At 40.4% G+C, this 60,948-nt stretch overlaps 2 protein-coding genes across 2 annotated transcripts; one reads left to right on the top strand and one right to left on the bottom strand.

The window, feature by feature from the left end:
• Positions 1-12,989: 12,989 nt before the first annotated feature.
• Positions 12,990-40,045, top strand: rimbp2 (RIMS binding protein 2). Its single transcript, XM_034541881.1, has 21 exons — positions 12,990-13,075; positions 15,145-15,249; positions 17,365-17,415; positions 20,459-20,663; positions 21,517-21,665; positions 22,235-22,314; positions 23,038-23,147; positions 23,227-23,362; positions 23,411-24,099; positions 27,180-27,331; positions 27,822-27,987; positions 28,186-28,487; positions 28,704-28,853; positions 29,344-29,505; positions 32,729-32,837; positions 34,798-34,973; positions 35,157-35,325; positions 35,854-35,957; positions 38,472-38,543; positions 39,016-39,150; positions 40,019-40,045. The coding sequence occupies exons 2-21, from the start codon at positions 15,148-15,150 to the stop codon at positions 40,043-40,045; spliced, it is 3,246 nt and encodes a 1,081-aa protein (XP_034397772.1). The 5' UTR covers positions 12,990-13,075; positions 15,145-15,147.
• Positions 40,046-44,315: 4,270 nt separating this feature from the next.
• Positions 44,316-54,374, bottom strand: piwil1 (piwi-like RNA-mediated gene silencing 1). Its single transcript, XM_034541535.1, has 21 exons — positions 54,343-54,374; positions 53,623-53,724; positions 52,196-52,295; positions 51,598-51,726; positions 51,281-51,495; positions 50,519-50,640; positions 50,195-50,275; positions 49,640-49,837; positions 49,431-49,539; positions 49,111-49,237; positions 48,722-48,839; positions 48,387-48,501; positions 48,095-48,282; positions 47,609-47,681; positions 47,281-47,481; positions 45,628-45,731; positions 45,395-45,465; positions 45,154-45,307; positions 44,882-45,007; positions 44,662-44,809; positions 44,316-44,432 (listed from the first exon to the last, which is right to left on the bottom strand). The coding sequence occupies exons 2-21, from the start codon at positions 53,698-53,700 to the stop codon at positions 44,316-44,318; spliced, it is 2,574 nt and encodes an 857-aa protein (XP_034397426.1). The 5' UTR covers positions 53,701-53,724; positions 54,343-54,374.
• Between the last annotated feature and the right edge of the window lie 6,574 nt (positions 54,375-60,948).

Consider the following 60,948-nt stretch of genomic DNA (forward strand, 5'->3'; position numbering starts at 1 on the left):
TTAAAACTCATTCTGGAGCAAGTCTTACTCCTGTGCATGTCTGTCTATATTTGATATCTCCGTCAGATATCTTCTGTTCCCTGGTAGAAAACGTTATCAGTTTTTGTTTTGCTCAGCCATAGGCAGGATTAATACCCATCATTACGCATCATACATATTCAACACAACAAGGGATGAAAGAGCGAGAGTAATGAGGTTACCCCTGCTCGCCAGAGATTATACACAGAGCTTTCCCAACTACAAAAGATCAGAAGACCGAACGCTGAGAATAGGATGGGGAAAGCCTTCTGTGTTAATTAGTCATTGCAGAAATGTTACTGTAGCATGTGCACCTCATTTCATCAAGATGTGGTGGTGCATTAAACTCACAGTGGAGAGTCAGCAGCAACAAACATACTTTAAGTAAAACGTGCATTCGCCACATGCTACTGTTTTTGTCCCAGGGGAACTCTCCATGGTGCTGAACATCAATATGGCTGTGTTCAAGGCTCACAGCAGAGGCTCGCCTTTTTTTCAGTTGCTTTGTTTAAAAAAAACATTTACTAACTTCTATAGCTTGATTTAGTGCAAGTAAAGTACATGATGATTAATAGTCAAGCCAGGTTTAGTGTTTTGTGAGCTTATTTGTAAAAGGAAAAACAAAAAGTGTGGGAAAGTAAGTTGAAGCAAATAGTTGTCCAGGTAGTGACTTTGTGCACAAGGGTCCTGTCAAACATACCATCATCTTGTTTTGACAGGAAGAAAAATACAAACTAGGAATCTACAGCCATGCTTGTGTCTTGGTGAGACTGCACAGAAAGGTGGTGTTTTGAGATAAATGCTGACCTGATGATAGCACTACATGGGAAAAATCAGAGGACCATCAAATGTATTATAACACATTGTCAATAGTTGTTGAGAAATTTCACAGGTTCAGTGGAAAGTCTGACCTGCTGGTAGTTTTAGACAGAAATTCTGAAGACCCTCTCAAGTAGTATAAGACATGAATACAATAAGTAAATGGCTGGGCAAAATGTCCACTGCTTTTTAGATATTTCAGTCTGGGCCAAAGTGGTGAACCAACCGACCAGCCGACCGACAGACCTGCATTGCAATAGAGCCATGAAGCTAGCACAGCAAAAAAACACGACAGTTATTAAACTTATCGATTGGAAAAGTAATCTGATAAAAGGTATTGAACAATATTTCAATAATTTATTTTCAAAAGTTCAAAGTTCCCAGAGTCCAAGGTCACGCCTAAATGTGTGCCCCAAAATATGAACTTTGTAATGATATAAATCAGAGAAAAGTAGCAAATCCTCTTATTTTAAAAGCTTGAAACTAAATATATAATTATTGTGTTTCATTCATGTTTTGTTGATTGGCTTTCAAATTGGTAAAAAATAAATAGATTAATTTTACATTATCCTACAATACTTTTGTATTTGACCTAAAACTAAAATATAAGCTTTATGGAGGCCTTGTACCACACACTAGAGTTTTCAAGATATTGATTTTCAAAGATGTTCTGCCATAAAACAGTGACGTGTGACATTTCTTGTGCTTATACTATAATACATAAGAGACATGGAGGTAGTATAGATCGCTGTGTATGCACCTCTCCTGTTCATGCATTTGCTTGCATTAGTGCCACTGAGGCATCCAGCCTAAGGGGATGGTCTTACTCATCTGTCTTCATCTGCTGTGCAGTAAACGCCTCTTCACTTATACAGGAACTCATTACTCACAATGACAGCCATTTGAATCTTTTATCAGAGGGATTTTTAATTGAACATTGGCAAATGTGCTCCAAACAAATGTGCCTCAGCAACAGTGAGAACTATGTGTGTGTGTGTGTATGTGTGTGCAAGTGTCTGAGTCAAATATCCATCGTGTGCGTCGCAGCCGTCTGGTTCTGAAGACTGTACACATTAGATACCAGCCCACATGGGAGATGGCAAGCTGTCTGCGGAGGTTCTGTGTGATTCACCCAAAGAAAATCATTTAGAGTCAACATGTTAGAGACTATATTGTGTTCATGTAGATTTTATCCAATCTTTTTCACTCTTTTCATAGTTTTTAACATTGCATTAATCTGTACTCTTGTTGGCTGTATAGTTAAGAACTGAGTTGTAGGTGTTAGTAATGTAATAGAAACTACAGCTACAGACAGCTGCAGTGGCTGCAGCTGAATAAGTAAAGTAATCATCTCTCAAGCGTGAATATTAATCTGAAACATCAGCAGTGATTTCCCATTTATAGTAGAGACAATGACAACAAACTGGAAGCTGTAACTTTTCTTTTGCGACTTTCAGTTGTGCAGTTTTGTCAAAAGACTCCACCTTAATTGTATTAATGTCATGCCTAACTGTAACTCTTACCCTAGTTTGAAACAATTACCAAAATATAAAACAAATATTAATACATTTTACTTCTAAAACTTTTTTACCTTTATCAGAACTCGTCATCCAAATTTAGCCTTTGATCATAAAATGTTTACTTCAAAAAACATATCACACATCTATCCTTCAACATGTCTAGAACTACTAGAGAGAATACTAACACACATACAGTTGAGAAGAATCACTGCTGGACCAGCAACGACAGATAAGAGGTCCAAGATTTAATCAAACCAACTGTCACTTGACTGGGATGAAACAGTAAAAGGTCACAGACCTCAAAAAGCTCGATGCTTGTGCTTCTTCCTTCCGTTCATCCTCCTCGCTGAGCCCATTGCTAACTGTCTTAGTGGGTCGACACTCGCAGGTCAAGAGGGGAACCAGCTGATGTCTTTCATTCTTATAAATATATATATCTATATCTATAGATATATATAAATATATACATATATATATATATATATATATATATATATATATATATATATATATATACAAAGTAAAAACAAGCTGTGAGTGTTTTTCTGATAAAGTGCACATTCAAGCATTCCTTCCATGCAGCATGTATTGTGTGCTGTGGGATTCTGGTGCCTCCGCTGTGGGTGGGGTAGTGGGTGTGTGTGAGCTGGTAGCACACACTGACACAGATAAAATCCTATTTATTCTATACGCTAATCTTGGAACATCCAGCTGCACTTTCACTCCCAAACATAGCGATGCTGCTCCTTGTACACTGATGGAGAGCTCAGTCTGCTGATAAACAGACAATCCAGTTGGTGATGTAACAATTTTTGTGTATTTTGCACTTTAAGAGCAGTGCATTAGTTGGCTATGCGTTAAATAAATGGCTATAAAGAAGGCGTGTATTCTCTGTTTAAATAGGTATACCCTTCACTACTGAATGCATATAGTAGAGTGACAACAAGATGTGGCATCTCCAGAGTAGGGCAGAACACACAGGCAGCTTTGATGAGGATATCCCATTTCTAGCTGTCTCTCTTGTGCTTCCTCTGAGAAGCTAGTGGTGGGAAATTCTCTGAAGAACGGTGATAGACTACAAGTCATCCTCCGTGGAAACTGTGGCAGACTTTAGTCATGCTCTGGTTTCTTGTGAAGAAATATCAACTTCTTTTCAACCTCCTGTCTGTTTTCCGACAACAATAGCGTTTTTTAATATCTATTTGGTTATCTCTGGAAATCTCTATGTTGCACACGTGCACACATGCATTCACACACTTAAATACTGCTGAATAATGAAATGCTCCTGCTCCTTCTTTCTCTGCCTAGTTTCTCTGATGAAGCTTCTGTTCCTGACAAATCATAGCAGCTGTCCTCTGCTTTTTTATTCCCTCCCCAGGAGACTGAGATCAGCACCAGAAGGAAAGAGTGTGAAGCACTCGAGGCGGAGGTGAAGAAAAATAATCAAACATGTCAGACTTTGGTAAGTGCTCCAAAAATATACCCTGGCCTCTGAGCGATAGGACAGGAGCTAAATTGATTTGTACCTGAGAGCCGTGCTTGCTATCATCACACACAGATGTCCCCTGAGAAAAAGAGTGGCGGTCTCCTGCAATGATAGCTTGGTTCTCTGGCGGTGGTGACTGAAATTGAAAAATGGGAGCAGTTAACTTGAGAGTTGCAGTATCTGTGGGTGGGGTTTTGTTAGCATGCAGAATACATTTTGAATGAGAGATATGTGATTTGCAGCAGTAAGTGTCTGCAGTGTGTGCGATCATGCACAAACGCATAACAACTACAGTGTATAGTACTATGATGTATTTGAGGATACCACTGAGTACATCAGTGGTATTCTCAGGCGATATTGGTTTCTCACGCTTGTATACACATAGTTCATGGAGCTCTGTACAACCCTGCTGTCATTTTAGTATCCAGCAGAACACAGCACCATGTTTTTCAAGTAATGGTCACCAGAGTTAAAGGTCAGTGATATCTTACACCAGTCTTGTATTTTTATATGTTTGGTGCCTTTTTGAAGGACATTTTCTTACAGTGCCACAGAAATGTCATCCTGCCTGCTGGAGTGGCCTTGACTCAGGACAAAAGACAAAGAGAAGGAAAAAAAGATAAGGTGGAGAGACCCTGCGGAGAAGAAAAAAGAAAGCTTTGTGCATTAGTCCCATGTTGGTCCTCTTTGCTCATGATTGCTCATGTATGACAACATCATTCAAATCCAATATTATCCATATGTTAATTATCAAAACGTGGACTGACCAACTAGCAAGTTGAAAGGTACTTTGAGGAGGTTTTGACCGCTAGTGGTGCTGTAGAGCAATGTGTTGATGAGCGGGTTCCCTGTATTTGTGTGTGTGCTCAGAACACAGGTTTGGCATTGTCCATGTTTTTGGCAGGCGGCTGCAGTTGAGTCAACAGTTCCCCATTGAAGATAATAACACACTAAAAAATAATAAAGAAAAGAAGACTGGAAGCTGGTGAAAATTATGCTGATGTATTGTGTATGGTGGAAATGCATCTATTTTATAATTTTCCAGAGTTTATTACAGACTGAAGTGAAGTGCTGAGGGTCATCAGTGACATAGTTTGTTGTTGGTTTGGGTTGTTAAACACTGTGGCTGTGTTGGTTTAGTTTGCCTGGAATGATGCAATGTCGGCAGGAAACAATCCAAACGACTTTGTATCCAACTTGTGAAGTGTTGCTTGGTATTTGAAGTTGGAACCATGCCAAATGCCGTTTACTAACAGTGGTATTTATTACCTTGTTATGTTGTATTTATTTGAGTAGGGAAACACAGCGTACCTTGAATAAGAGAAGTCATCAGCCTCTATCAGTCTCTCATAGCAGGAGAACAACAGAGTTGTAAATCGCAGCCCAAATAAAGCTTACGGGGATGGTTCTGGTCTGAAGGGTTGGAGTCCCACTAAGCACAATAACTCATCATTGTGTATCATGTTACACCAAAACTAAGCGCTCTGCTCAGCTTCTATTAAAGTTTATTCTGAGAGAGAATGACATCTTACTGCTGTGATGTTTCAGTAGTCGCTCTCAAAGTGGAGTCCCTGTGGACTATATGACTGATATAAAAACTGCTTGATGAGTGGTAAATGTTTAACACTCCTGTAGTTTCTCATATATCCTGCCACTCAGTCCTCTCACGCATGCTTACTCTTAATTCCCTGCAGTCATTGTCTGGAGCTGTCATGTAATCAGCAGCTCTCTTCAGCTGGTCACATCTATCCACGACAGCGACACACCTACATTGTTAGCCTATCCTCTTGCTGCTGTATCTTTTAAACAAGATTGAAGACTGCCTTTAGTACGTTCCTGCTGCTGTTACACCTTCCCTCCCCTCCACCTCCCCATCACTGCTGAGTCTTCACAGATTCATCATTCCATCAGCCTCAGGACTCCGTGGTCCAATTTATCTTGCTGCTGCTCAGGCAAAAATACTTTATTATCACACACCATCTGTTTTAATAAGCAGTTATCTTTGATTCGTTCACTTGTCTCTCCTGATTGGAATGATACATGTGTTTGATCTGTAGAAGCAGAAGTAGGTACAGAGTAGTACAGATGGCCTGGAGTGAGGTTGTTCCTCTGAAAGGCAAGAGCTGGAAGGGTTCAACAATAATTTAAATGGCACTGTTTGGTCCTAGACTATTTGAACTCATTCCCACATGGCCCCAAGCCCTCTTCTTTAGATAAGTTGTCTTTGTGTGTGGCTCGCTGCCCCAAATAAACACTCCATTAGGAGAGTTTTCTTTGCTACTCTCCTCTCACGTTCCCTGCCCACAGCAGCACTTCCCTCTTTGCCCATTGTCAGCCTGCTGAGTCCAGGGGAAGCTACCTAAAGGACAAACTGTCCCCAAATGGTGTGCAGAAATGGCAGGCTGGTCTCCACAGACTGCAGCACAGCTCTTATCTCCTCCCGCACTGAGCTCGGAGAACAGAGACACAAACACAGACAAGACCAATGAACACTATTGTGAGGAGATCGCGAGTTGACAGTAATGTCTCTCCCTGTTTGGTCTTAACTGGCTTACCGCTCTGTCTCTCCTCTGTTTATATTCCTCTCAGGTAAAGTAAAGAGTGCACATACAGAATTAGTTGCAGCTGTTAGCGACTGGTGGATGTTATACACTGACAGCATATAGAGGAATATATACAGTACATTAGTTTTTCTTACAATTCCAGCGACTATAGTCTCCATGCTCATATAGTGAGCTCAGCTGTATATAAACACTGAGTGAGATTGAGTGACAGTAAACACTGGCAATACCATCTGGCACCTCCACCTTCTTGGGCTAGGTATATAACTACAGACCATCAGAGGAGTACGCCTCTGCTAGCATTTAAAGACTGTTACCATGGCAACAAGCATCTGCTGTGCCAACATCGCTCGAATATGTATCGGTGCTAATCGAAGATTAACATTGAGGCAGACAGTAGGCAGACTCAACAAGTCCAAAGACTGGACTGTGGCGCTGTGCTCTCACATTTAGCTCAATAGCTGGTGTTAAATGCCTGCATTTGTGCTTAGCTTTCATTATTCTGTATGTGCAATAGCAAAAATGTCAGAAATCAATTTCTTGATTGACTTTTTCCACTTCATTTTTATTTATTTTTTTCATTTTACACAGAACAGTAAATTCAGATATTTATCCTCTATGTGCTGCACCTCTTTGGGATGGCCTTGTACTAAACACTTGTGGGTTTTTTATTTTTATTTTGACTATTTTGTGCAATGCATAAGGGAAACTTAAGCTTGAACGGCAGAGGAACACATGCCCTGTGTGAGGGAAATGCAGTAAGTGCTACACTCTGGCTACACTGCATAGCTGAAGTAGGTACATTTAAACTGTACACTTGAAAACTGTTGAAATACATTTTGGGCAAATTGTCAGTCACCAAATGTATTTATAAAAGGTTTACACCTTTATAATATTCATTTTAAAACAGCCAGGGGTCAGAGGGGCGAGGTTCAGAGCCACCTGTAGTCTGTATTCATTTAGTCCCCAGATCAGATGTTCTGGATAAAGAAACTGCAAGAGTCAGGCTGAAAAGGTTTAGCTGAACATTTGTGCAACAGAGGTAGTAGTCGCCGTCTATACTGAACACGAGCAAATGATGCTGCTTACACTGAGTATACAGAACAGAGAGTAAGTGGGTGAAATGTTTGCTGTGTTAAGTGGCCAAGTTGATTCATCTGTCAGGCTTGTCGAAATTAAACACGGCAGTCCAGGCTGAGTCATGTCTGGACAAAACAAACAAATGCCTCTGCACTGCTCTCAAACACAGGAGTGACCCTTGTTCTCTGCCCCAGGCCTGATAATGGTTTGTTAAGCATGAAACTATCCTGCCACACAACATATCTAAACGACTGTTTATCGCTACACAATCCTGTGTTTTGGATTTTATTTGTTTGTTTGATCACTTGTATTGTATCTTTGTAATATTACAAATTGCAAATAGTATATTACAGTAAATAACATCTATGTTAGTCAATGGCATCTTGTTTTACATCAGTTACGCATACTTTTTAATAATTTTTCTCCCTAAGGCATTAGAAATCATTAATCAAACTCAATTTATGCTGTGTACGTTTTACAGCATGTGTGCATTGGTGTTAGTTGTTAAACAAATCTCAAATGGCGAATCACACCTCAGCAGAAAATCTCAGCTGAATAATGTTGGAGGCAGCTCAATATAGGCCACAATGTATTCTGCACGGGATTCTCTCCATCACTGGACACAGCAATGTGTCTTGCCAAAGGATTATGACGTGTACTGATCTGTTTTAAAGCGTTAACACGTTGACAATGCGGGACAAAGAAACAGCTGATTCTCTGTGTTCAAGAAAATTTGGTTTGCATACTACGTGTGTGCTGTCGCATCCAAATGGTAAAAAAAAAAAAGGATTTTAAATGGGGATGGCAGACGGTGTTGAAATGCTTAAATCTACAACAAGCTTTTATTTCAAAAGTACTTCAGTCCACTGTTCTCCTCGATGAGCATCCAGCAACATGTGAGCGCTCTGTTTTTTTAGTAGCTGTTTGTCCTTCAGAATGAAAACCTGGAGGCTTAGCCAGCCCATATTAGCTCCGAATTGAAGGATCAATGGATATGAATAGGAATGCCAATGCAATCTAGTGCTGGTACGGGAAGCATTAAAATTGACTGGACACAATTGATGCAGGTTGAAATGCCAATCTTTTTTGGGGGGGGGGACGTGACAAAAATGTAATTAATGGAAAAGCAGCATATCTCAGATGTGACTTTGGTCTTCAGGCTGTTGTTTACTCGTCACTGCTTGTCCTTGGCAGGATTTTTCCTCCATGGTGTGCATCTCTATACACTGTAGTTGTGTTCATGCAGTATGTGTGCCGATACTAATGTACCGTTATTAATACTATTATTAGAAGTATTGATTAGTAGCAGTAGTGTTAGTGGTAACAGTAATAGTAGCAGTCATGTTTATGGGTATATAATGTGCATTATAACTCCTGTAGATAGTAATGCATGAATGTTGATATGTTCATGTAAGAACATATAAATACACATTTTATTGTGCATTTTTGAAAAGCTGCATTTTTGTAGTTACCATTCTCATTGTAATTTGGTTATAATATATCATATTTCTGCAAACAAATAATGACTGCATGCAAAGCTCCAATTACTTTAATCACCAGCTTTTTGAGTATGCTTGGTTTCAGATATCAAGCCTAATTTACTCTCTCTTTCTCTCTCTTTATCTCTCTCTCTCTCTCTCTCTCTTATATATATACACTCGCGTCACCTGGTTAATTATGAATATGACCAGCACCTAAATATTGATTTGCATTTACCAGACATGCTGATTTTACAATGCATTAGTATCACTACAATATAGTCTGTTATGTGCACCCTTGCATGCGTGTTTTTAAATATATAAATATCTCATCTCCTGTCTCTATTTGTCCTCTGAAACATCCTTCATAAGTAAAACATAAGGGAGGAGCAGGCTCACCCACACTAGCCATTAAGAAGCAGCACATTTACAGTACATTCATCATGCATGAGCCAGTAGGTTTGTAGCTTCGAACACTTGGCCTACATGCTGCTGTAGCTGCAGTGAATTGCACATCTTAGAGAACTCTCCAGTTGACACTGCTAATTGCATCCATGGCACGCCTCACGACTGTTGATTGAATGTAATTAAGTTTTCCTCCTCTGCAATGGAGGCTCTTTGTGTATGTTTAAAACTTTGACATAAACGCTGGTATTATGACATTATTATTGTTCCACTGTGGTGGCTAAAATGGCAGCTTCTAGAACGTAGAGCACCTGGAGCAGTCTCCTCAGATGAATAATGCATTAGCTATTGCTAACGGCATGCTGGGTTTGAGTGCTGTGCTCAGGTCCAATCACTGTGACTTTTCAGCTTCTAGACACTGTTTTCTCTCTGCTTCTTTTGTTTAGGAGAATGAGCTTAAAGAGTTCCTCCAGGAGAACAAACACTTGAACCTCCAGTTTTTCAACAGTAGCAACAAGACAGAGTATGACAAGGTAAGATGCGAAAAGGCTTTTTGACTATAAACATCTCGGTGCTGACCCATTCACATAATGATTTCAAGCTCTGTCCTGTGAGCACACTAATATGGTTTCATCCATGCTGGCGGCTCTATGGAGGACAATGTGGTCGCTCTGTCTGTGTGTCGGTTAACCCCTTTTGTCCAGACACCATGACAGCTATTGGATGCATTGACATTCATTGGTGCTAGAATATGAACATGAGTGACTTTGGTGACCCCCTGACTTTTTCTGTCGGGCTACTAGGAAGTTGGCATTTTGTTTCCATGTGAAATATCTATATCTGAAAATCTACATATTCAACTATTGGATGAGTTGTCGTGAATGTTTGGTCACGTGATCCCCTGACTTCCTCACATCTTCACACCTTAAACCTGGCAAACATCAGATGTAAGCGTTGTCATTTGAAGCATGTTAGCATAGTTGCTTTAGCATTGTGCTTTAGTGGCTTAGTTCAGCCTCAGAGAGCTGCTAGCGTGTCTGTGGACTCTCAGTCTTGCTTCTTCACAGGCCACAGTCTCCCTGGTCTTTACATTAACACACTGCAATTTAACCATATATGAAAGCAATAAGCCTCCAATTCTGTTCAAACACCCTCACCTTCCTTTTAGCCCCAAGACCTCAAAGGCCTTTAGAGCTGATAACATGAAGTTAAAGTAGATCAACAAACAAAGAGCACCATGGCTCTCTCTATGGACAGAAAGGTAATTTCCTGAAGGAGCTGATTGGCAGGTAGTTGCTGTTGAGGTGAAGATGGGTGGGATGCTGGTTATTGACGTCTTATCTGGACTTGGGTGGCTCTTTGAGCAGCTATACTGAACTGTTATCACGCTGACGGATATGAGAGCAGCACTCTGCAGGGCAGTACAGATATTAGCCCTTGCTTACACCCCCTTGTTTTGATCTCTATCGTCACTAAATTAACTCAGAGGGGCTACAAACGGCACTTCCCTCTGGCCATAATAGACTATTGAGCTGCTTCTGCTGAATACAATATGTGTTTTTGTTCGATCTGTCTACATTAGGTCTGACAGTCACTGCTATCCAACAGTTTTTGCTTTGTAGAGGAGGGCGGTTCAGAGGCAGACTCACTGGTTTGTGTTTGTGTTTTGCTTTGCTGGTGTTTGTTGAAACGCCCTCCTCAAGGAATCATTAGTCATTGATGGCTGCTCTGAGGAAGGGGTTTCGCCACATTACAGCTGCAGGAACTAGTCATCTTTGCTGCTGATAAGGGGCCTTTAAAAAGCTGATGGAAAAATGTTGCCTCTTAAGTAATACAAAACAAGTGGTCTGTGGACAACAGATTATGAAGAATATGTAGAAATAGAAATAGTCACACATTTTTTACATGTTGTTTCTAATGGCAGTACAGTCCTCATTGGTGTTGAATTGGTGTACAGTGTTAATAGAATGTGCAATTTCTTAAGTCAATTGAAAGCTTAGTGCTTGGTTAACAGTGAAGCATGACTTATTCATAAATGTTGTTGGTCTACCGCCATGGGAGTCATTAAATTATGGTCCTCTTGCATTATTTTAATATTTAAAGGCTTTGATCACCAAAACCAGCCAGGCCCCATGTCTGGTCTGAATCTTTAAATGCTAGGAAAGCTTTAAGTGGCATTAAAGCAAGTAATTATTACAATATATTGACCAGAAAAATAGGAACAGCTGTACAATTGAATTCAATCCAAAGCAATAAGTCTGCCTTAATGAAGCGTCTTATGTTTTTGTTGATATTGTATGAGAAAGGCACTGATTCAACTCGGAGGCTCAGAGGCTTTTTGTGGTTGTTGAATTGGACCCTACTCATGGTGTTCCTGACATTTTGTCCATCCTAGAATAAAGGAAACATGTGGCAACAAACAGTTAATTGAGTGCTTGGCTATCCCTGGTTAATGTAGGCGTATTATTTAATCTAAAATAACAGCTTTTTAAAAATACAAGACGGCTGGTTATATGACTATAAAACCAACATCTAATAGGGTGATGACCCTCTAACACACTCTACTCCATCTTCAGTTCCTTAGTGTAAATCAGGGGAAATTTGCTTTACAGCTAATTCTGCTAAATTGGCTAATGCCTACCACCACCCTATAGTGATAACACTGTTATTATAGTCTACAGTGATGCATTTAATATCAAGCTCCTGAAATAGGTTTTCTCAGTGCAAACATATGTGCTTAGGAAATGGTGCCATGGTTTTTGAGCCACCCTTAAGGGTACCCTGTAGTATTTCTGACCACTAGAGCTGAAGAGTGGGCATCTATTTTGTTTGTCTGTGTTTGTATACAAGAACGCAGGTGACACAACGCACATTCCTGCTAAGGGTTTTACATTAAACTGACAGATGGCAATGATGCGTCAAATAATTCAATTCAATTCAATTCAGTTTATTTTGTATAGCCCAATATCACAAATGACAAATTTGCCTCAGAGGGCTTTACAATCTGTACACATACGACATCCCTGTCCCAGGACCTCACATCAGATCAGGAAAAACTCCCCAAAAATAACCTTCACAGGGAAAAAAATGATGTAGTGATGCACCACCAGAATGCAGAGAAAAATCAGACTTCAAGTTAGCTAACATCGAGATATATATATATATATATATATATATATATATATATATATATATATATATATATATATTAGTGTTTCAGTTCAGTAGAGAGATATCGGCTTTACAAAAGTTATTTGAGAAACTTTACAGGGTACCTTTAATTTCTCCATTCAGCAAAACCTTTAACTGCTTCTTATAAAGAGGAAAAAAAAGAGCAAATGTACACGATATCCACCCATTTACTCTATATCTATATACATCTACTCTATATCTAAAATAATGACCACACTCTTGTCTGCAAAGATAAACATAAACCTGCCAAGTATTAACAAGGCTAAAAATCAGTTTAGGTCAGTGTGAAAACCAAATACCAAACAGCCCGGTTTGACCCAAAGAAAATAAACTGTAGTACGGATGCACTCTCAAACTCAGTCTCTTTGCTCCTTGCTTGTTCTGTCCGCACAGGTGAAGTCTGAGTATGCCCAGCTCAAAGAGACCCTTGGTGCTGTGACGCAGGAGAGAGATTTAGCCCTGTGGGAGAGGAACAAGCTCCAAGGCAAACTGGAGAACCTAGAGCAGGTGCTCAAGGTGAGGATGCCAGCTCCAAGGGCAGACTTGACCGCACTGTCTCTCAGTACTGTGTGCATTTCTAGTCCTAGTAGTCCATCTATCCTAATTCAGGTGTTTTTATGGAGCCTATCGCCTTGCCAGTACCCCTTCTCCTACCTGCGCTACACTGCCTCCATCTGGTTATCTTCCGCTATACTGTCTAATGTCCCTGACATGTCTGTTGCCTTCCAGTGTCGTGTTTGGAGGTCTGACCGGGAGCTGTGAAAGAGTAGAAGCTTGGAGCAGTCTGCCTCCCTTTCCTTTCCTATTCCACCCTTTCAAGTTGTCCTACCCTCCCTGATCGGTCTATTCCCACCTTCCCTGTCCCTTCTCCCCCTGCTAGATTGTTCAGGTATCACTGCTATGTCCATCTGTTAGGGTATATTATGGAGCTAAATCCATACCAATAGTTTTGTTCATTTGAAAAAAAGATTTGAACCTGAAAATTCACTGAAAATTCAAGTTTTGGTCTTGAACATTGAAAAATTCAACAATGTATTTGAAATAAAAATAAGTGTATGAAAAGTTTTGTTGGTTTAAATATAATTTAGATTCAGTTCTGGTTTTTTTTCTTCGAATAAAATATATTTTATCATTTTTCAGTAGCATATTTTATATTTTCAACTTTCAGACTTTTGGCCGGGATGTGGCGTGGGGGCGTGGTTTCGCACTTCCACACACCACCTTGAACACAGCGTGATTCTGCGATGGCGTCTGCTCCACCCGGTCCGCCTGCTGGCTCCAGCGTATGGGGTCAGATCAGTCTGAAAAATGAAAAAATATATTTTATTCGAGAAAAAAAAACAGAACTGAATCTAAATTATATTTAAACCAACAAAACTTTTCATACACTTATTTTTATTTCGAATACATTGTTGAATTTTTCAATGTTCAAGACCAAAACTTGAATTTTCAGGTTAAAATCTTTTTTTCAAATGAACAAAACTATTGGCATGGATTTAGCTCCATATTATGTTGCAGTCCTATTCAATCTGAATGCTTTCTGTCCACCTCAGTGGCTGTGCTTATTTCTCCCTTTATCCGTGGGCCACTTACCAAACACACCAGCTCCACAACCACAGCAATGTGGAATGTGATTTTTTTGCATGAGGCAGGGCAAAGAGTTTGGCATTATGATGACGGGAGGACGAGGGGGAGGACGAGGAAATAGAGAGACTCCGTCAGCCTTCATGATGATAATGTCACCTAGAAGTTTGATGACATTACCTATCTTAGACCTTGATTTTTACTGGCATGAAAAAGTTATTTGCTTCTTTCACCTGACAGTATCGCAAGTATTCACATAAAGTGGAAGTAGTGATGTGACTGGATGACACAGGCATATTTATTGTGTTATGAAGAGCCTAGCATTAGGTCCCTTGTATTGTATGGCTTCTTTTGTTGTTATGGATGACCACGGATAAGTGAGCACGCTACAGAGTTTGCTCACCCTTTTCATGTAACGTAAAACCCTGCATTGATCATACAAAGACAACATAACTGTGGACAGCTTTTCAAACAGTACCAGTAGCCAGACTTCTGACAGGTATTGTGTTCTCTAAAGAGGGCAGCAAACCTCACTGTGGATTGATGTTAGTTTTCTTTTTGATCACACAGTAAAGCATCTTTAGTCCTCTTCCTTAAGCACCTTATGTGAACAATTTGATGTGATCTCTCCCGCAGATCATTTGATATAAACCGCTCTCACATGGCCTTTGCTGTGGCATAGTTTATGTCTTTCTTGTTTTTAAGGGTTTAAAGGTCAGCACACTGTTGTCCAGCTTCTGTATGACCGATGTGTGATATGTATGTGTGTGTGTGTGTGTGTGTGTGTGTGTGTGTGTGTGTGTGTGTGTGTGTGTGTGTGTGTGTGTGTATGCACATGTAACACCTTTGTTGTCTCTGTGTGTGGAGTCGAAGACTGGAGATGCATTTTGTGTTGGCTGAGTGCCGATGGGTTTTTAGTTCCACTAACAGCATCCCTCTCTATGCTCCCCCCCATACAATCCTCCCTCCCGGCTCTCCACCCCTGCACCCCCTGCGGACAGCATATGCGAGAGGCTGCAGAGCGGAGGCAGCAGCTAGAGTTGGAGCATGAGCAGGCCTTGGCTGTACTCAATGCAAAGCAGCAGGAGATTGAAGTTCTTCAGAAGGTAAGGGAGCGCAGGCTACTTACACTCACAGCACCAGAGCTTTGGGCTTTCTTGTTTGCTCAGCCTGGGCCTGTGTCATAAGTCAAAGAGCTTTTTGTTCCAACAAAGGTGAAAGTCAACTCAAAGACTGTAATAGAGAGAGCACAGCAAAGAGGCTGCAGCACTCACTTCTCTCAACATTTTCATCATTGGCATGACTAGAGCTCTCCCAGTGCATCCTCTCAACCCCATCCTTCAGCTGTCTATCTCTCTCCAAACCCTGAGTGCTCAACATTTCAGGAGCACTCCTCTTGTTTGTTGCAAGCAAGCAAATCAAACACTCAAAACCCAGAGTAGATTTGACACTTTTTAGGCTTGCTTAAACAAAAATGCTGGCCCGGGCCATTTGATGGTCGGGCCTCTGTGCACTGGAGCTGACTGTAAAGTCAAAGCAAGCATAGCAATGGTAGCGATGGCTGATACTTGTGAACGTGATAGGAATTGTCACGAATGGCTTCTCTAGAAACAGTGTGTACCCCTGTGTTGCTGTTGCTGCAATGTTTTTCTAACTTCACAGTCAGCCTTTCACAGGCAGACTTCTCAGCTTCTTTCTCTCATTAACAGAAGCTCATTACTGCCTTATCTTCCTTCAAACACTTGCTGCTCTTTGCATTCTCCTAAATTAATTGCCTGCAAAGTAGATTTATGAAATTGCAAAGTCCACAGATGCTCTTCATGTGGAACACAGATGTGGTGCATTTCTACACCGTTTAATGCTTCTATAATAGCCAAACTGCATCCCTCTTGATTGCACTATAGCCTCCTTAATTTATTATTGATTGAACATCATTTAAAATGTCTTTGTTAAAATTGCATACATTTGAACAGAGCCTAAGTCAAAGTCATTTTTACATCTCGGATGTAACTTCAGCAAACATACACTTGAGGCCAAGGTCGCACCTGCATTACATAATATTGTAGCAACAAATCATGTTTCAGTTGGAGTATGAGATAACTGGGATTACATTTTCAGGATGGTTTAAGTCAATGAGACTTCTCAAACTCGAATTGAATGTGGGCCAGTGGCCAGGTTGTTCTTGACTAGACGGGGCACTTGAACACCCTGTATTCCAGGAGAATGTTAGCTGTATGTGTGTAATGCAGGAAGCAGTCGCATTAAACTCCATTTTTCAAAAAGTCAGCTTCTCTTGAAATTGTCTATTTCTTTATATCAGCTTGTCTTTTAGAAAGAGGCATTAGGGGGGGGTGAAGTGTGCTTGTAAAGAGTCCTGTCGGGCATTAGGTCAAGTGCTGATGCTCCTATACTGCACATCATGTTGAGTCTTTGGCCTGCCAGTAACTTCCTGGAGTCGTTGCTAGTTGCATGATTTTCTTTAATTCTTTGGACAGAGGCAACATAGTCAGTCTTTATGCTTAGCTAAACTAAAGAGAGTGGTATCAAACTTCCAGCTCTATAGCTGGTGTTATAGCTGGATTAGGAGCCTTACTGGAAATTAAACGATTTCTATGATTTCTATATTAGAGAAAACTAGAAAACTAAAGATTTGTTTGTGGGCCAGATGTGGGCTGGATCCGGTACCCAAACTGGTAGTTTGACCTCAGGTTTAAATGCTCTCGGGCAAGTGGGCTTCACAGGTAAGTGCAGTAAACTGAATTACGAATGCTTCCTTGATACATTACTTATCTTGCATGCCTATAATTGTTTAATGTTGGCGTTGCATAACTCACGGTTTTGACAATGAAATATGATTTAGGAAAAAAAACAAGATATAGAAGGTGAAAATGGTGCGAGAAAAGCCACAATATATAGAGCTGATTGTGGGTAAGTGAGAATTGCCTGAATCAAGATTATTTTAAAGGGTTAAATGTGAGGTAAAAATACAAAGTGGAGGTAAGAGGCATCCTTCATCGTCGCCTCTCAAAGTGTTGACAGAGACGGTGGCTTTCTTTTCAAACATTTTCACCCAAATCGCCAGTGAATGAAAAGGTGTTTCCGTTTTGTCTGCAAAGGCCTTTCATTGGCGTTTTAAACTGAAACTTAATATAATATAATATAATATATATACTGCAATATAAATGAAGGTGAACTGAAACGCTGCACCCTGTATTTCCCAGGCTCAGGTTGAGGCAAAAAAGGAACATGAAGGCGCTGTCCATCTGTTAGAGGTGAGCGTCTGGACTCTGGGGGGGGATGACTGTGTGTTTATGTGGTTACTGCTGCAGGATAAGGGACTAGTCAGCCCCGAGGCAGACCTGTGTATACCTAGAGACATCTCTACAGACTCTTCTTGACCTCACTGAACCTTTATGCTCTTTTTTTTCTTCTTTTTTCTTATGTTTTAAGATATGAATCCTGGGCTGATAGATTTATTTTTATAATATTGTTAAATTGACCTGTGAGCTACACATTTAAACTTAATAAAGTTGTGTAAATAGCCTTTTTCAGTCAGGTAAATACATCGTAAACAGACAGGCATTATTTCATCTTCCTTTTAGCATTGTAATAAGGTTGATGCGTACAAGATGTGTACGAGTGATCACATGTGTAATTGTGTTTTATTTCTTTCCTACATCTCTTTTTACTAAATGGGTGTGTGTTTATGCTTATACAGAACCACTTGGACAGCATGCAGGTATTTCAGAATTGTTTTTTATTTATTTACTTAATATTCTTCGACATCTTTCCCAGTAAAGTCAATAGTAGCAGGTATGGTGATGAAACACCACATTACAAACACATGTATTCATCATGATCTAAGTTTTGTACTAATGATAAACACGATAAAATATACAAGTGGTACTCAAGAGGTACAGGGTAACATAAAGCATACATCAGTTCAGAACTAATCTGATGTGTGCTCTTTGCTTTTTGGTTTTCAGAAATATTCTTTTCTTGGGCTTTACTACCCACTCAGCTCTGTTTCACATTTCCCATCAAAGCAAACTCACAAGGGGAGAGCTATTTGAAAGTCTGGAACTTGACTGACAGCATAAACTGGAGGTCTTTCTGACTTGATCATAAAGAAAAATTCAGCAACACTTAACAATTGATGAAAAGATTCAGAATATGGATCGACTTCAATTAAAGAGGAATGCCTGGGGCCTCACTGACCGACCTCAATCCCACATAATCAAAGCCCATCAACACATTGAGGTGTGCAAATTTAACTTTATAAGACCAAACACGTGTTAGAAATGTGTGTTTAAATGTGAACAAAGAAAAATATCAGGCTACAATAAATGAATGGATAAACTAATTGAATTGGTAAACTATATTGCAAAAAAGTCTGGAAGTCTTTATGTATTGCAGATTTTTTCACCTATAGTTCATATATATTAGTCATTACATTTATGTATCTATGCATCCAGTAGATTTTAGCTTTCTTATTGTATAAGAATGTATTATTGTCAAAGGATCACATTGGCAAATAGTGAATGTGATCCTGTAGTTGTAGCATTGCATGTCTGTTAGTCAGCATGTGTTTTTAAAAACTATTTGCCATACAGCTGAGAAGTGTATGAAGCTATTACAACTAATGCTTTTGAAATAATAATAATAATAATATTTCACAACTGCAAGACTTCCTTCGTTGTCTAACAGCATGTTATATCCAGCAACAATCTGTGTGCATGAAATGGACTCTGCGTCAGGACATAGAGCATAGAAAGCATTGCAGGGGGCGCTGCTGTGTGTTGGGCAGAGCTAAAGAAATTCCATGGTGGCTTCAGTGTCCTCCAGAGCATCTGCACTTCAAATGGTTGTCAGTTTGAGATCGAAAAGTGATTTCTGATCAATCATTCAACTCCAGACCTCATGCTCTAGCACCTGGACTTTTCCTTATACCTGCCCACACAATCATGCTCAGTTTGTCAGTGTTAGTTTGTGCATTTAAGTTTCCTGCTCTTAAAGTATATATGGCTGATGTTATTTTATATATTTGTCATTGTCATCAACAAATCCCATGAAATGACCATTAACCGACAATATGCACTAACTTCCATACGTTGTCTGTGGCTTTCAGCCCGATGTCCAATTATTTACAATGAACATGGATATCTTTAAAACAAATATTCTGGATTGTCACAAATACATATTTAAATACGTTAAAAAAAAGAAGCACACTGTAGCTTTTAGCAAATATTAAATAACTCACACTTAACTATACTGCAGATTAATACACGTTGGCCTCTACTTATTATTTACAGCAGCAAAGATGTATTCAATTTGTGGGATTAACTTAAAGGACCGGTGTGTAGGATTTAGGTGTAAATGTAATATGATATTAATAACTATGTTTTCATTAGTTTAGGATGAGTTGTTAGTATTTACACATAAAGTAGGTCCTCTTTACAGATTACACCATGTTGCGCCACCATGTTGCGCCACCATGTTGCGCCACCATGTTTCTATCGCGGCCCAGAACGAACAAACCAAACACTGTCTCTTTTATGTTACTTGGAGGCCACCGTAGTTCTCTGACACGCTTGAAAAGGGAGCGGAGGGGTGTTCAGCTGGTAGCAATCCGCACCCTCGGAGCTAGATGTCATTACATTCTACATACTGCTCCTTTCAAATAAACCACAATGCCCATGTTGGTGATTATGATGGAACATGTCACCCATTGTAACAGTGGGGCTCATTGATGTGTTAGACAATAATGGAGCTCTATGACACAGAGGAATAAGACAATAGTTGTTAGTAGGACAACAATTGTTAGTTTTGGTCTTTAAAAGGGATTACTTGACAATAAAAAAATTAAAGAACATCTTCAGCCTCATCCTCTAAGACACTGTGCAGTTTGGGTGTGCATAAACTGTCTTGGCGCAAGACATTTTTTAAATTAGTATTATTACAATTAACTGTAGTTGTGCATGTGATCTTTATACTGTTTTTAGTGGGTCATTTAAAAAGGTTTTTCTCTGTAATGCCCAGTCCACTTGTTGTGAGTCGTAAATTCAATGTTATTCCTATTTGTGTGTAGACAGTAGACGTATAGCATCTTACGTACCTGCTCTACTGTGTGTATTCTAGTATTTCTGTGTGCAGAATGTTCAGTCCTGCATCCTCTGGTTTCCTTACTTCTTCTGTTGTTTTCCTATGTTTCCCATCCTTTCTCTCCTTGGCCCTGTCTGTCTGTCCTTCTTTCTGTCTGTCTCTCTCCATCTCACACTCCTTCTCTTGACGACTCTCCTCCTTCACCACAATCAGGCCAAAGTTCGCGAGCTGGAGGAAAAATGTCGCTCTCAGAGTGAGCAGTTCAACCTCCTCTCAAAAGAGCTGGAGAAGTTCCGGCTCCAGACTGGGAAGTTTGATATCCTCAGCGCTGACCCCTTAACTGTTTGTGAATCTCCTGGGTCGCCCAACAAAACCCTCTCACAGCTCCTTAATGGACTGGCTGCCCCCATAGGAAAAGGTATGTCTAAGTTCATTCTGCTGAGATCAAGTTATGGTTTTTACTTTGATATGTTTCATATTCATATATTAAGTATTTATTATCATATCATACAATAAGTGGCTGAAATCCCATTTTCGACCGAAGTTAATAAATTAAACTAAATTAATTTGGCACCGTGCCATTGAATAAATGTATCATTTCTGTCATGAGAGAGCTGCTGGCAAAAACTCCACACTGTATATACAGTGGAAAAGGAGTCTGTTCCCTCGCTTTGAGGTGAACACATCGAGGTGAACACATCGAGGTGAACACATCGTCTGAGAGGCTTCTGACTTAATTCGTAGTAAACAGAAACCGTTAATGAATTAATCAATCTTAGTGAGAATAGCCTCTGGCTGGCAAAACTTGCTCTCCGTTTGTTTTTGATTGCTTTTGTGAAGATTCAAATGTTTCCAATTGCAGAAGTATGTATCATACAACAAATCAAGTTTTTATTATTTTTTATACTTCATATTTTATTTAGGTGTTTTTACAGTTTGACAATAAATAATAATTTAATTTACATAATTCATTGTATTGTTATTTATCTTTGGAAACCGAAGAGTACGTTTAAAACACGTTTTAATACCTTTGAAAGGAGAGTGAGTAGATCATGTCATAGTACAATTACTGTTACTGTTTATTGGTCCTGCTTTGTGGTTTGGATTACATTTTAATACAGTGTAGATCATGTGTTTAGACAATGCCAGACACAATGTTAAAATGTTGTGTTACTTTTCTGTTTCTCTCTCTTTTGAGTCACACGTTTGATATTAGTTCTGTTGTATTGTGATGTGGAGATCTAATGAGAGAAGCTCTGTTTGTTACACAGGCAATGAGGCTCCAACAAGCAGATCCTTGATATCTGAGTTCATTCGTCCACTCCAGATCAGTGGAGACAAGCCAGAGCTCCTTTCTGTCAAGCCAACATTCCTCACTCGCGGTCGAGTCAGCAGCCCAGCACGGGCTTTCCTCCCTGAGGTATCTAATAGTGTGTATTTGTTTCCCATATGTTTTTTGCCTTAATGCATATTTCTCCATTTACACTTTGCTTGACATCTAACAAACTTGGCAAGACCATCTAAACATCCAAAATGACAATGTGGGGCTGCAAAGAGAAGAATCCCTAACTTAGATGCTATATTCTGCCCTGTTTTTTTCCAAATGAAAACTGGTTGTCAGGTATGTGAACTTCCACCAACAGCAAGAGACAATATTTAAAAGTGTCTCCTTAACAGCATTAAGTGAGCTCAACTCATCAATGTTAGATCTGTCGTTTCACCTTTGATGTCTTTAATAGCAGTTTGAAAAAATCTCGGTAAAAAGATGCAGCTTCAGTTTAGCAAAGACACCGGGATTGAGAGACACTGTTTTTTTGACACTCTCTGTAAACATTTATACTAAACTCAAATGAGGAAATTTGCTCTTTCCTCCATAAGATAGAAAATAATGTCAACGAAAAATGCTTGTTTTCTGAAAATGAGGTGAAAGGTGAAAACACAAAGAAGGAGAATTTGATGTTGAAAATATTTGTGTCTTTTTCACATTAGATGGACAAAGAGCTCAGCTCAACCACCAGGTCCAAACCGAGATTCACAGGGAAGGTTCGTCTTTGTATTGCTCGCTACAGGTACGTGCACACCAATACACAGTCATTTACTCCCTTCTTCACCATGTAGATTGTTTCACTTAAATAACTGAATTCGGACAAACATACAACCTCTTTCTGGAGTTTGTAATCAGATCAGTGCAGGATGAGACCCTTACTGTTGCCAACACGTTCTATAAAGTCATTTATAGTGCTTTAACTTTGGAAATACCTTTAGTGAGTTTCACTACATTTTAAGTGTTAACAGGAGCTTTGTACTCACATAATAAGCAACACTCAGAACAGTTGACTGTTCAAAAAAAAGGGTGATAACTAACACAAGCGAGGTGGCTGAATATCCTCTACATACCTCTGAACTGAACTGGTTGATCAGTGTAAACAAGTCATGGACACATCTTGCGGAGACTATTTGATTTCTCTCACAGAGCTTAAGGCTGTGGTCTTAAAGATGATTCAGTATTTCAGCACAAAAAATAATTGAAATCCTCAGAGCACAAATATGTGAAACAGGGCCAGAGCTTTCAACCCACACTGTCCTCAGCTCTCTCACATTTCTACAAAATAAAAACGGAATACATTGATAAAAAAAAATTATAATTTCAAAGCAGCACTTTTGTATGTAAACCACTCTAGTTATCTAATATGCATGTTTCCTTGACATGCATATTAGATAACTAGAGTGGTTTACATACAAAAGTTAATGATGTCTGCAGTTGAATTGTCCTTTTATGTTTTTCGCTGTAGTTACAATCCTTATGACGGGCCTAATGAGAATCCTGAGGCAGAGCTCCCACTGGTGGCAGGGAAGTATCTCTACGTTTACGGGACAATGGATGAAGATGGCTTTTATGAAGGTCTGACCTGCCTTGGTATTGTTTAATCCTCTATCCTTAATATCACCACAATACCAACTATCGTCTTTTTGTTTCTCAGGAGAGCTGCTGGATGGACAACGGGGACTCGTCCCGTCCAATTTTGTGGAATCTGTCCAAGATGAGGAGACACCCTCTGTCCAGCACAGGGAGACAGTAGCTAAAGAACCTGGCTACCTCAACCACAGTAGCCTGGGGCCTCAGAGACTGAAACTCGGCACAGGAACCAGAACAGGCATAAGCAGCCTGCTGTCTGACAGTAAACTAGACTGTATAAGCACCAGCAGCTTGGGCATGGACTTCCTGGGCTCCACAAGCAACGGGACAGGAACCTTGGATGTCAGCACTGACGAGGTCGGTGAAGACATTGTGCCTTATCCCCGCCGCATCAACCTGATTAAACAACTGGCCAAGAGTGTGATCATTGGCTGGGATCCTCCTGTGGTCCCACCGGGCTGGGGCTCCATCAGTGGCTACAATGTCTTGGTGGATAAGGAGTTGCGCATGAGTGTCCCCTACGGGGGCAGGACAAAGACTCTTCTTGAAAAGCTCAATCTTGCCACAAACACCTATCGTATCTCAGTGCAGAGCATCACTGACCGGGGCCTGTCGGACGACCTCCGGTGCACTCTGCTCGTGGGAAAGGATGTGGTGGTGGCACCTTACTACCTGCGGGTGGACAGCATCACGCAGCTCTCTGCTGAGCTCTCTTGGATGCCCAGCAACAGCAACTACAGTCACACCATATTCCTCAATGGTGCCGAGTACGATATGGTCAAGGCAGGGGGCTATAAGTACAAGTTCTTCAACCTGAAGCCCATGACCATTTACAAGGTGAAGGTTGTGGCACAGCCACATCAGGTGCCTTGGCAGCTTCCGATGGATCAAAGGGATAAGAGGGAAATCTCTGTGGAGTTCTGCACTCAGCCTGCAGGTCAGCCTCCAAAACAGTATTCACATTATTACTCTTATCTGTTCAGTAAAGCACATAAACGCAGGGACTTTTTTCTTTGTGCGGTATGGTTTTATTGTTTATGGCTGGACCTACTGGGATATTTTTAGCCACCCTAGGACAGCTTAAGGGATGGCAAAGTCCGTCTGTTGGTTGGTCTCTTGGTCCACTGCTTTTGTCCAGACTGGAATATTGCCAGTCGTACAGATAGTTCCCAGAGAGTGTATCCTAATGACTCTTAGGATGCCCTGACTTTTTCTCTAGCAACACAGTAAGGTTGAGGTGCGGCTGTGAGTCAGAGGTAGGTCAGACCGGCTCCTCCGGGGATTCAAAGTGTCCTTGGGCAAGGCATTGCACCCCAAATTGCTCCTGAAGGCTGTGTCATCAGTGTGTAAATGAGTTTAGATCCTGATGGGCAGGTGGCACTTTTATGCCATCTGCATTCTATGTACATCAGTGTATGAATGTGTGTGTGAATGAGTGAATGTACACATGTAGTGTGCAGCGCTTTGATTGGTTGGAAGGTACAGGAGTATTTATATGCGGGACTATTTACCTTTGACATTTGTGTTTGTTGTAAAGCAACTATTGAATGGACTGCGATGAAACATTCATACTCATCCTAAGGATAAGGACCAACTCTTACAAAACCACCTAATCACATTTCCATCAGTACAATTTGTTTAGTGGTAATGCGCAAATGTTAGCATGCACACAAAACTAAGCTATGATGTTTAAAACATAATTAAACATCATAGCTGCTTAACATCAGCATGTTAGCATGTTGACATTAAGTCAAAAGCAGTGCCCTACACACGTACAATCTGGAGGTGTGTTTTCGGGCTACCTGGCATTGCTTTTTAGCTCTTTTTAATACATGAGAAAAATACATAAATAAATATTATGCTCTTTAGCAGCGAAATGCTCGAGTTTGACGGGCAAGCTTAGTGTGCTGGGAAGGTAGCGTACACAATTGTGCCTGGAAACAAGAGAGCAATCAGACTGAACCAAAGTCTTGATTTTGTTAGTGTCTGCAAACGCAGCCAGTTTGTAAGTTTTGTGTAAAAAATGTATTTATGATAAAGGGGGTAACACCACCAATCTGATTCGTCTAGTCTAATATTCTCTTTCAAAGTCATCTGGTATCTCAACATGAAAAATAATTTAAATCTAATGCATCAATCTATTTATTTACTCAGCCACACATTTCAAGCCTATTACATTTACAAACTTGACAAACATCTCAACGATTTTAATTTTTCCCGAGCCAGCTCCAGGATTTGTGTGTGTACTCCTGCTATAAGTCGCACGTATGGAGGAAACACAACAATAACAAACAAAAAATGCAATGTGAAAACATTAAAGAAGCACTGAATGGAGCTTTAAAAACACTGGAAACTGTATCTTTAGAAGCCAAATTAATGACTTCTTCTCCAATGAGACCCGAAGATGCTTCGCTGTTGCCAGTAATAAGTCAGGTCTCACAGCCTGACTGTCTATAGCTACGGGATCTTTGAAAGTGAGAATGTCATTGTCTCCGCAGCCAGCTACATTTATAGCATTTTTTTGTGTATTAATACTGTGTGGTTAGCCACATGTGGGTGCAGATCAAATATAGTTCAGTCATATTTATATTGTTATGACTAAATGCTCAGAGGAATGGAAGTGTGATCATTTAACCTTGAGTCAACATGGAAACTGAAGGATAACCCACATTTTGAATATTGACATCGTTCAGAACACAAGAGACAAACCAGACATAACAGAGAGAAAATTAAGTCAAGCAATTAAAAGAAAAAAGGCTGACAGGGAGTGGATTAAGGAGGATACAGAGGTAGTGAGGGAGAAAGAGAGGAGAGGACAGGGAGTAGGGAGTAGGGTTGAAGTTTGAATCAACATTTTCTGTTGGCAGCTGACGAGCTAACATGCTGCGAGTTCATTAAATAATCCATCTATTGAACATGTTAATTAGAAGCGTCTGAAACAGTGTTAGTATCGGTGGTGAACAACTGCTGTCAATTCGAAGAACATTGTCTGAAGGAACTATATTAGGCTCTCACACTCGGCATGGGTTCTCCAAACAACTTCATTACTTCTTAGTGATACAACATTTCTATTATTATTAGTCACACAGAGCAGCCTCCAATTCCCTGCCTACAAATTAGTGTCCGCTGTTTGTGTCCAGCATTAATGAAAGTGGCTCCAATGAAATATTAATTGATACACTCGCTTCAGCTCTCAGAGGAGCTCGTTGTTTATGACAGTTTGAAAATGACAAGAGGAAATGAAATCTCCAAACAGCCGCTGCTGCTGTTCCAAGGCTCTGTGTGTGTGTTTGCCTGCTGACAGTCATTGTAGTAATGTGATCAAGATTGTGTTGATGGAGATTCTCGGACAAACAAACAGTTGCACGTTGCAGCTCGGAGATACTGCTGACTGCATCTGCTCCCTCTCTCTCGCTGTGTGACTGCAGGGGAGCAGCACTGCACAGATGGGAATGTTGTTTAGTATGCAAGCAGCACTGACACATTGTGGAAATAGCAAACTGTGTTGTTTTTTTTGATGCTCCATAGAATATTGTCAGTGAGAATCTGGCAACAGGATATTGCGGCACATACACTGATGGTCGCATGTTAGCAAACTTTGCTTTTTCTGCCAATGTAACGCATGTAACGTGTACGCATATGAATGAATCTGGGCTCACACATCACAGAGACATAACACCAGACATAAATATCACAGAATCCTTCTAATAATAATATATCATACTGTCACTGGCTCAGTTTATCACAGCACATATCAACTCTTCGTTTCATTGAAATCAAAAATACCTACTCAGATTTGTATTTGTTTAATACAATTATTGGTAATGCCATGAGGCTGTAGGCTGTATACAGTCCTTTAGATGTAAGACATACAATACAAGAATACCACTGTGAAATGCTACTGGGGGAAGCACTGAGGTCAGCACAATATGTTTTGATCAACAGAAATGGTTCTGCCTCTGTTGAGCTGTCTTTTTTTTTTTTCTCCTTATCCAGTGTGTGTGTTGTGCTCCCCAGGGCCCCCTCTCCCTCCCCAGGAGGTGCAGGTCCAGTGTGGTCAGACGCAGGGGGTCCTGCAAGTCAGATGGAAGCCGCCACCTCTGACGTCTTCGGGAACTTCAAACGGGGCCAGTGTGATTGGCTATGCCGTTTGCACAAAGGGACAAAAGGTAACAAATGGCGGAAGTCATTTTTTTGGGTCAATACAAGTCTTCGAAAAGGTTTTGCCTTACTTAACGACGACTTCTATAAGTAGTGCTCTATTGCCATCTACTGGAGAAATTATATAATGCTCATCACCAGCTCATCATAGGACAGACATCACTTTAGATATAACTTCAAAAAAAGAGAGCTGACATAGGCTTCATGGTGCTGCACCAGAATAAAATACCCTTTCCACAGGCAGCTAATTTGTTTCTGTATGTGAGCAAAATGTATACAAAATCTGCTTCCTGGATGGAAAGAAAATGTGTCTTTTGAGGATTTTTAATAATCAGGTATTTCTCTTCAGCCAACAGGTATGAGAGCTAGAAAGGCATGTAGTTAGTTTGTATGATCGTAGGATTTCAGAATATGTACATTTATGTGTGTGCTGACATTTTTAATTGCCCTTTGGTTAAAAAAAAAAAAAAAAACTCTCTGGTTCCCATGTGAATACAGATAGCAGAGGTCTTATACCCCACAGCAGACTATGTGACCGTGGAGTTAAACAGGATTCAGGGTCTGGAGGCCAGGGAAATCATTGTAAGGACGTTATCAACACAAGGAGAGTCCCAAGACTCGCCCGTGGCCATCATCCCGAACAATCTATTGGGCTCTCCACGCCTATCCCAACGAACCACTGCACCTTCCCACCATATGGCCCACCCACAGTCCCATCCGGTACACTCACAAATCCATCCTCCTTACCCGTCAACGTACCCACCGAATCATCCTCAGCCCCATGTGCAGCCTCTGCCTCACGCCCAGCCACACACACTGCCCCACGCACCGCCTCACTCACAGCCCGTGTGCCAACCCCCTACTCATCCTCAGCCTCATTTCCAGAGCCACCCCATGCCCAAGTCCGAACCCTTAGTAAGTGCCAGAGAGCCAGAAACCAAAGAGCATGAGGTGGGACTTCGGACAGCCCAGCTCTGGGAGCGATCCCCCTCTCCGCTTCCTCCCATGCGTGGACCCAACTTGGAGCCGCCGCACTTCCAGCCACGGCGATCGCCCTCTCCTCAGAGGATCCTACCCCAGCCTCAGGGAGCCCCCATCCCCAACACCATCGCCAAGGCCATGGCCAGGGAAGCTGCCCAGAGAGTGTTTGCCGAGGGCAACCGGGTGAGTTAACTTGTTTCCGAAATACAGCCTGCTTTAAAAGCCATTTACACAACAATTAGTATTGGTCAGTTAGAGCTGCATGTCTCTTGTAAATGATTAGGAAACTGTATTAGCAAAAAGTGGACAAATCAAAAGAAAAAAAACTGATGCGTAAGAATGTTATACAAACTTATTTTTTCAATCTTTTTTCATTCTAAATAACATTTGTTTTATCAGGTTGAGAAAAGGAATATCTTCAGTGAGGGAGGTAACACCTTGCATCCACTCAACTCTGACGAGGAGGAGGATGGCTACGACTCTCCTCATGCGAGGAGGAGAGGAGCCTCGGTGGATGAATTCCTGAGAGGCTCAGAGTTGGGCAGACAGGTACTTTACAGAAAACAAAGCAAGCTGTGCTCAGACAAGCGGGGAATGTGTATCAAACATGGATTCATTACCTTCATCATGGAGGCAAAACCATATTGAATGAAAAGAAAGAAATAATAAAAAAACAAAAAATGATTTTAATCCAACACACACAGCTTTATGAACACCACGCTCTGGCTTTGATCGGAAATAAACTAATAGCTGTCGGCTTTTATTAAAGTGCAAATATTAAAAGCTAAAGGAAATTCTGTATTTTTGGCCAATTAGAGTTTTTAGCTGCTTCAGCACTTGTATGGAGGTGTCCAAGTCTCGAGGTGACTTCACTGGTGCTTATCAGCAATTGCTGTGGTATTCTCTAATAGGAACGAATAGGGACAACATAATCCAGCACCAAAGATATCACCAAAATAAAAAGATAAGAATATAAAACATTGAACTTGTTGATCTTTATCTAATAATCTCTCTTTCTCTCTCTCTGGTTTCCCCTTAGCACCACCATCATCACTACAGCCACAGTGAGGAGTACCAAACAGAGAGCAGCCGTGGTTCGGACCTGTCCGACATAATGGAGGAGGATGAAGAAGATCTTTACTCTGAGATGCAACTGGAAGAGGGCCGTAGACGCAGCATCAACTCTCACAACACTCTTAAGGTACATATTGCACACCTTCATTCTGTAGTGGCCAGAGGTTTAGGGTGAGGGGGGAGGTTTGCGGGTCGTGCCAACCACAGAGGGACCCGCTCTCTCTCACAGGCTCTACAACCAGGCCCGTCGTGGCTTTGCCTGGCTGAGCTCCCCTGCCTTGTTTTAGCCTGCTCCTAGACCCGCCCCCTGCAGCACTGCATTAGTCAATCAAGGTTGAGCCCACGGGAATGCCTGTGTGTACGCCGCATGCTCAAGTGTTAAAGTCAAATGTTAGAATGTGATTTTGAAGTGCACATTTTAATATACTGTACTGTATCAAAGGGTCATGGCATATCAAGCGCACATGGGAATCTCATTTAAGTGAGTACTTAAATGGAAATATTCACACTTGTTTATGTCTGTCATGTCCAAATGTTTAATTTTTCTATTGAAATTGTAAATGTTAACATTGTCTGTACATGATCCTGTCTTAATTTGGTCTGTCAGTGGGGATGTGTGGCTGTAAAGGCAGTCTGCCATCATGTTATGAGAGTGAGGGGTGCTTTAGTGGCTGATTGGTCCTTTGTTATTAAAGTAGACCTGCTTCCAGAAGTCAATACAAAATCATTGCACATTTGGGAAGGTTATCCCTGCGTAAATGCGTATAGTGTTGTTCATGATGAGTAGTCATTAGTGTATTAACTCTTTAAATACACCAATGCTGCATCTCCTTTTTGTCATCACCATCTATTTGTAAATCACTGTTGCACATTATCTACCACCCTTTTATTTCTGTAAACACATTATTTTAAAATATGTAAAGTTATGATTTATAAATATGAATTTGAGCTAGATATTGGTAAAGGAATAGTAGTAAGATGAATGGTGAAATGTGCTTGTTTTCTGTTTTTCGGTAAGCACACTGAAGGAAGTGCTGTATGTTTCACTACATTTGAAATTGTCACTAAAAATGTGTCCTCACATAGTGTGTCCTCAGCAGCTGATTATTTCACTCATTCGGCTTCATTTGGTTATTTTTTTATTTTTTTTAAGAAGTTTGAATTCATTTCATGCATATTGATGTGTTCATGTAACTCTCACCCGTGTCTCTAAGCCCGTTTACTTTTTTTGTTTGGATATTTCCAATTTCTCACAGGTGAAATTCCCTTTTCCACATTGAACCTGTGTGCCCAGTTTATCAGCTATCACTCCACATTTGAGCCTTCTCAGATTCCTGTTCAGAGCATGCCATTTTCTCCTCACGGAATGAGACTGCATGTCTTACTACATTGCCACAAATAACTAATTCTGTCTTTATTTTGTCTTTTCCCCCCCATTTGTCCTATTCACATTCTGTGTTGTTTCCTGCCTGTTCTAAAACCTCCGAAAAACCATTCAACCCTCACAAAAATCTAAACTGAACCTCTTGAATTGAACTTACTAACTGAAATTTGAAATTGTGGAACCTTGCCTCCTGGTCACGACTGAAGGCGTATTACAAGCGTCAGGACTTAGCCGAGGAAAGAGACTGCTGGGACCTCCAGCGGGAGGTGGTGAAGCAGAAGTCGCTCCGCAGCAAGCGTCTTCACAGCATCCCCGAGGTGGCTGAGGAAGAGTCGGACTGCGTGGACGGCATGGGCCAGCGCCTGTGCTTTGAAGAGGGCGGGCGGCCCGGAACGCCACACACTCAGCGAAGGATGTACCCGCAGCACAACCATCTCTCCCAAAGCAAGAACTCTCGCCCCCTGCAGCGCCAGCGCTCCTCCCCTCGATTCACCGACAGCCGCTACAACGCAGACGACCGCAGCCTGGTACGACCCAACCGCCAGAACACCAAGAGTCCTGACAGTGGGTTAGACTGCGGCAGCGAGGAGGAAGGCTCTCTGGGCCGTGGGTATCGAGGGTACTACTCTCATGGGAGCCCCGTGCGGGGGCCCGTTCACATCATCCACTGTGAAGGCCCGGTAGAAAGGCGGGCGCTGGCAATGGGCCGTAAAAGAACTCTGACCCGCCAGTGCAGCATGGAGGAGGAGTTCTCTGCAGCCAAGTCGGTACACACGGGTGACTTTAGGAACAGGGAGCACTTTGGGCCTAGTCGGGAGGCCGAGCCACGAAACTACTCCAGGGAAGGGGCTCTGAGCGAGGGCAGGCTGAACGAGCTGGACAGGGTCTATTACAGCCCCCACAGGGAGGCTAGGGTCCAGTCTTTGTCCAGGCTCAACCGGGACCAGCCGCTGGTGTGTGATTCAGACTTTCTGCTGTACTATTCATCAGCAAGCTGCAGCCATTCTGTTTTCTAAATGTGGTCTGTTTTTTCTTTATGATTACCCCCCTTTCCTTTCTTTCATTTTGCATTTTGTTTTTCATTTTATGAAAAGTTCTCATATGTTCATGGTTGGTCTGATTCTATGTTTCATTTTGAGTGAGTTGCTTGTATGTCAGGTGGTATTAAAGTAAAGCTTTCAGTTACCTAAAGGCCATTTAACTAAGTTTTGACTTATCATGTCTTTGAGGGGAACGGTTCCATTTCAAGGAAAGTCTGTGCATTGAATGGGGAAGCGCTTCTCCCTTCGTTTCTTCCCCTGCCTTCTCTCAGCTGCTGGCTTCATCTGTTACTCTCCATGACTCACCCTCCATATGGCTCCACCTTGTGCTTGAAGCATCTCCTGCCTCTCATTGCTTCATATACAAAATAAAGCTAGATCGAGCCTTCAACCCATCTCTTACTTGTCTCTTCCACTTGTTTCGGCAAAAACTTTTCTTCTTCATCATAATTTTTCATAGATTAAATGTTTTGATTGTTGTAATACACAGCCCCAGGCTGAAGCTATAATGGCTCTGCTCATCGGAATATCTTATTTATTTTTTAACATAATCACAGGCCACTTCCTCTCACCCACTCTCTCTATTTATTCATCATTTTCATCTTTTGTGCTGCCATTTGCTTTCTTTTCCCATCAAGGAGCTGACATGCACAGAACAAAACAAACCAAACAAATGGTCTTTAGCTAAACATCTGACCCCCAGTCCATGTTGTTGTGTTGGGGGTTGATTTGATTTACTTGTTTTATGGATTCATTTAAATATTATTTTGCCCCCCTAAGGACAAATGGAAGTCAAATCATTTGCTCTTATGGTTTTTTTTAGTTGTTTTAACAGGATTGTGGGATTTAAAAAAAATGTTTGCTTATCTTCACAATGCAGACGATTTGTTGTTCTAACCTTGTGTCTTTTGTTTTTTACTCTCAAGATCATTGGGAACTCACAATCTTATGGAAATGCTGATCGTCTGGACCACTCGGGGAGGAGGCCGGTTCACATCGGCAACCCCCCTCAGCAACGGCCAATCCCATCCATTGGTTAGTGAGGTCACCACACGAGGAGACGCGTCATCCCCACCTGCAGGGCCACTGATGTTTGTGCTATTTATACCATGTGTTTCCCTTACCCATGTGAGCCTAGCTATAGTATACATCTCTCCCATAGAGCTTTAACAACCACGTAGACTTTTATTTTGTGGGGTGTTTTCCACCCTGCAGCTGTCCATCCTCACAAGCCGGATTTGCTAAATGTTCACATGCAGTTTTACAGGAAAGTTATCCCAGATGAACTCCCTATGCCTGTGTTTACTGTGGGTTAACATGTTTACATGACCACCCAATTTGACCTCCCCGCAACAGTGCAAGCATTGCTGTTTTACACCCAGTGACTCCAGAGTGAAACCTGTTGCCCTGTACACTCCCCACCTCAGGGCAACTTCATCATCCTACTGTCTTAGCATGAGTGAATGGGCCATGGGGTAGCGCAGAGAGAGAGAGAGTGAGTGTGTGTGTGTGTGTGTGTGTGTGTGTGTGTGTGTGTCTGTGGGATCTCTGACCGTAACGTTGTGATTGGTGTTTTCTGTAGAGATCACCATGGACAGTAACAGTGAGGGGAGTGAGGGGAACCCCTCACCCATCAAGAAGGATGTTTACTATGGCAGTGTAGCTCGGCGCAGGATATGGCGATCTATGTCCTCAGAGGATCAATATGGTATGTGGTGCAGCTGACTATGATAATTCACCTTGACAATGCCAGAAAAGGCCAAGAATCTTTCTTAAACATGCAGTGATATGGCGGTCTTTTGTTCTGTGCTGGACAGTTAGCTGCTTTGTTTAAGCTTAGCTGAATAAAGCTGACCAGGGATCACAAGACTGGCCACTTTTCCTGTTTTTCGGAGAATGAAAATCCCTTCCCTGTATGTACTCCTACAATCCCAAAAAAACCCAACTCACTCTTACTCTTCCCATTCACCTACCATATCCACACTAACTTAGCCTGCCCTCCTCTTTCCCTTCTCCTCCCGCCTTCTTGAGCTAGTAGCCCGTTTGCTTTAATTTTGCATGATCTGTTTACAATACAGTGAGAAGGAAAGACTGTCTTGTTGGTCTAACTCGGTTGCACATTCATCAACTCTGCTACCATCAAAGTCAAACAGGTTTTACGCCATTGAAGCACATTTGACATCTTTCAAAAATCACTTTTTGTTACTTAGTGAGTGTTGGTTGCAATCTCTCTGAGGCATCATTCAGAATTACAATCTGCCATTGAAAAATTTTACATGGAGATCCATGAGATGCATGGGGAACTGATATCAGGTCCCATCCCTTCCCCCTCACTGATATCTGCACTGCCAGGAACTGCTGGGGCATTTGCTGTGTTATCTCCTTTGGGAACGTGCCTCCTTTGCCCTTTTTCGCTGCACATTGTTTCCAGATGTGGCCTAAAAGCATGACCGTACACCTGCATTTGATGTAGGAATGCTCTCATCATGTCCACTCATAGGAAAGCATGCATGTTAATCAGCCTCTGCGAGATAAGGCAGTGAAACAGCAATGAACAATAGTGCAGTGTTACTTGTGTCCTCTTGGTGCGCACAGTCATTCAGTTTCCCTTGCACCCCAAAAACTGCTTGACATGTGTTTCCTGTCTGTGCTGTGTTGTACTGTGCTGATGATGTTTAGAGACTGTCACGCCAGCAAGCAGAGATGTGTGAACGAAGAACCCTGATGTGCTCCGATTGTGCCACGCCTTTTTGGTAAAAGCATCCTTTGCTTTTGGTCTGTGAACACAACAGGAGTACCGTTTTCAAAGTGAAAGAGATTAAAACTAAAAGCATACTTATCGTATTTGATCTTTGGCTCTTTGTTCACACATGCATCTCATCGCCCTCTCCCTTGTCAGCTCTAACAAAGAGACATCTTCTGCTCTCATTGCCTCTACAGCCAGCGTGGCTGTATAAGGCTGGTAGTAGCAGCAGAGGCCTCCTCTATGTTTCAGACGGCTTTGGCGGTCGCAGGCGGGGACGGCGCTCCCCGGATTACTATGAGGAGTCAGAGCCGGAGGAGATGACCCGTGTGTTCGTGGCTCTGTTTGACTATGACCCCATGTCCATGTCTCCAAACCCTGATGCTGCTGATGAGGAGCTGCCATTCAAGGAGGGCCAGATCATCAAGGTGCTGGCCTACAGATGATTGTTTCATACCTAAAATAAAGTCTTTCTTTAAACACCTAACAGTCTAGTCCCTTAAATGTTGCCTTTAGAATTACATGTAGATAGTAGTAATCTTTGTCAACCCTAGTTGCAGGAATTATGGTATCTGTCTTTGTTTTTGACAACACTTTGTTGGTTTCTTTAGGTCTTTGGGAATAAAGACACAGATGGCTTCTACAGGGCAAAGGTCCGTGATCGAGTAGGTCTGATCCCCTGTAACATGGTGTCTGAGATCCAAACAGAGGATGACGACATGATGGACCAGCTCCTAAAACAGGGCTTCCTGCCACTCAACACTCCTGTGGAGAAGTTAGGTGAGGCATAATTTTACTTCAGGACCACTTTGTTTTAACTTTGCCTTTATACCCTCTGTGTTTATATCACCAACGTAATGCTCTATTGAACTATCTTATACTGATGCATTTGTCCTTTTCTATACTCTTCCCACTTAATTGTTTTTCTGCTTTCCTGTAAAGTGAACTGTGACCGTTTCAAAGATGGCCGCTCAATAAATCGCAGGTCCAGAAAGTCCAAGAGAGGTCTGTGTCCAGTGAGATGCTCTTCTGCTTCATCTATACTGTTTTCTTTCCACTTCCTACCATCCTTATTCATCTGTGAACTGCTTTTAGCTAATTCCCACTGTATTTGCTGCCGTTAAGCTTTCCCTAACTATGAACATAGGAATAGTTTACTTTGCACACCAGATGATCAGATTGGAAAGTTTGTTGGACTTTCAATGCTATTGTGTATCGTCACAGGTCATCACATCCATAAAAAAAGTTTTTACAGCAGTACCACCAAGTAATCTTTTTTCTGTCTGTTATTATGTTTCCTATCCATAGAGCGGAACAGGCGGAGCGGTCGTCAACATCCAATGTCAACACGGAGAATGGTGGCTCTGTACGACTACGACCCCCGAGAGAGCTCCCCTAACGTTGATGTAGAGGTACTGTCCTGCTGTGGCTCCAGCTATTCACTTTGTCATGTTCATCCTGTCACCACCATCATGTTAAAAAATGCATAATAACTGTGTAAAAATGTGATATTTGAGGTGCACAGGCACAAAGATGAGATTTTATGTTTTGTCAACTCAGAATTTAAAGGTATAGTTTGCCATTTTTAAATAGGCCTTTTCAGTATAGTGCTTAGAATATTGCTATCACTCTTGTGTCTATCCATTTAACATAAATCTACAAAGGACGCTTAGCGTCGAGACTGGAGCAGGGGCGAACAGTCTGGCTCTGTCAAAAGTTTAATAAATATGCCTACCAGCATGTATAAAGCACACTTAATAACAATTTACAACTTTTTGTTTAATCCAACATTTTAATGGCCAAAAACCCAAATGTGAAAATGACAAATTGTAGTTTTAAGAGGGTTATGGACTGAGCTAAGCTAGCAGTTTACAACTACTTCCAGTCGTGATGCTAAGTGTAGCTAATCAGCTGCTGACTAACTTTATGACGGACATGAGAGTGGTACCTCCCTACATATCTCATGACAAGATAACAAATAAGGCAACCAAAATCTCTAAAGCTCACTATTTAAGCTGAAATACTTGGCACCTACACCAGGGACAAAGTGCAAAAACTCCTATCTGCAAAATGATCCAGGAAAAGTGGGGGGAACCTCCCATCTGCACTGTTTTTTTTTTCTTTTGGTATTTTGTATCCTTAACAATTATTTGTTTGGTATTCTCAAAAAAGTGAATTCAATGGTCATCAATATATTGTATAAAATTGTGTTTTATATTAAACTGAGTTTAGTGCCATGTTATTGTGCATTCAATACTAAGATATTCAAATAATACACAGGTATTACTCATATATTCATGTTTTTTTAATATGAAATATATAATAGAAATATATGAACAATTGTCCAATTCAACATAAGGTTCGCGGACCCCTGAACTACACGGTACGGTACTTGCCCCTAGCCAAGTCTGGCACCCTGCTTTTTTTACAAGCCATTTTTTTTCAGTTTCAGTTTTTGTAGAGATCAACATGTTAATCAGTGAGCTTCCGAGGTGCGGATAGGCATATATGGTTGCCTTCAGAAAGACCCTGGTTCAGTTTCCTTCAGTCTTTATGTCATGCTAAGCTAACCATCTCCTAGCTGCAGCCTAAAGCCAGTGGTATTGACTGATTGTATAACTCTTGGCAAGATGTCAAACTATTCCTTTAAGTGTGATTCAGGGAATGAGGCCCTTTTTCACAGCTACGTTGACTTGTCATTGCAGGGTAAACACAGGTGTTATCAAACCATTAATTGTGATTGTTAAAAGAGCCTAGTCTAGTACTTATGCTACTGAGGTTTTTTTCCCCTTTGATTGATCTGACTGACGTGCTCTTGTTCAGCCTCCACCTGCGCGTTCTTTTCGCTTCGCTGACATCACCCATGGACCCATTTGAGTATGTATAAATATATTGTGTTTATTCTCTTTGCCGAGGTATGCCAAGAAATCGGTGGAAACAGCCAACACTCGTAATCCCAGAGTGGTCAAAACCGTTTGCCCTTTCCGGGGTCCAACACCTGCCGTCAATCATGATCCGATTGACCATATAGGCAAGCACAGGACCACAGAACAGCGCCACCCAGTGTACATATATAGTTACATTTTCATTACCACATTTGGCTCTTACAGTGGTGTTTAGTTGGGCCAGGTATTGTACATGCTGGCACTGGATTGGCTGTGATACATTAAACAGAATGGGACCATAATGAATCTGATGATATACACCTGTGTTTACCTCGCTCCGACTTGTCAAAATGGTTGCTGTGAAAAGAGCCTATATTTACAAAGGTGAGGTTGAATGAGGAGTTACAGTTAGCATTGTGTAAGCTAGGACTGAATTACTTTCCCGTGCTGTTTTTTTTACCCCACCTCCCCGTTCACTTATTCTCACCTTTCTATTGGCACTGCCACCGACACAGTATGAGGGCAACAGACTGAATGAGGAGGTGAGTGAGGGCGAGGAGGGTACGGTAATGTCTGCTATGTGTGTGTTCCCCGTTTGTTGGAGTGCAAACGAGGAGGTGGGCTTCAGATGGCGGGCCATTGCCCTCTGTCCCCGGTGATCATGAATACAGCCCCTCATGCATTGCCTGAGCCAGCATCTCCCCTCCTCGGTTTGGTCTTTCCTGTCAACCTGTCTCATTCCTACATGCACTATGTTTGGTTTGTGTGTCATGTAGGACAGATGTGCACAGTGTGTTGCAATCCTGTCTTCAAAGTTCCAACATTTGATGCATTTACAGTTGCAACAGTCCGTCCACTGAGACTGAATTGAAACTCGTGTTTAAGATGCATCACATTTATTTGGAGAAGGATTTCAAACTCATCCAACCCCAGTACATTTGATGTTTTGGAAAGTCCTCTGCACACTTATACTGCTGTAAACAACAGAAACATGTTGCACAACAAGCCAAATGTATTTCAAAGATATTTCTTCTTTGACAGGCTGAACTGACTTTCTGTGCCGGTGATGTCATCACAGTTTTTGGTGAAATAGATGAAGATGGTTTTTATTATGTGAGTATTAAACATTTCTATTTCCATGTCTGTTGAACATCAGCTCATGTGATATTGTTGCATTTATAGCAATGCATCATGTCTATAACAGAACAAATAATATTATATAAGAAATAATTATAACTGGTGGTAATAACTAAACCTACACAAATACAAAAATAAAGGCTATTTGTATTGTTAAATTACACAGGAGACTGCCATGCTTCTATTTTGAGGAAGCAAATGTTATGTGACTCACATTTAAAGAAGATTTAGAGCACAAGCTAACTGCATTGGAACATATCTGGTTCTTTGATACAAGCTTGTGTCCATGAAGACTTTGTGTCAGCAGTTTCAATCTCACAACTTTATTGCAGCTTTAATTTGAAACTTCTATACACCTCCTCAAAGTATGGGGAGAAACTGTTCAACTATAGCGTACCATTTAAAGTGTTACACAGCAGAGGTCTCACTGTCCTTGTTTACTCCTCAGGGCGAGCTCAATGGACACAAGGGACTTGTTCCTTCCAACTTTCTAGAAGAAGTGCCTGATGATGTAGAGGTTTTTCTCACTGACTCACCATCTCGATACCCCCAGGACACTCCTGCACGGATAAAGACCAAAAGGGTACATGCTCCTTCGCAGTACTAGCCCCCTCCCATTAATTTACTCTGGTCGGTTCCTTCTATCTCCTTTAGTACCGTGTCTGTGCGTATGTGCGTGTCTCATTGCAGTACGATGGGATTTCTGACTTTGGAGCATTACACTGTAAATAAATAGATGTCCAAGATCTATGAAAAAAATAAAACTTTAAGACTAATACTTGACAGAGGTACTTTTATTTTCCATGTTTACTGCTGTGAAAGGGGGGAAGTTCTGCATTGCATAATACATGGATTTATTGTATTCATAAAGCATTCTCGATGATAGTAAAGTGGAGGGGGAAACGCTCCTGTGACTTTTTACTTGTTCTGTAATGTCTTGAAAAAACAGCAGTTAACACTTTTTGCACATGTATATTTAGCATTCTAACAGATGCTTTATGAATATATTCTGTGTTTGATCTCAAATAATTTCTAATAGAGTAAATAGTTTTGTTGTACTCAAAGATGATCTATGTAGTCTGTAGCTCAGCATGTTCTATAGTCCAGATGCATGAATTCTTGAACATTTTATATAAAAAGTCTAGTGTAGTACAACTTTTGTATCTGCTCCTGAACGCCTTGTTTTGTATATTGCTTTCTTGTAAAGTAGCACGCAAAGGTCACTGAGCCTATGTTGCCATCAGAGAATAATTTCAGAAGTAATTATTTACTAAATGTAAATATGTTATTTTGTGTTTAACAAATAATGCAATTGTTGAAATATTAATAGGTGTCATCCGATATTTTCTTTCCCTGTGGTCTAATTTGCCATTGTCACAGTGCAAACTATTGAAATGCCATCACCATATATTTTTTTTTCATTTCTTTTCGTCACCGGCTTGGCCAAACAGAAGAAGAGTGTTCATTTCACACCTTAAAGGCTCTGTTTCCGTCACGTAAGTGAGCAACTGAGGATACCAAGATTACGCCCCCCTTGTCTAATGCAAATGACATGGGTATCCTTAGGTTCTGGTATGCAACATGTATACTTTATATGACCTTCCTTTAGTGCTGCTATGCCTTTAGGTAGTTTTAGGATTCCTCTTTATCTCACCAAAACCCTCATTAATGTTTGTTGTTAGCTAGTTAACCTAGCCAATGCATTAGACAATAAGTATGGTATCTTCAGTTGTTTCTCTGAGTGTTGTACATGACAATGTCTGTCTCCTGCAATAAGTCTCCTGCTGTAACTCATGGTAAGCTAAAAGGCCATTGTTGTACAATTACCCTAAATTGTCAAAAAGTTTAGTTAAAATAAATGCTAATCACAGTTAGACTGTCAGCACAGTGTGACATGCCAGAGAAGATTTCATTCAATTGTTATCAAAACAGTTAGCATTTAGGTTTCCAAATCACTACTAATTTTGGTAACACGGATTAAATATCAATTAGTTTGGCCACTAATACTTATTGATTTAAAGTGAGACTATGTAACTTCTGCTGAGCAGCAGCTACAAATGACATAATTCCAATTACATTTGAGCTAATATGCTAAGTTACTGTAACAGTGTGAAGAGTGATAGTCATAACACTGACACAGTAACGTCTGCTATACAGCAACATCAGCCACCATTAGCTACTGGTCATACCAGACCAGGTAAGGCTGGAGCAACAAAACCCCAGAGTGCATTGAGTTTTATTTGTTTTCACGAAAGTTACAGTCTCACTTTAAACTCTGTATAATAAAATACCAAATAAAGCAGAATTACTTTGGTTTAGTACATCTCATGGTGTTAAAAACAGATGTTGCATATATAAATATAGCCTCATATGAAATCTGGCCATCCGTTTTACCAAAGTGCAATTTAAAGCAGCCTTTTAGCTCATGATTACAGAAAAGGAATATAGTGACTAGTAGTTTCTCTGTAATCCAGTTGTATGAGTAAATATCGATGTATATATATATCATATACGTATATATCTATAGATATATATGTACACATATATAGATAAATGTATGTATACATATACATACATATATATATATACATACATATATATATACATACATATACATATATACATATATATATATATATATACATATATATACACTTGTACATATATATATATATATATATATATATAGATAAATGTATACATACATATATGTATATATATTTATATATTTAATGAGAAGAAAAGTAAATGTGGTATAAAATTGTCCCACTTGTCCCAAAAAGCAAATGTATGTTTATGTGAGAGGAACTGCCCTGCCCCTTGATATTCATTGTTTGGAAATGTTGTCACCTTACCTTGATGTGGAGGTTAGTCAATGTAATGCCTAAATTCTGTGTTGTTCTAGCTTAATCCTAGCAGCTTAAAAAAAAACATTTCTACTTGGCAGAGAGTGGGGTTTTTAACACCCTTACGGGTCTCCCATTAGGTACCATGGGAAAAATCGGGTCCGCCCAGAAGAGCAGGCTCTCCCACAGTGCATCCACACATCCCTGGCTCTGGCCCTGCAGTCCCATCAGGGCCCCACTGGACATGTACTCCACAAAGAAAAAGGGACTGCTCTCCAAAGGGACGACACTATTGCAAAGACTTGGCGCTGTAAAACAATTTCTTGGCATACTTGGAGTGTCATCCACTTCCTTGTAGTGTTTTACAAGATATTTCACGGTGGACAGGTGGCATTTGTGAACTTAACAAATGCTTTACTCTTGTACATCTCTTGTATACTAGAATATTTTTGGTTAAAAGTATCAACCACATATTTTCAATAACATTTCATATTGTGATCTGATGTGAGTATCTTACCTCCGAGTCTCCGGCAGATGTTTAACTGTAAACAGAGATGGGGCACTCTCCATTTAGCCCCTGGTCATGTCGAATGGCACTGATTACACCACATGAGCCTGACCAGTGTCTCTGTGTACAGAAATCACAATGTCATACAAACATTGAGGGATCAAGTAAACCTCCATTTTAAATCTAAAGACTTCTAGGGCCACAAGCTTGTTTCAAGCAGCCAGTCACTTGCATTGTATGAGAGGTGTGCATGCTTTACTTCAGCACATTCCCACCTGACCCCTTGGGAGTGCATGCAATGTGACAAAAATGGACACTGGAGCATGCAGTACATAAATACAGCGTGGCTGACTGGCTGTGCAGTAAACTGACAAATCAGCAAAGACAACTTATACTTTACCGCCCTATCACAACATCTGTGATAGAGGCCAGTGTTCCCCCCACAAACATTTCAGACGCCTAATACAAGCACATACTGTCTCTACGACAGGGTCTCTGCATAAAATCGGGTTGAATGGAAATGCCTAGTAGACCCAACCTCCATGTATTTGCCTTATAATCGCACAACGCTTTGTACTTTGCCAAGTAAAGCATGCAGTTCCATGCCTACTAATCATTTATGTTGGTACTTCATGAAATCTGTAAGCATACATTAATCCTGACTTGTGGTGTGCAGGGTATTGTGACTGTTGTGATTTCCATAGGACCAGGGCTTACATAACACAGTCCAACACCCGTGTTCACATGTCCATCTAAAGTACTTGATATGAATACTTAATTCTCTTATCTTAGAAAACATGTGATTGAAAAGGGCAAACAGTCAGCATACCAATTTTTTTAGGCAGAGTGAATGACGGGACTTTTTAAATTTGAGTTGTTTTTCATGCCACTGATGCACATTGGATTTAAAACAATGACTACTCCACAAATTAAACAAAGTAACAAATGTATGTAGTTAATCTGTAATGATCAGCAAATTAAGTCCCGTTACTGTACTGTATTTTATTCACAACGTACACTAGAAGACTGAAGGTTTGACCGTTTTCACAATGGTTGATGATGACACAAGGCTACCTCGGCTACCTCTACGCTGCCCCTTGTACCTTCGAACCCAAAATCTAGTAGATTCGAAACATGCTTCAAGCCAATCTGTGTCATTGAAGCCTGTTCAGTGTGCCCAAGTTTGGTTGGTGCAGAAAACAAGTACTGTACATCAATATATAGATCTAGACCTTAATGTAGAGTAGTGAATGTATGAATTGAAAGCCAATGTCTTTTCAACGCTGCCCAAAAGGCTTGTGCAGATGTCTTTGTGCGTGAAATGAAATGGTCCACCTTCACCCCCCCCTCACCCCGTTTGCCATTTCATCCTCATGTAATTGAAAATCTAGCCTATTTTTTTTTATACACGAGTTGAACTGAAACTGCCAAAAAAAAGAATGTACGCAAAACATTCTGTAATACTTTCCGTACAATTCTCGGCCCAAAAGCCACGATAAACTGACGTACAACTTTTCCTATTTATCTTGTCGTCAGACATTGCTTCTATTCATTTTGAGTGACTGTTGCTCTTTTTGTACTGTCCATTTGTAAAAATTGTTTAAAAATGTTTATACTTGATTTTCAAACTGCCTTTTTTGTACATTTAACTTTATAATCAAACAGTGCAAGCTTTCCCCATGGTGTCTTGAAGACCATATTGTTTAAAAGTCTGCAATTGTGTGCTAGCTTTATAAGATTTATCAGCTTATATTGATGGTTACAAATTATTGTGTGGGTGTGCATGTGCAATATTTTCTATAAAACAAAAACAAATCTTAATAAAATTTGATATTTTGTAAAGTTTGCATGTGTGATTTAACGAATGACATACCACAAAAAAAAAGTTTATTAAAATAATTTGTAACAGCCATAATAGCACCTAGATGTTAACCCATATGAATGGTATTACGAACAAATGTGATTTTAGCCATTACTACAAATCCCCAGGAGACTCACTAGCAACAGTTAAAACAAAATATATATTTTCCTTACTCAAAAAACAACCTATAATTAATAGTTAAGTTAAGTGAATACAATAGCGACATGTTCAAACAAAAATAAATCTTTCACATTTCAAGACCAGTTCACATAACTCACATCTTGTTACTTGTGACGTTTCATTCATCTACTTCAGTGCATTGTTCATCATATGTGCCACAGTAGCTTTTGGTCTCCAATTTGAGTCTGTAGTCAGACCTCTCAAACTGCGTAACTCAATACACAGGGCTATACAAACACTTAGCTTTGGCAAAACTTAACTTACTTCAAACTGAAGAGAACTTTAACAAAAGTTTACATACTGTTTTTAACATGGCGACTTAAGAGTCAAACAAATTACTCGTCTTTTCATCCTTATAGGTAGAAGAGGAGGTCATCCAGTTTCACACTGGGCTCTCTGTGGATGCTTTGACCCACAAGAAAAGCCAGCTTGTGGGCATACTGGCAGGGAGCAGGCACTCTGATGATCCCCTAAAGCACAGAGAAAAATAAAACTACAGCATTTAAAGTCTAAAACAACTCTGACCTTTGCTAATGCTTTTACTGGATTAAATGTGGGCTCTGACCAGTTATTCTTAAGACATCTGAAATTCAATAACAAGTTCCCAACTATAAAAGAAAATGCCCACTTCTGAATTGAACGTTTCAGTGTAATTGCAGTCAACTTTTGAGAAAAGAGTCCAGGATGAAACAAGCCTACCTGCCAGTTGTAGTACATGTGGCACAGCTTGTAGGTAAGCCGTTGCATGTGATCAGGCTTAAGTCCACTGGTGTCGTACACAACATTGTAGTGTGTTGGAGAGACGCTTCCGGTGCGGACAGCCTGGCTCACAATGTAGAAGTCATACCTAGCAAACAAAGGTTACATGCAGGTAGCCACTACTAGAACATAAAAAAAACAGGAACAGTTAAAAACCTACCACTCTGGACGGGTAACCTCAGAGTCCACAACGGTGCCCGGGGGAGGGTTGGCCACATTGCCATTAATGTTGGCAAAAAAACGACTGTTGATGCGCTTCTTCACCACCACCACACTCAGCTTGGGCCTATGATGAGCAGATGGAGGAGGGGCTTGAGCTTTGTCAACTCCTTATGCAAGTGCCTTCACCTAACTAATATATAAAAAGTCCACATTTAAACCAGAGTTAATGGCATAACTTGTTTCGAGAGCTATTAATAATGAAAACCTCACATGTAGTCGTGCCCCATGGACTGGATGGATTCGATGATCTGTGAAACCTCATAGTTGACCACGCTGTGCAGCTGGCCGTCTCCCACTCCATCTCTGTACACAATGATGCGTGTGGGCAAGCAGTTGTTGAACTTCAGATAGTCTTTCAGTGCACCTGAAAAACAAAAAAATGTCAGACAGGTATGCCAACATTGTTGATAGATAATTAATGTGTATAATAAATTGATAGAAAGTATCTTGCCACATAAAGCCATCTTCAGTCCATCCATGATTTCCTGGCCTCTGTGCTGCAGCACACACTTTGAGTACCACCTTGACAAAGACATTGTAATGCCAGACAACTTAATAGTTGTACTATGGTACTAAATCCAAGACTGAACTAACTATTACAACTACTGTAAAGCAGACTTGTGCAACCTTCTTCAGGCTGTAGACCAAGGTACAGAATGGAAAGAAACTGTTGTAGAAACTAACCTGCTCATGCCCTGATTGAGGCTGGCCACTAGAGCTCCAATAGACCGTTTCCCAGCAATGGTGTCATGGTAGCAGTCAATGCCCACAATCATCAGCTGTTTGAGCTACACAAAAAGTGGGAGAAATTACCAGTACAGATTTGCAATGTCTGCATTTGTACCCCTCTTAACCTTAAATGGACTAAACGGCTAATGAATTCTGAGTCTCCTTTAGCCTTGGACAAAGACATTTGATGTCAAGTAGTTACAGAACCCATTTACTAACCCAGACCTGTGGAAAAACCTAATGAGTAATGTATGGGTACAGCTACACAAGGTTTACAAGCGAGTGCTGATAAATTGTATGGTTGATATCCACAATGCTTACCCGAATCAGAAAAACGCAAATGTCATTTTAGTACGTCTCAAATATGTGACATGAACAAGCATCAAGCCCCTAAAACATGATAAAGTGAATATGGCAAACATGCATGAAGAAAATAGTTTGAAATGAGTACTAAAAAATGCGTGGCGAAACTATACGGTTACACAATATTCTGTAATTACTTCTATCCTAGATGCTTTCCTTAGCGACCATGACTTGAGTTGTGCATTTGTTGCGAGTGAGTCCGTAAAAACATTTAGCTGAATGTTGCATCTTGGTTCCAAATTGTTCAATACAGCGTGAAAGCTCTGAATCTCAATGACTGAAAAGGGCTGCACATCCTTGGCAAAAAAAAGTTTGAATCTGCTTTGTGATTCACTTCACCATTTCCAAATTGGGCGGAAGAAACAAAATACGTTAGCTTTAAACCAGGGGATGACAGTCGGCTCATAGCCATAATCTGCTGCAAAACTCCACTAGTATTTAGCCTTAGAATGTAATGTAAACAAGACTCATAAGGAACTGGACAGCCCGATGTCAGAATTGATACAGGCGATCATAACTTTGAGAACTGAGTTTTAAATGTCCAATTATAGGGTTTTCTTCCATTATCATAATTGTTTGAGAATCACGATGCATCCAAGAGTACCTTATTTATTTCAGCTAAAAGCTTAGTGTTGTTTCCCAATCAACTTTTTAACAATGTTTTAGTTTTGCTGCTTAAATATCACATTACTGTGTTCATAGAAATATTTACTGAAAGCAGTCTAATAACTAAAGTAATTAGTTCAATTAAAAACAATCCAGAATTTAAAAAGCAATAGAGCCTAAAGGGACTGGTAGGAGCGGGGAGTGAAATGTCCCATGCGGCTGCAGGTTTAGAGGATTTCATTTATTTGTGTGGGTGGATGACCTGCAGATACAGATGATGCAGAGAAGATGCTTACATATCTACCTTAATTAAAAAGGCTCAAATATGTTTTAGTAGGCATTCTTTTGGGGGCCAGACGCAGCTCTTTAAATAGTAAAGGTTGCTGTCCCCTGGTCAGTCTTTGTGCATCCAGCTCCAAATCAATTAAACCTAATTCAGATGTATCCACTTGTAGCATCCTGTAGAGTGTATTGTATAAAATACACACATATATAAAAATGTGTGAAACATTAAACAAGAACAGTTCCATTCTGCTGCTCTAAAACATCAGACAGCTTAATCCACTCGAGAACTACTCATCTTGTTTTTCCAAATACACCTAACCGCTTCAACATATGAATTGTGTGCACATGACTTACAGGGATTTCCACACTCCAGAGCTCTCCTCCCATCTTGCAAGCAATCTGAAGAGCAATCTTGGTTGCAACAGTCATGAGTGCTTGTTGTCTGGCAAGGGTACGGGCAACCACACACTGACTTGGAGTGGGGCAGTCCACACAAAGGTACTTCTTGACGCTGTCGTACTGGTCCTTCCTGTTGCTGGGGAGGACCACCACAACCTAAAAAAAATGGAAGGTCGACGTTACAATTAAAACTTCATCCATGGTTTACAAGAAATTAGTAAATAATATGCAAAAGTCAAAATGTATGAAGGTGCTCTGCACCTTTATGCATTTAGTTACTAACCATCTGCGTTTCGCGTGAAACATTGCTCTTCAAGGCTCTGAGGAGAGACTCCTGTTGATCCTCATACTCAATCCTAAAGAAAAAGAAAGACAGCGTGCAATAATTGCATGACAAAACCAATTAAACAAAAAAAAAATTAAATTACAATTATGAAGTTTTTATAACTAAATAAAAATGCTAAAAACATTTCAATTTAAGTGCGACATGGTTATGCACTCAGTTGCCAGTTTATTACGTATACCAAGCAATAAAGCCTTTCTGTGAAACTCACTAAACCTTAAAAATTATACATAAATTGGATTAACCTCTAACGGTTTTCAAAATAAACTGGCTAAAAAGTGTGTATAAATGTGTTCTACACTCAGATTATATAACAGTAAAAATTACTTTTGATTAAAATGCAAGGATTTCAGACATCAGTCAGTCTGCACAACATAAATAATGATCAGAATCCCCCCCCCCCCACGCTCTTATGCTAGAACTCACACGATGGCTCTCTCTATGTGAATATTGAGCGGAGCTGAGACTCTGGTGAGGGTCTGCATCAGGGCCTGGGCTTCAGTGCTGTTACGACGGATGTGGAACAAGAGCCAGTTATCCAGTGGAGGAGAGCTGATCAGAGGCAACCCACGCATCTCTTTGGACCAATCAGCTTGCATGGGGTTGTAATCAAACTGGGTGACACAAATTATGATAATCTTTCAATTAAGATCATATAAATACAATTAATTTGAGTAATTCAAAAGAACAATTTGATGCAACCACAAGGATATTATACCGATTTTGGTCCCTGGAAAATCCTCTCCGCTGGAAGGACTCTGCCAGTCAGCTTTAAGAGTTGCTTATCAAAATTGAGTCCCCACTTGTCCAACTCAGCTTGTGCATCTGTATTCCTATGAAATACATTTAGGAATTAAATAAAAGCCTTGAAGTCCAACTTCCGTGCATATGAACAGAGGAATTACACAAGCTGCTGAGATGAGGACCACTTCAAAGAGAAACCTATTTTAATTAATTAAAGTATAAAAACAGGCAGAATTTAAAGAGTAAAATGTAACTAGGAAACTTGTGGCAATAACTACCCAGACAAAATAACCCAGGATAATCACCTACTTTTGTATATTACTGACAAATCTGTTGAGGCGTCCCTCCCTTTGATTTGGTTCCAATTTGGTGTGCATGTTCAAGTCCTTCATGATGACGTAGTCTGCTCGCATCTTGTCGGTCAAGCCTGCCAAACACATTAAGTTTGCATTTGAAGTTAGGAAAAATTTCACTGAATGTTTAGTTTATCATGGATGCCATCAACACAGGCCAACTACCATCAATAACCACGAAAGGATATTGATAGTCGTGTTGTGATCAGAAGATTATGCTTGTCAAAACTGAAGTGTAAAAAGTGTTCCCCAGTTACAGTAAAATACATTTTAAAAAGTATAAATATACATCCAATACAACTGGTATAGGTGAATTAAGTCACACTGGAGAATAAGATTGCAAACCTGTCAGAAAGCACAGCTCTGGGATGAGCATGGCCGGGCCAGGAGGAGGACCTCCAGAAGGACCCATCTTCTTCACATGGCTGACCAGCAGCACCTGGTTCCCATCAGTGATGTCCAGGCTATATTGCTTAAAACAGAAAGTATGAATATTTGAGTGCAAACCAATATCCCAATTCTAAATCCTTCAAACTGAGTTTGTCAATATGCATTCAATGCAACATTATATTTGTGAGCGTGTCAGTGTGCATCTGTTGACGCAGAAAAGCTTAATGTGATTATTGTACCAGTTACAACACTTCTGTCGAGTGCATGACAGCTACCGTCTTATAGTAGTTCATGAATGAAATCTCCGTGTCTCCCCTCATGAATGTGTTGTTGGGAGTGTGATCCCATGCAATATCATCAATCCTGTAGGTCTTGTTGTTGTACCTGAAAAATAAAAATGAGTCAGTGTGAGAAAAACAAATAAACATCCCTTCCATGCTTGTTAGTTATTTGTGCAACATTAAGTCTGAAACATAGATCCTACTTTGTGAGGACTATGAGTCCAATCAGCTCCTTGGCGCAGACCTCAGGGAAGCGTTGATTTCCACACTTCCGTCTCAGGTTGACCATAAAGTCAAGGACTGTCTCACTACGCAGCACCTTGTGGCTCACGTCAGTACACAGCATAATGGCTGTCTCATACCTCAAAATGGTGGTGGTGTAGCCTGGCCAGATGGTCAGCCTAGGAAGATACATTCACTTTTTTCATCCCAAACCTAATAAAAGTTAATCAGTTACCAGAGCTTCTCACTTGATTTAAACTAGTCTATTGGGACCATGATTTTAGCTTTTAAAAACACCAGGATAACTGGCAAAATCCTTGGAGATGGTTCTTCCCATCTTATTTTCTACTTTTAAAAGAAAGCAGCAAACCAGACTTACATTTCTTAGTTTACAGTTACAAAAGCAGATGTTAAGTTTATTAAACCTCCCTGAGAGCAATGTGTGTAGTATATACAGAACTGTGTAAAATATACTACATTTCCTAACTGGTTCTCTTTTGTACAGCTCAATCACAATGTGAGGTAAATGAATAGACCTGTGCTGTGGGATGTTGAGTGGATCATTGGGGTTGTAGTAGTTGCGTCCAATCTGCTGCATGTTGAGCATTCTCAAGATCCTGTAAAAATGAAGCAACATTTATTTGACATTTGAAAGTTTCCAAAGATCTAAAAAGCTGTATTGAATGTTATTGGCATTTAAGCTTTTGTAATCAGATGTAATGATTTACTTTTATTTGAAAATGCACCATCCAACCATATTTACACTACATTACATTTTGAGGATATTTAATTTAATTTGGCTGATGCATGTACATATTTTCAGATCCAAGGGTGCATTACTTGTGACTTGAAAATATTACCTTCTGAACATGATGTTGTAAAACTGAATGCACACAGGTGATGTGGGTGGCAGTTCATTTGTCAGGGTGACAGTGATCTGAACTTTCTCTCCATTCCTCGTCTCGCTGTGGAGGACTGTCTCCTAAACACAAGGGTAATAGGCAATAAAGTACAAGAAATAATCACAAAATGTGATAATTTACCAATCACACATTTCATCCAAATTAAATAAACCCATCAAATTAAATTACAAGTAATACTTTTTGTAAAGGCTGCGTAAAATAAGCAAATCAGAACAAACCATCTCAACACCCTACAACATTTGACCATGTTTCATTAAAAATAGATTTGAGGTTCACAAAAAAATGAAAGGGCATTGGTTGATCACTCACTTCGACCAATGGTGAAACATTATTCGGCAACTTTATCACTCAGCGACATACTTTTGCGATTATAGGTCTAGCCCTGCTTTGCTGCAGTTCAGCAATCAGAGTGAAAAGAGATGCTAACAACACCGCTGTCTTTACATAAGGTTACGAAACATCAAACTATATCAATTGTATTGTCTCATCTCTTGTTTGAAGAGATATCAATATACCATACCAATATATTTTTATATAAAGAATTCAATACAGCACCCAGCCGTAAAAATTAACATAAATAATGGTACAGCAGTGCAGGTCACCAACAATGTCAATCGCAATTCTGGGCACTTCAAACAGTGCGATTAGCCATAAGGTCTCTTTTCCCTCTTAAATTCCACGTTTTGAGGTTCAGATTACCTTGTTGGGCAATTTGAGAGGTAAAAAAAGCATGGCTCCATCAAAGCTCCGTGCTGAGCCAAGTGCTTCCTCATGCTGGTAGAGGAGGGCAGATCTCAGACGACGAGCCTCCATCGGTGGGTTGAAGTCCACATGGTACTGATACAGCACCCACTGAGGGCGGGACAGGATGCGAAAGAAGTTTGCCGTTAACTTAATGGGAGCGCCAGATGTTCCTGAGGAAGCAAACACAATTTTACTGAGTAATATATAATCTTCTCCAATAATTATAAAATGTACATTTGCTGAATGTTTGCATGAATTTCAAAATGACTGACCTAACTTGGAATCCTTAACATGCACCATAGCCTCCCTTGTGTTAACCCCTGCATCGTTAAAATCTCGGCGGCGTCCACCTCTCTCTCCCAGCTTCACCTGTTGAAATCCGGCTGAAATCTGTAGAACAGCTGATAAAAACAAAATGAGACGTCAACCAGTTTGTGTACATTTGGATGCAAAACTAGAAGTTAGAAATGTTTTTTAAATCTCCTTTTCTAAAATAACCAATTTCCCTGCATGCCAGGGGTATCTAGGGCCATTTGAATTAAATCATTTTTCTCCCTTAATCAGTTCATGTAATTATTCATATTTATACGAGAGCACCACACAAGAAGGCTGCCATACTTATGAAAACATCATGAGTACAAGCCTATTAGAGAGTAGAGCGTGGCATGTCACAACTGCTAATAGCAGTTTAAGTGGTAATTTGGGATGCAGATGAGGGCACTTAAACATTTTTCATTGCTAGTGTGCCATTGATTTAGCTACTGTGTGCCAATGATGGCAAGTGTCCAAGGTTGCCTACCCCTGGAGTAGATAAAGTACTTTTCTGTCAATCAACATTTGACACGACAAAATATATATGATCAACTGTACCTTCTGCGGAAAAGGGTCCTGGAACACCCTTCTGCCTCCCTCTACCAACTAGCTCTCCCTCTGCGGGAGCTGGTGGTGCAGGATCTCCTCGAGCCTGGCTCTTCAAGAGAAACAGAAAATATACTGTATCATGGACACTATTCAAACAAGGGCTGGACAATATATTGATTGTGATATAGCACCATATGTCTTAGATTTGGGATATTGTAATATGGCATGTGTTTTTGTCCTGATTCTAAACGCTGCATTACAGTAAAAATGTCATTTTCTTAACTTAACAGATTGTTATTAGCCTTGAACTATTTGAGTCATGCGTCTACACATTACCCAGCCTTAGATCAAACTAAGCTTAATGTCACATTACAATTGTTTATTCACATTTTGCACAATAGACAGTTCAATAAAGTGGTGTGCCCTTTCTTGTTCAAGCATCCTCAAGCAGAATTAAGATAATAATTAAGATTACTACGATTTCAAAATCTGTAAAACATGTCAAAGAAAACATTTATTTATTTATTTTCACCTAAACACTTCTCAGTTTCAAAATAAAAGCCCTCTGGACAAAATAATTTCTTCAACACAATGCTTTATTCTGAAATTAAATGGACTGGATGTGGAAAGTGCCATGTTTAATTGTAGATCATTGACAATTAAGCACATGCTTTTTATGTCTGAAATAAATTACATTAAACATTTTTGGCTATTATGAAAGGCAAAATCAATGAAGGAAGGGCAGTCATTGTGAAAAACAGTCAGGTGCTGCTCATGCACAGTGCGGGCGGGGCCTGAGGTGGGCTATATATACAGACCACACCCTACATCCAAAATCACATCCACATACAATTCCTTTGGATGGCAACAGAAATCTCAAACATAAAAACTTGCACAATAAATCATGCATTTATATTTCACTGGCCATGAATTTTGCTAAATGTTGTCTTAATTGTATCTTAATCTATTTTACGTTTCTATAATAGAAGGCATACAAAAAGACACTCAACATTTGAGAAGGAAGAGTGGGGATTGGATAAACGCGTGCATGATGGTCCACCCAGCCAGACCTACCGGAGCAAATGCAACTGAAAGCGCAGTCAAGGGAGGATAGCAGAGATGGAAGTTATAAGCTAACCAAAGCCGCCCCCTAAGAATATGCTCTTGGTTAATGTCCGCTGTTTACATCAAGGTGCTTTGTGCTCAAATGTAGTCAATGTTGGTGGAGAACGTTTCCCAAAGTCTGATTTTTAATGTCAAGATGTCGGCCATATTGGTTTAGTGCAACCCTGTTTTGCATAATGACACATTATCCTTGAATCCTTCACATGCATGTATTTGTACTTAAGTGACATTCCATAAAAAGGTGGACGTGAACCCGGTGCTAAATATAAATGATTTGTCAAGTAATGTAAAGATTATCCAGAGATTATAGCTGCTCTTACCGCTCCAGGTGCCGCAGTCTCTTGACCACGTGCTCTGCCTCTTGATCGAGCTCGTGCACGCCCGGTCATGTTGGCGAAGTCTCAATGATGCAGCTGTTATAAAGAAAACTCTACAATTTAATACAAAACTGCAAGCAAATAATTAACCCTCCCAAGAAACATGTAGGAACAAAATACTGAAAATGCTACCTTGTCAAACAGGTTTTAAAAGCCTCAACGTTAAAGTTACTTTTTCCCAAAAAAAGTGACACATAATTTCATAGACAAGTATAATAATTAAAAAAGTCTCAAGCACAACATTCAGCACGTTTCTCGCAGACAAGATGGCGCCTTCTAATGAAGCTGCGTGCGGCGACCAGCTAGCTCAATTTAGGGCTAGCCACGATGAGCTTAATGTTAGCTAATAACAGTCAGCTTAATTATCCCTATGACACTAATGCATTACATTTGAGTTAACATTTGAGTTACGGCAAGTATGTTAAACTCACCATTCATCTGCAGTAGCTACTCGTGTTAGTAAACTATTTGAGATACAAGTTTGCTAACATTAGCATTAACTTAATGTTAGTTTTAACAGATGGAGATGACCTTGCTGGCTGAAAGTGGGTATAGTGTTAATTTCAATGAACATACAATCAAAACTTAGCGAAAACCCAGATTCACATAAGATGTAATGCCTTTATCACCGTTATAATTTGATATTCAACTCACCTTTGAAGAAAAAAAAGTTCCTCCTTGCTCACCATCAGCTAGACAAAAGAAATAGTATCACAGGTGCCACGATGAACAGCAATTTAGTTGAGGCCTCTTCACTTCGAAAATGAATACGCCTGTAAAGATTTATTTTACTTTTATCAAACACCTCTTCAGTTGCAATATCTCAATATTATCTATTACACGGTCAGTTATTAAGAATCAATCTAATAAAGACGTTATTGAAAGGTTGCTGAAATAATTAATCAGAAACGGTTAAGAACTACTTTTTTAAGCGCAGTGGTCGTTTATCTTCGGGCTGTTGTGTGTGCGTGTGTGTGTGTGTGTGTGTGCATTTTTTTTTTAACAGCGAAACTTCAATGGTGACCACTAGATGTCAGCAAAGCCCGCCGTACAATATATAAAGCATACAGACTCGGTTGATGTAGCCTTTTACTAAATAAATTAGCCTTACATTGTCAGCAAGGCATACATGGTTAAAGGTATGAATGAAAAAAAAGTATGATCAAGAGTTTTTGACTGACTGACCAAGTTTGATTGACTGTGGTATTGAATGAAGTACTGAAACGTTCTATGATGAGGACTTATTAAGACATGGTTTTCTACAATGAGAAAGTCTTGTGTATGTAGTTATCATTCCCTTTCCATCAAGTTTAACTCATGACAATGATGACAAATTGTCACTTCAGAGATATAAGTCTTTAGAATGCTTTTACGAAGCAGAAAGTCCTCATATGCAATCATTTTAAGAGGCTTCTGAGCTATTATAGAGCTATTATTTCTTGCCAAACTTTTCCTCTCTTCTCCACATTCCACCATTTGAAGCTGTCTTGAACACCTCTGAGGGCATTTTTAGGAAGGTGTACTCAAGTCTTTCATGTCTGGGATCTGAGAGTGATTACTGAATCAGACCTGATGGACCAGTCTGGGAGGATCTGCTTAAAAAAAAAAAAAAAAACTGAGGGGAGATAAAGAAAAAGGCAGGGACATAAGTGTCATCAAGCCTAATTGTTGGGTAAAAAGGGAAAGTAAGTCACACGGAGAGCCACATAAAACACATAAATCCACCATGGTTTAGACCTATAAGCATCTGACCAGAAGCAATTCAACATTACACACACAAATATAGTAATATTATGTTGCCAAATGCGGACCAATGTGAAGCTTACACACATTGCAAAATACTGTAAAAGCCCTGATAAAAAAAATAAGAAGTTGTTCTTCAAAAACCATGCTATCTCTTAAAGCAACAACACAGATCATTGAAAAAGAGTCCAAATGAAAGAAAAATACGAAAATGTGGCCAGGGAGAGGGCTGCAGGCTGAGCAGTGTGAGGCTGAGAAAGGTGCACCCTGCCAGGGACGTTGATGAATGCGCTTCAGGCTTCAAGCTTGCCCTGCAGCCCCCAGCGGTGTGGATTTCCATGCTTACGCTAATCATGCTTCTGTGAGATACTATGGCCCAAAGCTGATGAAAGAAAACATGCAACGCAGTTAGCACATCAAACTGTCTGCACGTTTACAAAATACACACCCGTCATTCTTACACTATTATCATCACAACCAAGGATGTGACCATCACCTCTGGAGCTTGTGTCTGTGTTAATACATCGTATTTGTAGAGCTATGATATTCATAGCATTCAACCTCACTTCCTGTGTCGAACGTTGAAAAAAACAGGACCAAGCATTCGTCCTACATAAATCACAGTGGTCCCATTAAGTTTGAGCTCCTGATTGCAAAACCAGAACAAGAGGGGATTCTGCATAATAAGGATCTACTGTGCCATGATATCAGTAAGCTGGTTAGGAAAATTAGATTATTCGCTTGCCTGCCATGGAACCTAATCTGCTCTGCATCAGTGTGCTCCCCCTTAAAAAGACGAAGGCACTGCATCACACACACACACACACAAACACATGCACACACTTGCACCACGGGTTTCTGAGACCATGTGAATAAGCAGTCGAACTGTTCAATCTAAAACAAACTGGTGTTCTATTTATAATGGAGAACACGACACAACACGGTTAGAAATCTTGAACAGCTGTTATTGTCAAATCACTGAGGTTCACTTTCAATAGCAATCCTCTATCAGAAGGAGAAGAACATTTCCAAGCAGATTCTGAATGAAAAATGACTTAAGAGATGGTGTCCTTCACCAAAACATTTCATAAAGTTTCTCTTATATTTATAGATAATAACATTTGTTGTCCTAAATAATTAATACGCCATAAATTGTACTCAACATTAAATACAAAATAGACAAATTAAATATGTGTGACATTGCACTAAATGTGTTTCAACTATGACGTTTGTGACACCATGACCATCCTCTATGTCTCATAACCTACAGTATCTATCTGTTGATTAGTGGGAAATCACACACATCATAGCTTTAAAAAAACAGAGCACATTGTTTCATAGATGATTGAAGCCCTTATCTTATCTACACTTCCAGAGCACCAAGGCCATATCCCATTCAGATTCCATTTATTTGGCAAATATAGTTTCCTGTTTCTTTGAATACAAAAAACCCTGGCTGGTGGCCTTGACTTGTTTGCAGATTATTTGTCTATATATATATAGAATAAATATGTGTAGAAAAAGGTTGGATTCAATAGCCAAGGATTTGTCCACTAAATAAAGTAAAGAAAGAAAACATTACAAAACTAAAGGACTGACAAATAGTATTAGTTATTTGAAAGAGGAAGTAATGGCAACATTTGACTGTTGCATGAAAGCATTTTTAAAATGTTGTGTTTGTGAATATGCGTAGTGTGTTCAAACACTAGCCAGCCCAACCTGTTTCTTGCAGAAGCAGGGGGTAAAGACAGCAGGAGGAGGAGGAGGAGGCCTGACCATTGCAGAGTCCTGCAGAGGCAAAGCCCCCTCAGGAGCCAGCCACAGTGAGGATGTCATGTGATCTCTGAAAAGTCAACAAGGGTTGGTCCACAGCTGGGCTGCAGGAGAACAGAGAGCAGACACGTAGCAACACCCTCCTGCTGGGAGCAGCAGAGGAGACGGAGGACTTCCAGCCTGCCTGTGAATCTACTGTAGAGTTCTTCCCCTGAAACGGGAGTGGACAGCGGGGAGGAATCTGCCCCAGTGCAGTTTTCTTCATTTCAGAAGCAACACCTATTTTTAGCACTCAGTTTAGTTGACATACATGGTTGGTTTCGAACCCTTGGACTCTAGATTCTCCAACAATAAATATCACACCGTCTCCGGCAAGAAAAGTCACGATCCACCTCCTCTGTGCCAGAGAGTTGCCCCACAATGGGAGCCCTGCAGATTTAATTTCCACAAAAGATTAAGTTGCCTTCTGCATCACTGAAACTTTCTTGGGGTTTGAAGAAGAAATCTCAGTGGTTATGCCTCTCTTTGTCCGAAGCATTGGTTTGAACAAAGGTGCAGTGAAGCATCAGCAGCAAAGAATCTAATAAGCACAATGCAGGAATAGAGCAGAGGGGAGTGAGCATCAAAGGCAGCCAGGCACAGCAGGACTGGCATCGGTATGAACTCCCAACCTAGGACACTCAGCATGCTCTTCAGCAAACACCCCCTTTGGACCAGTCCTGGGCAGTAATTAAAACCATCATTCCCACTGCCTCTGTATCTCATTAGCCACAGGACCCCAGGCTTTCATCCTTGCTTGTCCAAAAATATCATAACTCCACACCAGCAAAGATGAGTCCTGCTCACAACAAAACACACGTCTGTGACAACTCTGAGCTGAACAGAGCATTATTGAACTATCATCCAACTCTAAAGAACAGTGGGAGATCACACAAGCCTCTCTCTTCATGTCCACTATAATTATCATTGCACCTAACAATAGAGATGATTTGGAGGGAAACTGTCCCCCTGCTGTTGGTTGATTAAATCTACCTGTGCAGGAGGCACATATTAAATACATATATGAAAGAGTAACCAAGGAGAAACTGTGACACATTTGCTCTGCAGGGAACGAGACAGAAAAAAAGAAAGCTTTGTATAATTTTGTTTTCAGCAGCAAACATCAACCACTATTTGTGACTAAAACCCATTCAAAATGAGGACAAACTGATATATTTGAAGCTCCTACGCTTTCGCTATGAAAGGGAGGATTTGAAGTCGGCGAGAATCGGTTGCAGTGGTCAGACTTAGCACTTTGGCTGTAGATAAAAATAAACTCTTCTTCCCATGTTTAATTCAGTATGAGCCATGACTAACTCATGTAATATACAAGGCCTCTGAAGTCAGTCGAAAGCTTCTTTGCTTGCTTTGTGTATTGCCGACAGAAGTGAATGTGCCACTGTATTTTGACGGGTATGCAGGTCAGGGAAATACGTTAGGTTTATTTTATTCCCTGGTAGATCAGCTCTTTAGTTTAGCATCAATGCACACACTAACACCTTAATCCACTGCATGATATTAACCTACTTGGAATTACTGCCAGTGCTTTGAAATGACAGCAAGAGAGCTCATGCAAAAATAAATTATTGTGTTTCTTTCAGGTAAACAGGGGCCCATCTGTCTTACAACGGACAGTTCTGAAGAACATATATGTTCAGTGTATCATGAATCACAAATGGTGGAAGCATCTATTTAATGTTTTAATGAATAAATTCCAACATGTTGCTGATGAATTTTCGAATTGATTTCATAATAAGAGTTGCAAAATAGTTGCAGTGCCAAGATGCCCCACCCCAATATATATATATATATTGGGGTGGGGCATATATATATATATATATATATATAACCTAGTATACATGCACACACATGCACACACATATTTGAAATGGATCTGCCCATTCTTTGGCCATGAGAACCCTCTGATCCTTCAATGACACAAAGACGTGTGCAAGTCAACATCCAGTCTGGATCCGCAGCTCTTTTCATAACAGTGGCGCATTGTTTATGTGAGTGTTTGCTCAAAAACGCCCTGATGCCACAAAAACCTTCATAGACCGGGTCCCCGTTTCCTCCTCATAGCCATTATGAGTCAGTGGAAATTAAAACCCAACCACAAGCTGGTTCTCAGCCAAATACAGCTAACTGACTCTCTCCCGCTCTGTTTCTTTGAGAAGCCTTTGATGTTAGCGGGGGGGCTTTTGCACTCGCGGTGATGGTAACGAATGATACTTTAAGCGATTCTTTTTTATCCGGCGAGCTTAATGAAAGATTAATGGGTTTGATATTTTCCCTTGTTTATATTTTATTCAAACAGTAAGCCATGGTCCTTGGAACCTGTTAAAAGCCTCTTGGTAATGATTGTATGGATCAGTGTGAGTCATATTATGGCCTTTGGCTCTAAATGCAATGAGGACTGGCGATTGTCTTCTTAGCAACATTATCTTTACATGAAAAGCATTGACCTTGAGTGCCATGCTTACGTCTTTGTCTGATATGGATGAAGCAAACTGCAGCCGCGACAGAGATATGTTCATTCCCATATGTCCTAATTCGGCTGCCTGCAGACTCCACATTTCACTCTATTCCACAGCTCAAAGGATGAAATGATTCATACTCAGTGGATTTTGTCGTGACAGTCTATGGATGTTGCTTGTTAAACAGAAAGGTAATGGATGATTTGATCATATAGAAGCTGTCCTATTCCAGGGGTTTCAGTTGAGCTGATATACCATGTCTTTAATAACGACTGACTGTATTGTGTTAACTGTTGATGGTAACTACTCATAAAAATCTAATCTCTCATAAAAATCTAATCTTAAGGTTTAAGTAGTCCAGGATCAGAAATTGTTTGTGACCTATACAGTATGTTACACTATCACAAGCTTCTAAGACTTCCTTAATTTTTTTTAAAGATCTTGAAAAGTTTTTCCCGTATGGAAAGCATGAGGAGATCAAGATCAAAGACTTCCTCTAAAAGTATTTTTAATGCACTGTATTTGACTGCAATTCGTGCTGCTTTTCAATTGTGAATCCAATGAGGACCACGCAAAGTGCTCTTTACATGAGTGAAAGTGTTTTAAAAAATAATATGTGAAAACATTTTTTATTCAAAGTTGCTTTTTGGTTGTGAAGTTCTCTTTTTGCTTTTGTTTGTTTCAAGGGCCACACCATTTTACACATGCAGTTCAGTTATCAGCTGGCATTTTGCGTTTTGCTGTAGAAATCATGACTCTTGTCTCTCTGGAGCAAAGACAGAAGTAGTGTCACGTTGTAATAAAAAGTCCAAAGGGTGTCGGATGTTAACACAGGAGACTACTGTTTGTTTTCCATTGCCTGATCAACGTGGGTTTCTTTTAAGCATGGCTGCAGTTATTCACTGTCCGTAACCATGTGGTTATTATTGTAACCATGCTGATGAAAGTCTCCTCACCTTTATGAAGTATAGCCAGGCCCGTAGAGATCACCCCCGCACCGCGGGGGGGGGCCTCGCGTGGCAATTTATTTATTTTTAATCCAACACTAGCCAGCGGACTTGGCCGTATTGCGGCTAAGTGTCGGCTGACTCGGCTGTGTTCCGGCTCGATGCGGCCAAATGTGAGCCAGCTTTGGCACATTTCACTGTTGCCATGTCTGGCCCAGGTGTAGCTGTTACGGACATGGGCAGATTCTGTCTGAGACATGGCAACCGGTTTATCGGCAGCC

The sequence above is a fragment of the Cyclopterus lumpus genome, chromosome 9 (genome assembly GCF_009769545.1).
Source record: "Cyclopterus lumpus isolate fCycLum1 chromosome 9, fCycLum1.pri, whole genome shotgun sequence".
Lineage (NCBI taxonomy): Eukaryota > Metazoa > Chordata > Actinopteri > Perciformes > Cyclopteridae > Cyclopterus > Cyclopterus lumpus.

Excerpts from the sequence above, each read along its gene's own strand:
- piwil1 (XM_034541535.1), bottom strand. The coding sequence starts at position 53,700 with ATGACCGGGCGTGCACGAGCTCGATCAAGAGGCAGAGCACGTGGTCAA. Across the intron at positions 51,727-52,195 it reads AGGACCCTTTTCCGCAGAAG|CTGTTCTACAGATTTCAGCC; the intron begins GTACAGTTGATC and ends TGTTTTTATCAG. Across the intron at positions 45,008-45,153 it reads TCCATGGGGCACGACTACAT|GCCCAAGCTGAGTGTGGTGG; the intron begins GTGAGGTTTTCA and ends TGCTCATCATAG.
- rimbp2 (XM_034541881.1), top strand. The coding sequence starts at position 15,148 with ATGCGAGAGGCTGCAGAGCGGAGGCAGCAGCTAGAGTTGGAGCATGAG. Across the intron at positions 17,416-20,458 it reads GCGCTGTCCATCTGTTAGAG|GCCAAAGTTCGCGAGCTGGA; the intron begins GTGAGCGTCTGG and ends CACCACAATCAG. Across the intron at positions 22,315-23,037 it reads CTTTGTATTGCTCGCTACAG|TTACAATCCTTATGACGGGC; the intron begins GTACGTGCACAC and ends TTTTCGCTGTAG.